This window comes from Stenella coeruleoalba (assembly GCF_951394435.1).
Source record: "Stenella coeruleoalba genome assembly, chromosome: X".
Lineage (NCBI taxonomy): Eukaryota > Metazoa > Chordata > Mammalia > Artiodactyla > Delphinidae > Stenella > Stenella coeruleoalba.
Genome location: NC_137152.1, coordinates 60,528,138 through 60,600,226, shown reverse-complemented (window position 1 = coordinate 60,600,226; position 72,089 = coordinate 60,528,138).

Here is a 72,089-nt window from a genome sequence, read left to right as displayed (position 1 = left end):
CAGTTATTCCATAGATGCAGGGTACATCAGGTTGATTGTGGAGATTTAATCTGCTGCTCCTGAGGCTGCTGGGAGAAATTTCCCTTTGTCTTCTTCGTTCGCACAACTCCTGGGGTTCAGCTTTGGATTTGGCCCTGCCTCTGCATGTAGGTCGCCTGAGGGCATCTTTTCTTCACTCAGATAGGATGCAGTTAAAGTAGCAGCTGATTAGGGGGCTCTGGCTCACTCAGGCCGGGGGTAGGGAGGGGTACGGAATGCAGGGTGAGGCTGCAGCAGCAGAGGCTGGCATGACGTTGCAACAGCCTGTGGTGGCACCATTTGTTCTCCTGGGGAAGTTGTCCCTGGATCACGGGACCCTGGCAATGGCAGGCTGCACAGGCTCCCAGGAGGGGAGGTGTGGCTAGTGACCTGTGCTTACACACAGGCTTCTTGGTGGCTGCAGCAGCACCCTTAGCGTTTTATGCCAGTCTCTTGTGTCCGCACTGATTGCCGTGGCTCACGCCCTTCTCTGGAGCTCATTTAGGTGGTACTTTGAATCCCCTCTCCTTGTGCACCCTGAAACAATGGTCTCTTGCCTCTTAGGCAGTTCCAGACTTTTTCCCAGACTCCTTCCCCGCTAACTGTGGTGCACTAGCCCCCTTCAGGCTGTGTTCACCCAGCCAACCCTAGTCCCCTCACTGGGATCTGACCTCCGAAGCTGGAGCCTCAGCTCCCAGCCCCCACCCACTCTGGCGGGTGAGCAGACAAGCCTCTCTGGCTGGTGAGTGCTGGTCGGCACAGATTCTCTGTGCAGAAACCTCTCCGCTTCGCCCCCTTCACCCCTGTTGCTGCTCTCTCCTCCAGGGCTCCGAAGTTCCCCCACCACCACCCCCCGTCTCTGCCAGTGAAGGGGCTTCCTAGTGTGTGGAAACTTTTTCTTCTTCACAGGTTCCTCCGAGAAGTGCAGTTCCTGTCCCTATTCTTTTTTCTCTGTTTTTTTCTTTTTTCTTTTGCCCTACCCAGGTACATGGGGAGTTTCTTGCCTTTTGGGAAATCTGAGGTCTTCTGCCAGCGTTCAGTAGGTGTCCTGTAGGAGTTGTTCCACAGGTAGATGTATTTCTGATGTATTTGTGGGGAGGAAGGTGATCTCCACATATTACTCCTCCACTATCTTGAAGGTGTCACTTACTTTGGGTTTTATTTGTTCTTCTTTTTGTAGCTCCATTAGGTGTAAGTTTAGGTTATATATTTGAAATTTTTCTTGTTTCCTGAAGTCAGTTTGTATTGCTATAACTTTCCCTCTTAGAACTGCTTTTGCTTCATCCCATAGGTTTGGGATCACGGTTGTGTATATAGATGATTTTACTACTTTTGTCTTTTAACTTCCATACTAGTTTTGTGTGTGGACTATTTCCTACATTTCCTGTATGTTTGCCTTTACTGGTGAGCTTTTCATTTCATAATTTTCTTGTTTCTAGTTGTGGCCTTTTCTTTTTTACCTAGAGAAGTTCATTTAACATTTGTTGTGGAGCTGGTTTAGTGGTGGTGAACTCTTTTAGGTTTTGCTTGTCTCTAAATATTTTGATCTCTCCTTCAAATCTGAACAAGAGCAATGCTGGGTAGAGAATTCTTGGTTGTAGATTTTTCCCTTTCATCACTTAGATATATCATGCCACTCCCTCCTGTCTTGCAGACTTTCTGCTGAAAAGTTAGCTGATAGGCTTATGGGAGCTCCCTTGTGTGTAACTTAGTTTTTTTTCCCTTGATGCTTTTAATATTCTCCCTTTATTTTTAATTTTTCCATTTTAGTTACAATGTGTCTTGCTGTGTTCCTCTCTGGTTTAATCTTGTATGTGACTCTGAGCTTCCTAGAGTTGGATGCTTGTTTCCTTTTCCAAGTTACAGAAGTTTCTGCTATTATGTCTTCAGTTATGTTCTCAGGCCCTTTCTGTCTCTCTTCTCCTTCTGGGACCCTTACAATGCAAATTCTAGTGCACTTGATGTTCTTCCAGGGGTCTTTTAAACTGTCCTCATTTCTTTTCATTCTTTTTTTCTTTTTTATCATCAGCATCAGTGATTTCCAATACTCTGTACTCTGGGTCCCTGATCTGCTCCTCTCTATCATTTAGTCTATTGTTGATTTCTTCTAGTGTATTTTTCATTTCAATTCTTGTTTTCTTCATCTCTGTTTGGTTGTTCTTTACATATTCCAACTCTTTGTTAAAAACTTCTAACTTCTTGTTCTGTACATCCATTCTTCTCCCAAGTTTTTGATCATCTTTGCGATCACTACCCTGAACTCTTTCTCAGGTAGATTGCCTATCTCTACTTCACTTAGCTCTTCTTCTAGGGTTTTGTCTTGTTCCTTCATTTTGAACATGTTCTTCTGTTGCCTATTTTGCGTATGTTGCTGTTTTTATTTTTATGTATCTGGTCGGGTGGTTACATTTCCCAAACTTGGAGAAGTGTCCTTCTATAGGAGATGTCCCATGAGTCCCAGTAGCACTCTCCCCTCTCATCACCAGAACTATACGCTCTAAGGATTTCTCCTATGAAGACTGCATGTGTCTTTCTTTTGTGACAGGCTGACCATGTGTGCAGTCTGGTAGGCTTGGTTGGCCTCCAGTCTGGTTAGTTGTCAGGCCCTGCCTCCTGCAGAGGCTGCTGGTTGCTGATTGGTGGGACCGTGTCACAAGGCAACTCGCGGCTGGACCCCAGGGGGCCCCAGGCTATTGCTGGGTTACTGGTGGGCAAAGTCAGGGTCCAGGAGACCCTGGGACTATTGCCCACCCTCTGATGGGTGAATCCAAGTATGGGGTTAATGCCAGACTACTGGTGGGGAAAGTCAGGTCCTAGGGTCTGGTTGTAGGGCCCAGGGTTCCCAGAACTGGTGTGGGATTGCTGGTGGGTGGGGCCAGTTCCTGACAGAGTTGGCTGTGGGGTCTGTGTTTTCCCAAAGCTTGTGTTGGCTTATTAGTAGATGGAGCCAGGGCCCAGCCAGTCCCAGGGAAATATCTGGCCTGCTTTGGTGGGCCAAGTCCATAGGCTGTGGGGCTGCATTTTTCTTGCAGCTGTTATCTGCCCACTGGCTGGTAAAGCTGGGCTCAAGGCTAAAGAAGGCTCACTGGTGAACAAGACTGGGGTACGGCCAGTCCCAGGGCAGGGTCTGGCCTGCTGGTGGGTAGACTGCAACTGCAGATTGCCGACCTGTGGTTTTCTTGTGGCTGGTGTCTGCCCCCTGGTGGGTAAAGCTAGGCCCAAGGCTAGAGCAGGATCCTTTGAGGGAGGGTCCAGGGCTCAGGGCATTCTGGGCCTTGAGCCTGCCCACTGGTGGGTAGGGAGCTGTATCCTGGGGTCTCTGGCTGGAGAACTTTGGGGTCCCAGGTCTAGTGCCTATGCACTGATGTGTGGGATCAGGTCCTGCATCCTCTGGTGGGCAGGAATGTGTCCAGGGTTTGCAGTGTGTTCAGGGGGTCTTAAGGCAGCCTGTCTGCTCATGGGTGAGGCTATGTCCATGCCAAGTTAATTGCTTGGCCTGAGGCATCCCAACACTGGTGCCTACAGGTTGTTATGGGGGCAGGGCTGGGTTCTGGGGCTAATAAGGTAGAGTGAGGATTTCAAAATGGTGCTTGCCAGCACCAGTGTCTACGTGGTAGAAGGAGCTCCTAAAAAGGGCTGCTGCTGGTATCTATGTCCCCAGGTTGAGCTGCAGTTGCTTCCTGTCTCTCCTGGAGACTCCCTAAGATCATTAGATAGGTATGACCCAGGCTCCTATCAAAATTACTGCTTCTGCCCTGGGTCCCAGAGTGTGTGAGATTTTGTGTGCACCCTTTAAGAGTAAAGTCTCTATTTTCCCCAGCCCTCTGGGACTCCTGAAAGTAAGTCCCTCTGGCTTTTAAAGTCAAATGCTCTAGGGTCTCAAGTTCTTAGTGCAGGACTCCTGGGCTGGGGAGCCCAACCTGTGGCTCAGAACTCTCACTCCTTTGGGAGAACCTCTGCAATTATAATTATTCTTCTTTTTGTGGATTTCCCAACCTGGGCTATGGGACTTGACTATGTCACGACTTCACCCCTCCTACCTGTCTAGATGTGGTTCTTTCTTTATATCTTTAGTTGTAGATCTTTTCTGGCAGGTTACTTTCTTTTTCTTTGGTTGTTCTGAAAATAGTTGTGATTTTTGTGTGCCTGTGAGAGAAGGTGAGCTCAGGGTCTTTCTACTCCCCCATCGTGCCACCAACCTAAATTGTTTTTTAAATACCCAATTCAAATTTCATACCTTCTATAAAACCTTTGCTGATCACCCCAGCATGCATTTGTGCAACTTCCAAACTGACAACTGTCCTTTTTATTTGGATTTCACATTCACTGACTTGTCATATTTCTTCCAGTGTTTTCTCAAACAGTCCTTTAAATGTTGCTATTGAGCTTTCATCCATTGGTCCTATCTGCCTCTTCCCTTCATTAATTTGTAAAACTCTAAGACAAGAGCTCTTATTTTATTAATAGTTGTATCCTGAAACATTCAGCATAAATCTTGCACATAGTAGAAACTCAATGATTATTTATTGATTTGATTTTTTAATAGTCTGATAATTTGCAAAGTTCCATATATTTTCATATAATTGGCCAATGCTATGCAGTCATTTTAAACAGTAAACCAATAGTGAACATAAGTCATTTGTAGCCTTCAAGTTCTTTTAAACTTTAACTTAATTTTAAATTTTAACCTTCTGTGTATTTGAAAGAGAATAGACTTTGAAAGTCTTGCACCATTATTGATCTTTTGGACAGTCTCCTCTTTGTACTTTCCGGTTTCTTTTAGTCTTCGTTGTTACAGTGATTTCATCCTTAGACTTACATATGCATCATTGATTCATTCAACATCTCTGGTTCTTCTCCACTGAGGACTAAATAATTTTCAATCTGTCTCTTTCATATATAAGTTATTTTTCCATTTAGTTAGAGATAAATGCAGACAAAATGGATAGAATGATGCCATAGACATCACAACCCAGGGGATTTTACACTTGGCAAAACAGCTACAAATCCATATGCCTACTTTGTACCTTTCTTCCCTGCCTTTGTACACCTAAAGCATAGCTGTAGTTCTACTACAAGGACCTAGGTGAAGGATTCTGAGAGGTTGGTGGAGGGAGGATGGAAAAGACAAGTGAGGAAAGAAACAAGTAAAGCAGAATTCAGGTAGCAATATGAAATGCAGTACTAGAAGGGAAAATAAGAAGAAACTTTTCTTTTTCATGTTGAATACTTCTCAGGCACTAGTTTTTTTTTTTAACATCTTTATTGGAGTATAATTGCTTTACAATGGTGTGTTAGTTTCCGCTTTATAACAAAGTGAATCAGTTATACATCTACATATGTTCCCATATCTCTTCGCTCTTGCGTCTCCCTCCCTCCCACCCTCCGTATCCCACCCCTCTAGGTGGTCACAAAGCACTGAGCTGATCTCCCTGTGTTATGTGGCTGCTTCCCACTAGCTATCTATTTTATGTTTGGTAGTGTATATATGTCCATGCTACTCTCTCACTTTGTCACAGCTTACCCTTCCCCCTCCCCATATCCTCAAGTCCATTCTCTAGTAGGTCTGTGTCTTTATTCCCGTCTTACCCCTAGGTTCTTCATGACCTTTTTTTTCCCTTAGATTCCATATATTTGTGTTAGCATACGGTATTTGTTTTTCTCTTTCTGACTTACTTCACTTTGTATGACAGACTCTAAGTCCATCCACCTCACTACAAATAACTCAATTTCATTTCTTTTTATGGCTGAGTAATATTCCATTGTATATATGTGTCAGGCACTAGTTTTATCTTTTTGTGATGTTCTCATTTTTAGGAAAGGAATTAAATGGGAGAAAACTTTATTCCTCCCTCTACCTACAGAGCAGAAGTTTTCTATTATAGGGAATTCCCTGGAGGTCAAGTGGTTAAGACCCAGTACTTTCACTGCCGTGGCCTGGGCTCCATCCTTGGTCAGGGAACTAAGATTCTGCAAGTCACACAATGTGCCAAAAAAATAAGTTTTCTAATATAGCTTTTTCACTCAAAAATGAAGTCCCTTGCTTTCAAAAATGACCAATTTGTCTCTCCTGTAATTTTTTCCAGTTTTATTGAGGTATGATTGATGAATAAACATTGTATATATTTAGGTTGTACAATGTGATGCTTTTCTAAGGTGTACAACATATGATGATTTAATATACATATACATTGTTAAATGTTTACCACAATCAAGTTAATTAACACATCCATTACCACACATGGTTACCTTTGTTTAACATCACTAATCATCAGGGAAATGCAAATCAAAACCACAATGTGTTACCACCTCACACGTGTTAGAATGGCTATTATCAAAAAGACAAGAGATAATAAATTCTGGTGAGGATGTGGAGAAAACGTAATCCTTGTACACTGTTGGGAATGTGAATTGGCACACCCATAATGGAAAACAGTATAAACGTTTCTTTCCTGTCATTTAACTATTTATTGGTAGTCACTACACAGAAGTACACTAATACCAGTTCTCACAAGGGGCAATGATGATTTCCCTGGCTGACTCCTATTTATCCAGCAGTCCAGGCTCCACTCTGGCATTGTAGGACATAGGCTTGCCTGCAAAATGGCTCTTTAGACATTTTCTCCCGGAGTGGTGTATCTATAACAGCCTGTTCTCAGCTTCAAGTGTGCAGATCTTAATTTCTCAAATATACAGAAACCATGCTCTACCAGTTACGTGGCCTCAGACAAATCATTTCCCCTCTCTGGGCCTCAGAACTTCCATCTATAAAATGAAATGTTTAGACTAGATGAACACTAAGGTACCTTTAATTTCTATCAGTCCTTCAGTCAATGGTGTTTGTTGGTATCAACTTTCTCCTTCTCCCTCTCACTCACACACACACACCCCAATCCTATTCTTTTATAAAGCTGACACAACATGGTAACAAGGAAAGAACAGCAGATTTGTCCTCAGAAAAGCTCAGTTCCTATCCTAGCTCTGCTATCAAGTAATCTTGGAACGATGACATCATATCATATATCTGTACTCAATTTTTCAATCTGTAAAAGAGATATTTCAGCTAAGTAGATTTCTAAAGGTATAATATTTCCCTTCTAGCTCTGAGGATCCTACGTCTCAAAAGTGCAGCACTTTGCAAGCATCCTTCTGAAGTTCTTATCTTGTTTATTGGAAAAAGCATTTTCTTGGTTACCCAGGCTCTCTCCAATTCCCTATATCCAATCAATAACTAAGTCTTCCCAAATATCTCTTGCAAACATCTCCTTCTCTCTATTCTCACATTTACTATCCAGCTTGAGTTTGTCCCTTGCATTGTTGCCAGAGTTATCTTTCTGGAGAACATCTTGGAACATGTTATTCTACTGCTTAAAATCCTTCAATGGCTCCCCATTGCCTCTAATAAAATGATTGCCTCTAATGCAATGATGTTCCCTCTGTCAACCAGCATTCTCCCTGTAGCAACACTTTTTGCTTGCTGGATTCTATGCATCTTTTAAGATTCAGCTCACATTCTTATTGCCTCCATGAAGCTTTCTCTGATTTCCCAAATATATAAAACATCTTCTGATGCTTTAATCCCACAGTTCTGCTTCTGAATCTCTTTAATGGTACTCATTATAGTCTACTATGTATCAACTCATTTATGCATATTATACTGTCCCTCACTGGACAGCAATTTCTTTGAGACCAGGGTCCATGTTTTAGTCACTCCTGTTACTACTCTTACCTTTAGTACAGCATAGCTTGACACAGGGTCCTGCTGCTCTGCACATAATAAGCACACAAAGAAATTTAAAAGTAATGTAACTGACTCCAAACAAAGAACAGAGACAGTTTGAGTACAAATCTGTCCACCAGACCTGCCACAGAGTGGATGAATTATCCCAGCACTCAGAGGAAAGAAAATTCAGACATGCCAAGCCTATACGAAATCCAAGACCTGCACTGTGGGGTATTAAAAAGTAAGCTAATATACTGAGACCTCATGGGCAAGGAACTTTACAAATTCACAGGTCATCCAAAAAGTGAATAACAAAAGTGGAAAGTGAGTTTCATTCCCATCAAAATAAAGTAAGATGTCTCCTGACAGTTACCTTCTGATTGGTAAAGTCCAGAAGCATTTAATTACACCTGAAGCAAAACTGAACAATAAGCAATCAAGAGAATAGATACTAACCAAAAACTCATAGCACCAGACTGACTTAATCATTTTACATTGGAACAAATTAGAATCACTATAAAATGAAGGCCCTCATCAGGCATCCTTGATTTTAGAAAAAGCAGTCAACATGTGCTTACCTGGTTGTTCGTTGGGACACAGTTGGCCTCAGGGCTGATTTGCATGCACAGAGGAATGAGAAGTGATGTTCCGATGATGGTTCCAGGAAGCACAGGGTCAAATAATAGTCAGGGATCATTGCCCACTTGTAAAGAAATATATAAATATATAAATACTTAGTGCACAAAAGAATTTCTCCAAATCCCAATATGGCCACATTAGTTGAAGGTAACAGCAAATAAAGCCATTCAAAGGCCACTGCTGCCTGGGGCCAGAACTGTGGAGTTGGGTGAATTAGTATTCATTGGCCATGCAATACTGTTTTCTATGCCTCTCTCTTTTTGTGCTATCTGTCCATTTTCCACAGCTCCCCAAGTGCTTTACAGCTTCACACTGTCTCATGGTGACCCAGGATCCCCTTCTGTGACCTTTTTCCCTAAGAGTGGAAGCCCTAGACTTCCCTCTTCTCCCTCTGAACTCAAAAGTTGTCCTGCTCTGTCTCCTTTTCACCACAGTACTCAGCTCTCAAATGGTTCCATGTACCTGAGAGTACACAATGAGACATTGAGAATTTACAACAGCATGAGTTAGTTAACTCTTCTAAGAAGATCAGTGTGTTAACACAAAATAACAAAATCCAAAAATTTGAACTTCTAGTGGTTGTGGATTTTTCAAGCACAGCAGCAAGCTAGAAGAGTGATTTTTCCTCTTAAAACAAGAGAACTTAAAGACATGAGTCCCAGTGCTGGCTCTGCTGCTAGTACACAACATGGTTTTGTACAAGTCACTTGGTTTCTATGAGCGTCAGGTTTCCTCTCTGAAAATTGGAATGGAGTATCTAGATTCTTTTTAGTTCTAATAATCTGTACTCAGTAAATCTCAACACATTTACTACTCTACTTATTTTACCTCTGCATAAGGTTGGTCCTGGTTGTCACTAATCACACTAATATAGAGAGAGAAGCCTGTATTTTCTATGTTCCATGTCACTGCTACCAAACATATTTGACTCAACTCAGTAGAACTAAATCTACTATAATGGACACTAAGTAAAAGATACTGGCTAAAGTGGTATGAGATTTCATCTTCACAATAGGCAGATATACCTACAAAATCACACATGTGGGGTAAGATGTCTCTGACCTACAAAGGGAAGAATATTGGAGTTAAACTCAAGCAACCTGGATTCAAATCCTAGGTCTACGACTTAGTAGTTCTGTGATTAGCTCTAGGCGAGTCTCTTAACTTCTTGAACATCAATTTCCATGCTTTCTAAAACAAAGACTAGATATTCTTAATTTCCAAGTCTGAGGGTTGCTGCAAGTGTTAAATGAGAAAATGTACGTGCACTATTTGACACAGAGTCTGGAAAACAGGAGGGTCTCTGTTCACATTACTGGAATCTGGATTGATAACACGAATTGCTCAAGCTTTCATCTGAGAAAAACTTTGATGTAAATTAAACGAGTATAATGTCCTCAAGTTTCATCCATGTTGCATCATAGGGCAGGACTTCTTTGATTTTTAAGGCTGAATAATATTCCATTGTATGTATATACCACATTTTCTTTATCCATTAATTTCTCAATGTAAATTTAGGCTATTTCCAAATAGCCTAAATCATTCCACTCATATGAGGCAATTAAAAGAGTCAAACTCATAGAAGCAGACAGTAGAATGGTGGTTGCCCAGGATAGGGGGCAGGAAATAGGGAGATGTTTTTCAGAGGGTATAAAGTTTCAGTTACACAAAGTGAAAAAGTTCTATAGATCTGTTGAACAACACTGTGCTTATAGTTCACAATACTGTATTATACACTTAAAAATGTGCTAAGGAGAGATCTTCAAGATGGCGGAAAAGTAAGACGTGGAGATCACCTTCCTCCCCACAAATACAAGAGAAATACATCTACAAGTGGAACAACTCCTACAGAACACCTACTGAACGCTGGCAGAAGACCTCAGACTTCCCAAAAGGTAAGAAACACCCCACGTCCCTGGGTAGGGCAAAAGAAAAACCAGAGACAAAAGAATAAGGATGGGACCTGCACCACTGGGAGGGAGCTGTGAAGGAGAAAATGTATCCACACACTAGGAAGCCCCTTCACGGGCAGAGACTAGGGGTAGTGGAGGGAGAAAGCTTCGGAGCCACGGAGGAGAGTGCAGCAACAGGGGTGCAGAGGGCAAAGTGGAGAGATTCCCACACAGAGGATCTGTGACGACCAGCACTCACCAGCCAGAGAGGCTCGTCTGCTCACCCGCCAGAGTGTGTGGGGCTTGGAAGCTGAGTCTCGGGCGTCAGAGGTCAGATCCCAGGGAGAAGACTGGGGTTGGCTGCGTGAACACAGCCTGAAGGGGGCTAGTGCGCCACAGCTAGCTGGGAGAGAGTCTGGGAAAAGGTGTGGAACTGCCAAAGAAGCAAGAGACGATTGTTTCGGGGGGTGTGTGGAAAGTGGATTCATAACACCATCTAAATGAGTTCCAGAGAAGGGCACAAGCCATAGCTATCAGTGCGAACACCAGAGACGGGCATGAAATGCTAAGGCTGCTGCTGCAGTCACCAAGAGGCCTGTGTGCAAGCACAGGTCACTATCCACACCTCCCCTCCAGGGAGGCTGTGCAGCCTGCCACTGCCAGGATTCCGTGATCCAGGGACAATTTCCCCAGGAGAACACATGGTGCAGCTCAGGCTGTTGCAACGTCACACCGGCCTCTGCAGACACAGTCTCACTCCACATTCCGTACCCACCCCTCCCCCCAGCCTGAGTGAGCCAGAGTGCCTGAATCAGCTGCTACTTTAATCCTGTCCTGTCTGAGCAAAGAGCAGACACCCTCAGGTGACCTACATGCAGACGCAGGACCAGATTGAAAGCTGAAACACAGGAACTGTGTAAACACAGAAGAGAAAGGGAAATTTCAGCCAGCAGCCGTGGACTAAACCTCCACAGTCATGTACCCCTCATCTGTGGAATACCTGAATAGAAAATGAATGAGCCCAAAATTGAGGGAGTGGACTTTGAGAGCAATGGAATATATAGATTTTTCCTTTTTCTCTTTTTGTGAGTGTGTATGTGTATGCTTCTTTGTGTGACTTTGTCTGTATAGCTTTGCTTTTACCATTTGTCCTAGGGTTCTTTCAGGTCAATATTTGAATTTTTTTTGTATCGTTTTTAACACTTGTTATCACTGGTGGATTTGTTTCTTGGTTTGGTTGCTCTCTCCTTTCTTTCTTTCTTTTTTTGTTACATTTTAATTTTATTAATTTTAATACTTTATTTTATATTTTATTTTAATATTTTTTCTTTTCTTTTCTTTCTTTCTTTTTTTCCCACTTTTCTGCTGAGATCTGTGGCTGACAGGGTCTTGGTGCATTGGCCGGATGTCAAGCCTATACCTCTGAGGTGGGAGAGCCGAGTTCAGGACATCGGTCCACCAGAGACCTCCCAGATCCATGTAACATCAAATGGCAAAAACTCTCCCAGAGATCTCCATCTCAAGGCTAAGACCCAGCTCCACTCAATGACCAGCAAGCTACATTGCTGGACACCCTATGCCAACCAACTAGCAAGACAGGAAGACAAACCCACCCATTAGAAGAGAGGCTGCCTAAAATCATAATGAGTTCACAGAACCCCAAAACACACCACTGGACGTGGTCTTGCCCACCAGAAAAACAAGATCCAGCCTCATCCACCAAAACACAGGCACTATCCCCCTCCACCAGGAAGCCTACACAACCCACGGAAACAATCTTAGCCACTGAGGGCAGACACCGAAAACAATGGGAACTACAAAACTGCAGCCTACAAAAAGGAGACCTCAAACACAGTAAGTTAAGCAAAATGAGAACACAGAGAAGCACACAGCAGATGAAGGAGCAAGGTAAAAACCCACCAGAACAAACAAATGAAGAGGAAATAGGTAGTCTACCTGAAAAATATTTAAGACTAATGATAGTAAAGATGATCCAAAATCTTTGAAATAGAATGGAGAAAATACAAGAAACGTTTAAGAAGGACTTAGAGGAACTAAACTGGAACAGACAAGGATGAAAATCAAAATAAATGAAATTAAAAATTCTCTAAAAGGAATCAGTAGCAGAATAACAGAGGCAGATGAATGGATAAGTGGCCTGGAACGTAAAATAGTGGAAATAACTACTGAAGAGCCAAAAAAAGAGAAAAGAATGAAAAGAATTGAGGGCAGTCTCAGAGATGTCTGGGACAACATTAAATGCACCAACATATGACTTATAGGGGTCCCAGAAGAAGAGAAAAAGAAACAGACTGAGAAAATATTTGAAGAGATTAGAGTTGAAAACTTCTCTAACATAGGAGAGGAAATAGTTAATCAAGTCAGGGAAGTGCAGAGAGATGGATACAGAATAAATCCAAGAAGAAACATGCCAAGACACATATTAATCAAACTATCAAAAATTAAATGCAAAGAAAAAATATCAAAAGCAGCAAGGGAAAAACAACAAATAACATACAAGGGACTCCCCATACGGTTAACAGGTGATCTTTCAGCAGATACTCTGAAAGCTAGAAGGGAGCGGCAGGACATATTTAAAGTGAAGAAAGGGAAAAACTTACAATGAAGAGTACTCTACCCAGCAAGGATGTCATTCAGATTTGATGGAGAAATCAAAACATTTACAGACAAGCAAAAGCTAACAGAATGCAACACAAACAAACCAGCATTACAAAAAATGCTAAAAGAACTTCTCTAGGCAGGAAACACAAGAGAAGAAAAAGACCTACAATAACAAACCCAAAGCAATGAATAAATTGGTAATAGAAATATACATATCGATAATAACCTTAAATGTAAGTGGATTAAATGTTCCAAACAAAAGATATAGACTGGCTGAATGGATACAAAAACAAGACCCATATATATACTATCTACAATAGACACACTTCAGATGTAGGGACACAAACAGACTGAAAGTGATGGGGTGGAAAAAGATATTCCATGCAAATGGAAAGCAAAAGAAAGTTGGAGTAGCAATTTTCATAACAGAAAAAATACACTTGAAAACAAAGACTGTTATAAGAGAAAAAGAATGACACTACATAAGGATCAAGGGAACAAACCAAGAACAAGATATAACAATTGTAAATATTTATGCACGCAACATAGGAGCACTGCAACACATAAGACAAATACTAACAGCCATAAAAGGGGAAATTGACAGTAACACAATCATAGTAGGGGACTTATACCCTACTTTCACCCAGGGACAGAATATCCAAAATGAAAATAAATAAGGAAACACAAGATTTAAATGATACATTAAACAAGATGGACTTAATTGATATTTATAGGACATTCCATCCAAAAACAACAGAATACACATTTTTCTCAAGTGCTCATGGAATATTCTCCAGGATAGATCATACCTTGGGTCACAAATCAAGCCTTGGTAAATGTAAGAAAATTGACATTTTATCAAGCATCTTTTCCAACCACAATGCTAGGAGACTAGATATCAACTACAGGAAAAGATCTGTAAAAAATACAAACACATGGAGGCTAAACAATACTAAATAACGAGGTGATCACTGAAGAAATCAAAGAGGAAATCAAAAAATACCTAAAAACAAATGACAATGGAGACACAACAACCCAAAACCTATGGGATGCAACAAAAGCAGTTCTAAGAGGGAAGTTTATCGCAATACAATCCTACCTTGAGAAACAAGAAACATCCCAAATAAACAACCTAACCTTGCACCTAAAGCAATTAGAGAAAGAAGAACAAAAAAACCCCAAACTTAGCAGAAGGAAAGAAATCATAAAAATCAGATCAGAAATAAATGAAAAAGAAATGAAGGAAATGATAGCAAAGATCAATAAAACTAAAAGCTGGTTCTTTGAGAAGATAAACAAAATTGATAAACCATTAGCCAGACTCATCAAGAAAAAAAGGGAGAACACTCAAATCAATAGAATTAGAAATGAAAAAGAAGTAACAACTGACACTGCAGAAATACAAAGATCATGAGAGATTACTATAAGCAACTCTATGCCAATAAAATGGACAACCTAGAAGAAAGGGACAAATTCTTAGAAATGCACAACCTGCTGAGACTGATCTAGGAAGAAACAGAAAATATAAACAGAACAATCACAAGCAATGAAATTGAAACTGTGATTAAAAATCTTCCAACAAATAAAACCCCAGGGCTAGACAGCTTCACAGGAGAATTCTATCAAACTTTTCGAGAAGAGGTGACACCTATCCTTCTCAAACTCTTCCAAAATACAGCAGAGGGAGGAACACTCCCAAATTCATTCTACTAGGCCAACATCACCCTGACAGCAAAACCAGACAAAGATGTCACAAAGAAAGAAAACTACAGGCCAATATCACTGATGAACATAGATGCAAAAATCCTCAACAAAATACTAGCAAACAGAATCCAAGAGAACATTAATAGGATCATACACCATGATCAAGTGGGGTTTATTCCAGGAATGCAAGGATTCCTCAATATAGGCAAATCAATCAACGTGATATACCATATTAACAAATTGAAGGAGAAAAACCATATGATCATCTCAATAGATGCAGAGAAAGCTTTTGAGAAAATTCAACACAGATTTATGATGAAAATCCTCCAGAAAGTATGCATAGAGGGAACTTTCCTCAACATAATAAAGGCCATATATGACAAACCCACAGCAAACATCATCCTCAATGGTGAAAAACTAAAACCATTTCCACTAAGATCAGGAACAAGACAAGGTTGCCCACTCTCACCACTCTTATTCAACATAGTTTGGGAAGTTTTAGCCACAGCAATCAGAGAAGAAAAAGAAATAAAAGGAATCCAAGTTGGAAAAGAAGAAGTTAAGCTGTTACTGTTTGCAGATGACATGATACTCTACATAGAGAATCCTAAAGATGCTACCAGAAAACTACTAGAGCTAATCAATGAATTTGGTAAAGTAGCAGGATACAAAATGGATGCACAGAAATCTCTGGCATTCCTATACACTAATGATGTAAAATCTGAAAGTGAAATTAAGAAAACACACCCATTTACCATTGCAACAAAAAGAATAAAATATCTAGGAATAAACCTACGTAAGGAGACAAAAGACCTGTATGCAGATTATAAGACACTGGTGAAAGAAATTAAAGATGATACAAATAGATGGAGAGATATACCATGTACTTGGATTGGAAAAATGAACATTGTGAAAATGACTCTACTACCCGAAGCAATCTACAGATTCAATGCAATCCCTGTCAAAATACCACTGGCATTTTTCACAGAACTAGACAAAAAAATTCACAATTTCTATGGAAACAGAAAAGACCCTGAATAGCCAAATCAATCTTGAGAAAGAAAAACGGAGCTGGAGGAATCAGGCTCCTGGACTTCAGAGTATACTACAAAGCTACAGTAATCAAAACAGTATGGTTGACACAAAAACAGAAAGATAGATCAGTGGAACAGGATAGAAAGCACAGAGATAAATGCACGTACATATGGTCACCTTATCTTTGATAAAGGAGGCAAAAATATACAGTGGAGAAAAGACAGCCTCTTCTATAAGTGGTGCTGGGAAGACTGGACAGGTTCATTTAAATGTATGAGATTGGAATACTCCCTAATGCCATACACAAAAATAAGTTCAAAATGGATTAAAGACATAAAAGTAAGGCCAGAAAATATCAAACTATTAGGAGAAAACATTGGCAGAACACTCTGTGACATAAATCACAACAAGGTCCTTTTTGACCCACCTCCTAGAGAAACGGAAATAAAAACAAAAATAAACAAATGGGACCTAATGAAACATAAAAGCTTTTGCACAGTAAAGGAAACCATAAACAAGACCAAAAGACAACCCTCAGGATGGGAGAAAATATTTGCAAATGAAGCAACTGACAAAGAATTAATATCCAAAATTTACAAGCAGCTCATGTAGCTCAATAACAAAAAAGCAACCCAAACCCAAATTGTGCAGAAGACCTAAATAAACATTTCTCCAAAGAAGATATACATTTTGCCAACAAGTGCATTAAAGTATTCTCAACATCATTAACCATAGAGAAATGCAAATCAAAACTACAAAGAGACAACATCTCACACCTGTCAGAATGGCCATCATCAAAATTTCTAGAAACAGTAAATGCTGGAGAGGGTGTGGAGAAAAGGGAACTATTTTGCACTGTTGGTGGGAATGTAAATTGATACAGCCACTACGGAGAACATTATGGAGGTTCCTTAAAAACTACAAATATAACTACCATACGACACAGCAATCCCATTACTGGGCATATACCGTAAGACACCCATAAATCAAAAAGAGTCATGTACCGAAATATTCATTGCAGCTCTATTTACAATAGCCAGGAGATGGAAACAAACCTAAGTGTCCATCATCGGATGAATGGATAAAGAAGATGTGGCACATATAAACAATGGAATATTACTCACTCATAAAAGGAAACGAAATTGAGTTATTTGTAGTGAGATGGATGGACGTAGAGTCTGTGATACAGAGTGAAGTAAGTCAGAAAGAGAAAAACAAATACCGTATGATAACACATATATACGGAATGTAAGAAAAAAAATGTCATGAAGAACCTAGGGGTAAGATGGGTAAAAAGACACAAACCTACAAGAGAATGGACTTGAGGATATGGGGAGGGAGAAGGGTAAGATGTGACAAATTGAGAGAGTGGCATGGACATATATACATTACCAAACGTAAAATAGATAGCTAGTGGGAAGCAGCCGCATAGCACAGGGAGATCAGCTTGGTGCTTTGTGACCACCTAGAGGGATGAGATAGGGAAGGTGGGAGGGAGGGAGATGCAAGAGGGAAGAGATATGGAAACATATGTATATGTATAACTCGTTCACTTTGTTATAAAGCAGAAACTAACACACCATTGTAAAGCTATTATACTCCAAAAAAGGTGTTAAAAAAAAACATGGACTTAATTTTTATTTATATGACATTCCATCCAAAAACAGCAGAATACACTTTCTTTTCAAGTGCTCATGGAGCATTATCCAGGATAGATCAAATCCTGGTTCACAAATCAAGCCTTGGTAAATTTAAGAAAATTTAATTCGTAACAAGTATCTTTTCTGACCACAAATCTATGACTGGAAATATCAAATACAGGGAGAAATCTGTAAAAAATACATACACATGGAGGCTAAAAAATACACTACTTAATAACCAAGAGATCACTGAAGAAATCAAAAAATACCTGGAAACAAATGACAATGAAAACACGATGATCCAAAACCTATGGGATGCAGCAAAAGCAGTTCTAAGAAGGAAGTTTATAGTAATACAATCGTACGTCACGAAGCAAGAAACATCTCAAATAAACAATCTAAATGTACACCTAAAGCAACTAGAGAAAGATGAACAAAAACCCCCAACATTAGCAGAAGAAAAGAAATCATAAAGATCAGACCAGAAATAAATGAAAATGAAGTGAAGGAAACAATAGCAATGATCAATAAAACTAAAAGCTAGTTCTTTAAGGTAAAATTGAGAAACAATTAATCAGACTCATCAGGAATAAAAGGGAGAAGACTCAAATCAATAGAATTATAAATGAAAAAGGAGAAGTAATGACAGACACTGCAGAAATACAAAGGATCATGAGAGATTACTACAAGCAACTATATGCCAATAAAATGGACAACATGGAAGAAATGGACACATTCTTAGAAAAGCACAACCTTCCGAGACTGAACCGAGAAGAAATAGAAAATATAAACAGACCAATCACAAGCACTGAATTTGAGAGTGTTATTAAAAATCTTCCAACAAACAAGAGCCCAGGTGCATATGGCTTCACAGGTAAATTCTATCAGACATTGAGAGAAGAGCTAACACCTATAATCCTCAAACTCTTCCAAAATATTACAGAGGGGGAAACACTCCCAAACTCATTCTACTAGGCCACCATCACCCTGAAAACAAAACCTGACAATGATGCCACCCAGAAAAGAAAACTACAGACCAATATGACTAAAAAACATAGATGCAAAAATCCTCAACAAGATACTAGCAAACAGAATCCTAAATCACGGTTAAAAGCATCATACACTCTGATCAAGCGGGGTTTATCCCAGGAACACAAGGATTCTTCAATGTACACAAATCAATCACTGTGATAAACCATATTAACAAGTTGAAGGAGAAAAACCATATGACCATCCAAATAAATGCAGAAAAAGCTTTTGACAAAATTCAACACCATTTATGATATAAAAAAAACCCTCCAGAAAGTAGACATAGAGGGAACTTACCTCAACATATTAAGGGCCATATATGATGAACCCACAGGCAACATTGTCCTCAATGGAGAAAAATTGAAAACATTTCTACTAAGATCAGGAGCAAGGCAAGGTTGCCCAGTCTCATCACTGTTATTCAACATAATTTTGGAAGCTTAAACCATAGCAATCAGAAGAGAAAATGAAAAAAAAAAGGAATCCAAATAGGAAAAGAAGAAGTAAACCTGTCACTGTTTGCAGAAGACATGATACTATACATAAAGAATGCTAAGGACTCTACCAAAAAACTACTAGAGCTCATCAATCAATGTGGTAAAGTAGCAGAATACAAAATTAATGAACAGAAATCTCTTGCATTCCTATACACTAATGATGAAAAATCTGAAAGAGAAATTAAGGGAACACTGCCGTTTACAATTACAAGAAAAAGAATAAAATACCTAGGAATAAACCTACCTAAGGAGACAAAAGGCTTGTATGCAAAAAACTATAAGACACTGATGAAAGAAATTAAAGTGGATACAAACAGATGGATAGCTATACCATATACTTGGATTGGCAGAATCAACATTGTGAAAATGATTATATTACCCAAAGCAAACTACAGATTCAATGCAATCCCCATCAAAATACCACTGGCATTTTACACAGAACTAGAACAAAAAATTTCACAATTTCTATGGAAACAGAAAAGGCACTGAATAGCCAAAGCAATATTGAGAATGAAAAACGGAGCTGGAGGAATCAGGCTCCCTGACTTCAGACTAAACTACAAAGCTACAGTAATCAAGACAGTATGGTACTGGCACAAAAACAGAAATATTGATCAATGGAAAAGGATACAAAGCCCAGAGATAAACCCATGCACATGTGGTCACCTTATTTCTGATAAAAGAGGCAAGAATAGAAGAATGAGGGGAAGATGGCAGAAGAGTAAGATGCAGAGATCACCTTCCTCCCCACGGATACAGCAGAAATACATCTACACATGGAACAACTCCTACAGAACACCTACTAAACGCTGGCAGAAGACCTCAAATCTCCCAAAAGGCAAGAAACTCCCCACGTACCTGGGTAGGGCAAAAGAAAAAAGAAAAAACAGAGACAAAAGAATAGGGACGGGACGTGCACCAGTGGGAGGGAGCTGTGAAGGAGGAAAAGTTTCCACACACTAGGAAGCCGTTTCACAGGCGGAGAGTGCGGGTGGTGGAGGGGGCGAGCTTCGGAGCCGTGGAGGAGAGCACAGCAACAGGGGTGTGGAGGGAAAAGCGGGGAGATTCCCGCACAGAGGATTGGTGCCGACCAGCACTCACCAGCCCAAGAGGCTTGTCTGCTCACCCACCGGGGCGGGTGGGGCTGAGAGCTGAGGCTCGGGCTTCCGTTGGATCACAGGGAGAGGACTGGGGTTGGCATCGTGAACAGGGCCTGAAGGGGTTAGCGTACCACGGCTAGCTGGAAGGGAGTCCAGGAAAAAGTCTGGAGCTGCCAAAGAGGCAAGAGACTTTTTCTTCCCTCTTTGTTTCCTGGTGCACAAGGAGAGAAGATTAAGAGTGCTGCTTAAAGGAGCTCCAGAGATGGGTGCAAGCCGCCGCTAAAAGCTCGGACCGCAGAGACGGGCAGGAGACACTAAGACTGCTGCTGCCACCACCAAGAAGCCTGTGTGCGAGCACAGGTCACTATCCACACCTCCCTTCCGGGGAGCCTGTGCAGCCCACCACTGCCAGATTCTCGGGATCCAGGGACAACTTCCCCGGAAGAACGCATGGTGAGCCTCAGGCTGGTGCAATGTCACACCGGCCTCTGCCACCGCAGGCCTCCGCACTCCTTGCCCCTCCCTCCCCCCCCCAGACTGAGTGAGGCAGAGCCCCTGAATCAGCGGCTCCTTTAACCCCGTGCTGTCTGAGTGAAAAACAGACGCCCTCCGGCGACCTACACGCAGATGCAGGGCGAAATCCAAAGCTGAGCCCCTGGGAGCTATGAGAACAAAGAAGAGAAAGGGAAATCTCTCCCAGCAGCCTCGGAAGCAGCAGATTAAACCTCCACAATCAACTTGATGTACCCTGCATCTGTGGAATACATGAATAGACAACGAATCACCCCAAATTGAGGAGGTGGAATTTGAGAGCAAGATATATGATTTTTCCACTTTTCCTCTTTTTGTGAGTGTGTATGTGTATGCTTCTGTATGAGATTTTGTCTGTATAGTTTTGCTTCCACCATTTGCCCTAAGGTTCTATCCGTCCATTTTTTTATTATTTTTTTCTTAATAATCATTTTTTAATGTAATAACTTTATTATATTTTACTTTATTTTATTTTACTTTATCTTCTTTCTTTCTTTTTCTTTCCTTCCCTCCTTCCTTCCATCCTTCATTCCTCCCACCATCCCTCCCTCCCTCCTTCCTTTCTTTCTTTCTTTCCTTCTTTCCTTCTTTTCTTCCTTCTATCTTCCTTCCTTCCTTTCTTCTTTCCTTCCTTCCTTTCTTTCTTTCTGCCTACTTCTACTAATTATTTCTCTCTACTTTTTCTCCCTTTTATCCTGAGCCATGTGGATGAAAGGCTCTTGGTGCTGCAGCCAGGCATCAAGGCTGTGCCTCTGAGGTGGGAGAGCCAAGTTCAGCACACTGGTCAGCAAGAGATCTCCCAACTCCACATAAAATCAAACGGCAAAAACCTTCCATCTCAATGCCAGCACCCAGCTTCACTCAACGATCAGCAAGCTACAGTGCTGGACAACCTATGCCAAACAACTAGCAAAACAGGAACACAACCCCACCCATTAGCAGAGAGGCTGCCTAAAATCATAATAAGTCCAAAGACACCCCAAAACACACCACCAGACGTGGACCTGCCAACCAGAGAGACACAATCCAGCCTCATACACCAGAACACAGGCACTAGTCCCCTCCACCAGGAAGCATACACAACCCACTGAAACAATCTTAGCCACGGGGAACAGACACCAAAAACAAAGGGAACTATGAACCTGCAGCCTGCAAAAAGGAGACCCCAAACACAGTAATATAAGCGAAATGAGAAGACAGAAAAACACACCGCAGATGAAGGAGCAAGATAAAAACCCACCAGGCCTAACAAATGAAGAGGAAATAGGCAGTCTACCTGAAAAAGAATTCAGAATAATGATAGTAAAGATGATCCAAAATCTTGGAAATAAAATAGACAAAATGCAATAAACTTTTAACAAGTACATAGAAGAACTAAAAATGAAACAAACAACAATGAACAACACAATAAATGAAATGAAAAATACTCTAGATGGGATCAATAGCAGAAAAATTGATGCAGAAGAACGGATAAGTGACCTGGAAGATAAAATAGTGGAAATAACTACTGCAAAGCAGAATAAAGAAAAAAGAATGAAAATAACTGAGGAGAGTCTAAGGGACCTCTGAAACTACATTAAACACACCAACATTCGAATTACAGGGGTTCAAGAGAAGAAGAGAAAAATAAAAGGACTGAGAAAATATTTGAAGAGATTATAGTTGAAAACTTCCCTAATATGGAAAAGGAAATAGTTAATCAAGTCCAGGAAGCACAGAGAGTCCCATATAGGATAAATCCAAGGAGAAATATGTCAAGACACATATTAATCAAACTGTCAAAAATTAAACACAAAGAAAGAATATTAAAAGCAGCAAGAGTGCTTCCCTGGTGGCGCAGTGGTTGGGTGACCGCCTGCCGATGCAGGGTACATGGGTTAATGCCCCAGTCTGGGAAGATCCCACATGCCGTGGAGCAGCTTGGCCTATGAGCTATGGCCATTGAGCCTGCACGTCCAGAGCCTGTGCTCTGCAATGGGAGAGGCCACAACACTGAGAGGTCTGTGTACCACAAAAAAAAAAAAAAAGAAGCAGCAAGGGAAAAACACAAATAGCACACAAGGGAATCCCCATAAGGTTAACACCTGATATTTCAGCAGAAACTCTGCAAGCCAGAAGGGAGTGGCAGGACATATTTAATGTGATGAAGGAGAAAAACCTACAGTCAAGATTACTCTACCCAGCAAGGATCTCATTCAGATTTGATGGAGAAATTAAAACATTTACAGACAAGCAAAAGCTGAGAGAGTTCAGCACCACCAAACCAGCTTTATAACAAATGCTAAAGGAACTTCTCTAGGCAAGAAACACAAGAGAAGGAAAAGACCTACAATAACGAACCCAAAACAATTTAGAAAATGGAAATAGGAACATACATATTGATAATTACTTTAAATGTAAATGGACTAAATGCTCCCACCAAAAGACACAGAATGGCTGAATGGATACAAAAACAAGACCGATATATATGCTGTCTACAAGAGACCCACTTCAGACCTAGAGACACATACAGACTGAAAGTAAGGGGATGGAAAAAGATATTCCATGCAAATGGAAACCAAAAGAAAGCTGGAGTAGCAATTCTCATATCAGACAAAATAGACTTTAAAATAATTACTATCAGAAGAGACAAAGAAGGACACTACATAATGATCAAGGGATTGATCCAAGAAGAAGACATAACAATTCTAATATGTATGCACCAAACATAGGAGCATCTCAATACATAAGGCAAATAATCACAGCCATAAAAGGGGAAATCAACAGTAACACATTCAGAATAGGGGACTTTAACACCCCACTTTCATCAATGGACAGATCATCCAAAATGAAAATAAATAAGGAAACACAAGCTTTAAAGGATACATTAAAGAAGATGGACTTAATTGATATTTATAGGACACTCCATCCAAAAACAACAGAATACACATTTTTCTCAAGTGCTCATGGAAGATTTTCCAGGATAGATCATACCTTGGGTCACAAATCAAGCCTTGGTAAATTTAAGAAAACTGACATTGTATCAAGTATCTTTTCTGACCACAATGCTAGGAGACTAGATATCAATTACAGGAAAAGATCTGTAAAAAATACAAACACATGGGGGCTAAACAATACACTACTTAATAAAGAAGTTGTCACTGAAGAAATTAAAGAGGAGATTTAAAAAATACCTAGAAACAAATGTCAATGGAGACACGACAACCCAAAACCTATGGGATGGAAGTTTATAGCAATACAAGCCCACCTTAAGAAATAGGAAACATCTCGAATAAACAACCTAAACTTGCACCTAAAGCAATTAGAGAAAGAAGAACAAAAAAACCCCAAACTTAGCAGAAGGAAAGAAATCATAAAAATCAGATCAGAAATAAATGAAAAAGAAATGAAGGAAATGATAGCAAAGATCAATAAAACTAAAAGCTGGTTCTTTGAGAAGATAAACAAAATACATAAACCATTAGCCAGACTCATCAAGAAACCAAGGGAGAACACTCAAATCAATAGAATTAGAAACAAAAAAGGATAAGTAACAACTGACACTGCAGAAATACAAAAGATCATGAGAGATTACTACAAGCAACTCTATGCAAATAAAATTGACAACCTGGAAAAAATGGACAAATTCTTAGAAATGCACAACCTGCCAAGACTGAATCAGGAGGAATAGAAAATATGAACAGACCAATCACAAGCACTGAAATTGAGACTGATTAAAAATCTTCCAACAAACAAAAGCCCAGGACCAGATGGCTTCACAGGCTAATTCTATGAGACATTTAGAGAAGAGTTAACACCTATCCTTCTCAAACTCTTCCAAAATATACCAGAGGGAGGAGCACTCCCAAATTCATTCTACGAGGCGACCATCACCTTGATACCAAAAGCAGAAAAGGATGTCACAAAGAAAGAAAACTACAGGACAGTATCACTGATGAACAAACATGCAAAAATCCTCAACAAAATACTAGCAAACAGAATCCAACAGCACATTAAAAGATCATACACCATGATGAAGTGGGGTTTATTCCAGGAATGCAAGGATTCTTCAATATATGCAAATCAATCAATGTGATAAACCATATTAACAAATTGAAGGAGAAAAACCATATGATCCTCTCAATAGATGCAGAGAAAGCTTTTGACAAAATTCAACACCCATTTATGACAAAAACCCTGCAGAAAGTAGGCATAGAGAGAACTTTCCTCAACATAATAATGGCCATATATGACAAACCCACAGCCAACATCATCCTCAATGGTGAAAAACTGAAAGCATTTCCACTAAGATCAGGAACAAGTCAAGGTTGCCCACTCTCACCACTCTTATCCAACATAGTTTTGGAAGTTTTAGCCACAGCAATCAGAGAAGAAAAGGAAATAAAAGGAATCCAAATTGGAAAAGAAGACATAAAGCTGTCACTGTTTGCAGATGACATGATACCATACATAGAGTATCCTAAAGATGCTACCAGAAAACTACTAGAGTTAATCAATGAATCTGGTGAAGTTGCTGGATACAAAATTAATGCACAGAAATCTCTGGCATTCCTATACACTAATGATGAAAACTCTGAAAATGAAATCAAGAAAACACTCCATTTTACTATTGCAACAAAAAGAATAAAATATCTAGGAATAAAGCTACCTACGGAGACAAAAGAACTTTATGCAGAAAATTATAAGACACTGATGAAAGAAATTAAAGATGATACAAATAGATGGAGAGATATACCATGTTCTTGGATTGGAAGTATCAACATTGTGAAAATGACTCTACTACCCAAAGCAATCTATAGATTCAATGCAATCTCTCTCAACTACCACTGGCATTTTTCACATAACTAGAACAAAAAAATTCACAATTTGTATGAAAACACAAAAGACCCCGAATAGCCAAAGCAATCTTGAGAACGAAAAACGGAGCTGGAGGAATCAGGTTCCCTGACTTCAGACTATACTACAAAGCGACAGTAATCAAGCCAGTATGGTACTGGCACAAAAACAGAAAGATAGATCAACGGAACAGGATAGAAAGCCCAGAGATAAACCCCCGCACATATGGTCACCTTATCTTTGATAAAGGAGGCAGGAATGTACAGTGGAGAAAGGACAGCCTCTTCCATAAGTGGTACTGGGAAAACTGGACAGGTACATATAAAAGTATGAGATTAGATCACTCCCTAACACCATACACAAAAGTAAGCTTGAAATGGATTAAAGACCTAAATGTAAAGGCAGAAACTATCAAACTCTTAGAGGAAAACATAGGCAGAACACTCTATGACATAAATCACAGCAAGATGCTTTTTGACCCACCTCCTAGATAAGTGGAAATAAAAACAAAATAAACAAATGGGACCTAATGAAACTTCAAAGTTTTTGCACAGCTAAGGAAACCTTAAACAAGTCCAAAAGACAACCTTCAGAATGGGAGAAAATATTTGCAAATGAAGCAACGGAAAAAGGATTAATTTCCAAAATTTACAAGTAGCTCATGCAGCTCAATAACAGAAGAACAAAAAACCCAATCCAAAAATGGGCAGAAGACCTAAATAGATATTTCTCCAAAGAAGATATACAGACTGCCAACCAACACATGAACGAATGCTCAACATCATTAATCATTAGAGAAATGCAAATCAAATCTACAATGAGATATCATCTTACACCTGTCAGAATGGCCATCATCAAAATATCTAGAAACAATAAATGCTGGAGAGGGTGTGGATGAAAGGGAACACTCTTGCACTGCTGGTGGGAATGTGAATTGGTACAGCCACTATGGAGAACCCTATGGAGGTTCCTTGTATTTCCTACAAATAGAACTACCATATGACCCAGCAATCCCAGTACTGGGCATATACCCTGAGAAAACCATAATTCAAAAAGAGTCATGTACCAAAATGTTCATTGCAGCTCTATTTACAATAACCCAGAGATGGAAACAACCTAAGTGCCCATCATCGGATGAATGGATAAAGAAGATGTGGCACATATGTACAATGGAATATTACTCAGCCATAAAACGAAATGCAATTGAGCTATTTGTAATGAGGTGGATAGATACAGAGTCTGTCATACAGAGTGAATTAAGTCAGAAAGAGAGAGACAAATACCATATGCTAACACATATATATAGAATTTAAGAAAATAAAATGTCATGAAGAACCTATGGGTAAGACAGGCATAAAAACACAGACCTACTAGAGAACGGACTTCAGGATATGGGGAGGGGGAACGGTGAGCTGTGACAAAGTGACAGAGAGGCATGGACATATATACACTACCAAACGTAAGGTAGATAGCTAGTGAGAAGCAGCCGCATAGCACAGAGAGATCAGCTTGGTGCTTTGTGACTTCCTGGAGGGGTGTGTTAGGGAGAGTTGGAGGGAGGGAGGTGCAAGAGGGAAGAGATATGGGAACATATGTATATGTTTATCTGATTCACTTTGTTATAAAGCAGAAACTAACACACCATTGTAAAGCAATTATACTCCAATAAAGATGTTAAAAAATAAAATAAAATAAAAAATTAAGAGGCAAGAATATACAATGAAGTAAAGACAGCCTCTTCAATAAGTGGTGCTGGGAAATCTGGACATCTACATGTAAAAGAATGAAAGTAGAACACTCCCTAGCACCATACACAAAGCTAAACTCAAAATGGTTTAAAGACCTAAATGTAAGGCTAGACACTTTAAAACTCCTAGAGGAAAACATAGGCAGAACTGCCTATGACATAAATCACAGCAAGGTCCTTTTTAACATCCCTCCTAGAGAAATGGAAATAAAAGCAAAAATAAACAAATGAGACCTAATGAATCTTAAAATCTTTTGCACAGCAAAGGAAACCATAAACAATACAAAAAGACAACCCTCAGAATGGGAGATAATATTTGCAAATGAAGGAACTGACAACGGACTAATCTCCAAAATTTACAAGTAGCTCATGCAGCTCAATATGAAAAAAGCAAACAACCCAATCCATAAATGGGCATAAGACCTAAATAGACATTTCTCCAAAGAAGATATACAGATTGCCAACAAACACATGAAAGGATGCTCAACATCACTAATCAGTAGAGAAATGCAAATCAAAACTACAGTGAGGTATCACCTCACACCAGGCAGAATGGCCATCATCAAAAATTGTACAAATAATAAATGCTGGAGAGGGTGTGGAGAAAAGGGAACCCACTTGCACTGTTGTTTGTAATGTAAATTGATACAGCCACTGAGGAGAACAGTATGGAGGTTCCTTTAAAAAATAAAAATAGAACTACCATGCAACCCAGCAATCCCACTACGGAGCATATACCCTGAGAAAGCAATAATTCAAAAAGACTCATGTACCACAATGTTCATTGGAGATCTATTTACGGTAGCCAGGACAAGGAAGCAACCTAAGTGTCCATTGAAAGATGAATTGATAAAGAAGATGTGGTACATATATACAGTGGAATATTACTCAGCCATAAAAAGAAACTAAATTGAGTTATTTGTAGTGAGGTGGATGGACCTAGAGTATCATACAGAGTGAAGTAAGTCAGAAAGAGAAAAACAAATACCGTATGTTAACACATACATATGGAATCTAAAAAAAATATGGTTATGAAGAACCTAGGGGCAGGACAGGAATAAAGATGCAGACATAGAGAATGGAGTTGAGGACACAGGGAGGGTGAAGGTTTAGCTGTGACGAAGTGAGAGAGTGGCATTGAGTTATTTATACTACCAAATGTAAAATAGATAGCTAGTATGTAGCAGCTGCATCATACGGGGAGATCAGCTCAGTGCTTTGTGACCACCTAGAGGGCTGGGATAGAGAGGTTGGGAGGGAGATGCAAGAGGGAGGAGATATGGAGATATATGTATATGTATAGCTGATTCCCTTTGTTATAACTCAGAAATTAACACACAATTGTAAACAATTACACTCCAATAAAGATGTTAAAAAAATCTAAAATTAAAATCTTTCTCTGCTCAAAAAAAGAAAACAGCCCATGGTAAGTGTTCATTAGAAGAAAATAATAAATTATAGTATTTGTCAAAAAAATGTGTTAAATAGGTTGATCTCATCATAAGTGTTCTTGCCACAATTTAAAATTGATTGTATATGAGTGAAATTAATAGGCTCATCTGGAAGAACTGATCTGTGGAAAAGATTCATGAGATATATTCTCCATATAGTGTTATTAAAAAATGTAAGGAAGATCTTTAGCCATTGTGAAATCCAAAGAAATGTCACAAGGATATTTATGTATAAATTTCTTCCTTTCTGTTTAGAGACAAGGAAAAGAAAAAGTGGAGAAGAAAACGTTTTATCCTTCTGGCGTATCACGTCTACTTTTCTATGTGTCCCAGAGATTGTTACTATTGTTGTTATTTTGTATTTATCAAAACAGAACTATGAAATGCTTCCTCGGATAGGTAATAGAAATCTATATTGGAAGCACTTGCGATAGCTAATTCTTGACTAGATTTTGTAGAGTAATACTTTCTGGTACTTTTTGAAGAAGCTTTCAAGATCTTTATTTAAATACACACTGAGTTTTTTGTTTTTGTTTTTGCGGTACGCGGGTCTCTTACTGCTGTGGCCTCTCCCGTTGCAGAGCACAGGCTCCGGACGCACAGGCTCAGTGGCCATGGCTCACGGGCCCAGCCTCTCCGCGGCATGGGGGATCTTCCCAGACTGGGGCACGAACCCGTGTCCCCTGCATCGGCAGGCAGACTCTCAACCAGTGCACCACCAAGGAAGACCCACAATGAGTTTTTAATCCTCAAACTAGAATATTACTGACAGAGATACATACGGTGAGGCAGAAGATACACAATTGCTTTTATTTCCATATAAGAACTCAAGTGTTTTCAAAACAATGGAGATAATTTTAATCATAAGTAAACCATGCATAACTTGGTCTCATGTCAAGTATTAATTTCATGAAATAAGCAGTTTAACTACATATGTGCTAAGCACATTGTTATTTTTGTCTATATGTGACTTTAGCCTTGCACTATATTTAGACACTAAAAGCAAGTTATCATCAATTTAATAAACTTTTATATGAATACCTTCTCTTATTATTTGAGGAACTGGGCTACTCGTTAGGGAATCCAGAAATGAATGAGATATTATCTCTTCCTTTCAAGAAGCACACAGATTCATTGTTAGGGAGATGGATAAACATGACTCTGAGTATTCTAGCTTAGGTAACTGAGTGATACCATTAGCTAGGAGAAGAAAGTCAGGAGGGAGAAATAGTTTGAAGGAAAGGGATGAGTTTGGTTTTGAACAGGTTGTGTTTGATGTGCCTATAGGGCATCTAGATGGAGAAGTCTAGTATATAGATGAATGGTTTGGGGCTCAGGAAAAAATTCAGGGCTGAAGACATAGATTATTGAGTCATATTCATAAGGGACATAGTTGAAGACAAGGGAGTGAATATGATCACCCAGGGGAAACATATAAGGCATGTGTTTAAGGGCCAAACAGAATAATAAAAGACATAGAAAGAGAATGGCAGTTCCAAACAAATATCACTGATTGAACCTAAGTATCTAAGATTTTTCCCTCCTGAAACCCCACTAATACAACAGTATGGATATCTTTAGAGTCATAAACCCACAACTACAAAAGGAACAAGAGAGGATACAACAACATAATTCAGAAGCTGAAAAGCAGTTGGTAACTAATTTGACACCTAGAAGTATTGAAAGTGATTGCCTCTGGGAAATGGAAGGGAGAGATACAGGCAACTACTAATTTTTGTAACTCTTTTGTGACAAGCCTAGTAGAACTCCAGGGGTCAACATCTGAATACATATAGGTTGAGTAGTAAATCAAAGGTGAAGAATTAGAAACATCAAATAGTAACTACACCTTCAAAATATTTGGTTATGAAAGGAATGAGGTGGATGTAGCTAGAGGATTAAGGAGGAGAAATAAAAGGTTTGGTGCCTGTGTAAAACAGTGGAGACTAGAACACATTTGTAAGCTGTGAGAAAAGATAAGAAGAGTTAAAATGAGGTTCAATAATACAGGAGAGGAGAGTATTGTCACCTTGTGGCATTTTTTTTGTGAAATAGAAATGTAGGTCATTTGCTCAAAGTGAGGAGGCCAGAACTGGGGCCTTGAAAGGGGAATAATGTTTTGGAACAGCTGCAGTAGGAAATGGAAGAAGGAGCCAGCTACAGATGAGGAAAGGATTAAGGATGAGAGTTGATGGTCCAGATGAAGTTGGAAAGCAAACATTTATAGTGGAGCCAATGAACATGGATATGCAGTTTTCTCCAGATAGGTCTTCAGAAGCCTGGAAAAAAGAACAGGCAAAGTGGATCACTGAGCTGAGCCAGACCTGGGCAGAGATTGCCAAAGCTATGAGATGGAAGATGAAGGAATCAAAGAATGAAATATGCCTGTGAGAGTGCCCATTGAAATGGGTTGAATAGGGAGGAATGGAGATAACAAGATGTGGCTGCTAGCCAAAGGGATTATGTAAGAGAGCCGGGAATGGAGGTCACAATAAAGAACAATTTGATTGATCACAAGGCCATTCCTCAATGTTTTACATACAAGTTCAGGTAACTATTACCTCTATGACCAAACCTCTGAACCTCTTTTAGTTGGAGAGCTGTCAATTTTCCAGCAAGTGTAGTGTTAATGAGATTTAAATGACTCCTTCCTACCATGAGTTACTTCAATGTGGTGACCTTTATTCCAGTTTTCCCATTGTTTTTAAGGTATTTCTCTTAAATCATCTTAGCTAATTCATCCTCGGTTGGGGGGAGTCTGTGGCTGAGGCACAATGAGGGGAAGTAATCTTTAATGATCTCCTTTTGTGTATGGCTCTAGGTTTGGCTCTGCCCCAGAAACCCTTTGATTTGAGAAAAGCAAAGAACATTTAGAATCTATCAATCGTCTGAAGGTCCCAAAGTGCAGCCTGCCCTGAACAGAAATCCTGGCTAACCCCCTTTTCAGTCCTCTTCTAGAAGGCAGTTGTTTCCATCATTGCTTTGGAAGCACATCTCCTTGCCCATAGAGCTGTTCACCATTTGCACACTCTGATTTTACAGCAGTGGGGAAGTGGACTGTGAAGGGGGGTTATTCTTTCAGAGAATGCAGAGGACTTAAGGCCTATCAATGCACAGTCCATAAAGGCCTCTTCCAGCCTTCTGGATCATGATTTCAGGAGAAACTTTTATTTCTGCCCACAAAGCTGTGATGGATTCATAATTATTTGCATCAGTAATAATTGCTCCTTACTAGCAAACTGAATAGGAGTAACTTCTTCAGCCTTCCTTCAATTATGCAAAAATGTCCCATATCCCTATTTCTTCATTATTACCTGATTGACTTAAGCAATATTTTCAAGGGAAAAACATTTGCAATTATTTTAAGACTACCTACTCCGGTGTATGGCAACACAACCTTTAATAAGTGCTCCTTACATTTTCAGGCACAAAAGCTTACGCTCACAGAAACTATAGCATACTAACAATCCATCATTTTGGTCTCCCACTACTTACTGTTGGAAAACAGGAACTTACTGGGGCTACTCAAAACAGTCCTCTCACAACAAATACCGTATGCAAACACATATGTGGAATCTAAGAAAAAAAATTTAAAATGTCATGAAGAACCTAGGGGTAAGACAGGAATAAAGACACAGACCTACTAGAGAATGGACTTGAGGATATGGGGAGGGGGAAGGGTAAGCTGTGACAAAGTGAGAGAGTGGCATGGACATATATACACTACCAAATGTAAAATAGATAGCTAGTGGGAAGCAGCTGCATAGCACAGGGAGATCAGCTCGGTGGTTTGTGACCACCTAGAAGGGTGGGATAGGGAGGGTAGGAGGGAGGGAGACGCAAGAGGGAAGAGATATGGGAACATATGTACATGTAGAGCTGATTCTCATTGTTATAAAGCAGAAACTAACACACCATTGTAAAGCAATTATACTCCAATGAAGATGTTTAAAAAAAAAAGAAAAAAAAAACAGGCCTCTGTTTTTACGCTCAGATACATAAAAGTTCTAAATGTTTTTCTGGCTACTCAATTCCACTGAAGCTCTGTTATTAATCCTATATATTGCAGTGTGACCACTGTTTATCCAATTGGAAGGTAAAATCCAATGAGAGCCTTGAAAAGACAATATCAATTGTTCATAGAACAAATGTTCATGAGCTGTGTAAAACAGTTGTTAAAGAAACAGGTAGGCTAACATAATTTCGACTATAACTCTTCTCCATCCTTGGAATATTAATAGCCAATTTTGGTATCAATATGTCAGTTTTGTTGACAGAAAAAGCTTTGCAGATAAAAATTTGTAAAAGTAACACAGCTCTTATAGAATACATAGGTCTGCAAGACATTTTTAAGAGTCTGTAATTAAAGGAGCAGAAATAGGACTGTAGGTCTGCACAAAAGTGGGAATATTTGCAGTTTTATAAGTTTAAACAAAATCTAAATAACCTAGTTCTGTATAAAATGTAAAAGGCATTTGGCTTACCTGGGGGCTAAATTATACCAGTGATAAAGCCCTCTGAAGACCTAACTGAATGCTCCTTCAGAAGATAAATCTAGACTGTACATATACATATACAAAATGTATATAGTACTATATATAAACAATTCATACAACTCAATATGAAAAAACAGATTTAAAAAATGGGCAGAGGAGCTGAATAGACATTTTTCTAAAGAAGACACACATGGCCAAGTCTCATGAAAAGATACTCAACATCATTAATCATCAGGGAAATGTAAAACAAAACCACAGTGAGATGTCACCTCACACCTCTAGAATGGCTATTATCAAAAAGACAAGACATAGCAAGTATTAGAAAGGATGTGGAAAAAAAGGGAACCCTCCTTTATTGTTGGTGGGAATGTGTGGCCACTGTGTAAAACAGTATGGAAGTGCCTTAAAATGAAAAATGGAACTAACATATGAATCAGCAATTCCACTCCTTGGTGTATATCTGAAGAAAATGAAAATACTAATTCAAAAAGATACAGGCACCTCAATGTTCATTATGGTATTATTTACAATAGACAAGATATGGAAACAACCTAAGTATCCACGATGGATGAATGGATAAAGAAGAAAATAAGATGTATGTGTGTGCATACACACACACACACACACACACACACACACACACACACACATATGCATGCAATGGAATACTACTCAAACTTTAAAAAGAATGACTAAAGGATCATACACCATGATCAAGTGGGATTTATCCCAGGGATGCAAGGATTTTTAATATCCACAAGTCAATTAATGTGATACATCACATTAAAGAATTGAAGAATAAAATTGAAGAATAAAAATCATATGATCATCTCAACAGATGCAGAAAAAGCTTTTGATAAAATTAGCATGCATTTATGATAAAAACTCTCCAGAAAGTGGACATAGAGGGAACCTACCTGAACATAATAAAGTCCATATAAAATACCTAGGCATAAGCCTACCTAAGGAGGCAAAAGATCTGTACTCCAAAAACTGTAAGACACTGATGAAATAAATTGAAAATGACACAAACAGATGGAAAGATACACCATGTTCTTGGATTAGAATAATCAATATTGTTAAAATGACCATGCAGATTCAATGGAATCCCTATCAAATTACCAATGGCATTTTTCACAGAACAAGAAAAAAATATAAATTTGTATGGAAACACAAAAGAACGCAAATAGCCAAAATAATCTTGAGAAAGAAGAACAGAGCTGGAGGAATCAGGTTTCCTGATTTCAGACTATACTATAAAGCTACAGTAATCAAGACAGTATGGTACTGGCACAAAAACAGACACATAGATCAATGAAACAAGATATAAAGCCCAGAAATAAACCCATTCACGTATGGTCAGTTAATCTATGACAAAGGAGGGAAGAATATACAATGGAGAAAAGACACTCTCTTCAATAAGTGGTGCTGGGAAAATTGGACAGCTACTTGTAAAAGAATGAAATTAGAATATTCTCTAGTACCACATACAAAAATAAACTCAAAATGGATTAAAGACCTAAATGTAAGACCAGATACTAAAAAATTCCTAGAGGAAAACACAGGCAGAACACTCTTTGACACAAATCACAGCTGTATTTTTTTGGATCCATCTCCTAAAGTAAAGGAAATAAAAGCAAAACTAAACAAATGGCACCTAAGTAAACTTAAAAGCTTTTGCACAGCAAAGTAAACCATTGACAAAATGAAAAGACAGCCAACTGAATGGGAGAAAATATCCGCAAATAATATGACCAATAAGGAATTAATATCCAACATATATAAACAACTCAACATTAAAAAAAAACCCTAGGGCTTCCCTGGTGGTGCAGTGGTTGAGTCCGCCTGCCGATGCAGGGGACATGGGTTCGTGCCCTGGTCCGGGAAAATCCCACATGCTGCGGAGTGGCTGTGCCCGTGAGCTATGGCCTCTGAGCCTGTGCGTCCACAGCCTGTTGCTCTGCAACAGGAGAGGCCACAACAGTGAGAGGCCCGTGTACCAAAAAAAAAAAAAAAAAACCCTATTAAAAGATGGGCAGAAGAACTGAACAGATATTTTTTTCCAAACAGGAAATACAGATGGCTAACAGGCACATGAAAAGATGGTCAACTTTGCTAACGATCAGGGACATGCAAATAAAAAACACAATGAGACATCACTTCACACCTGTCAGAATGACTGTCATCAAAAAGAACACAAATAACAAATGTTGGAGAGGAAGTAGAGAAAAGGGAACACTTCTACACTGTTGGTGGGATTGTAAACTGGTGCAGCCACTGTGGAAAACAGTATGGAGGTTTCTCAGAAAACTAAAAATAGAACTACCATATGATCCAGCAATTCCACTCCTAGGTATATATATGAAAAAAATAAAAACACTAATTGAAAAGATACATGCACCCCAATGTTCATTATTTACAATTGCCAAGATATGGAAGCAACCTAAGTGACCATCAACAGATGAATGGATAAAGAAAAAGTGTTATATATACACAGTGGAATGCTACTCAGCCATAAAGAATGAAAATTTGCCATTTGCAGCAACATGGATGTACTTAGAGGGCATTATGCTTAGTGAAATAAGTCAGACAAAGACAAATCTATATAATATGTATATGTGGAATCTAAAAAATGCAATAAACTATTGACTATAACAAGAAGGAAACAGACTCACAGATATAGAGAACAAACTAGTAGTTACCAGTGGGGACAGGGAAGGAGGGCAATATAGGGGTGGAGGAGTGGGAGGTACAAACTATCGGGTGTAAGATAGGTGACAAGGATGTATTGTACAACATGCGGAATGTAGCCAATATTTTGTAATAACTGTAAACGGAGTGTAACCTTCAAAAACTGTATAAAATTTTTTTTTTAATTTTCCTAACAAGAAGGAAATCTTTCCATTTTTGACAACATGGACAAACCTTGAGGACATTATACTAAGTGAAATAAGTCAAAGAAAAACAAATACTTCATGACCTGACTTGTATGTGGAACCTAAAAAACTAAACAAACATGCAAAAGCAAGCTCATAGACATAGAGAACAGATTGGTGGTTGCCACAGGGGAGGGATGGTGGGGGTGGGGGAAATGAGTGAATGGGATCAAAAGATATAATCTTCTAGTTATAAAATAAATGTATCATGGGAATATAATATAGAGCATAGTGACTATATTTAATAATACTGCATTGCATTTTTTAAAGTTGCTTAAGAGAGTAAATCTTAAAATTACTCTTCACAAGAAAAAAATTATTATAACCATGTATGGTAAAAACTGGTAACTAGACTTATTGTGATTATCACTTCACAATGTATACATATATCAAAGCATTATGTTGTACACATGAAACATATAATGTTATATGTCAATTATACTTCAATTAAAGAAAAAGATGGTACATGCACATGACTTCAGCCTGCTGGCTAGTTCTTTGCTAATTCTAACTTGTATTCATTTTCTAACCTCACTCTCAATTTGCAACAAAAAATTGTGTAAACTGTGCTTGATGAAACTTAAATGTAAGACACTTGTTCCCCTTCAGTTTTGATGGAGGAAAAACATGTGCTTTTGCCATTCCTCTGGAATATTCTGGTTCTGACTTTAAATGAACTCAGCCCACTAAAACTATCCACAGCAACTTTCATTTTACTTTTGACTCTTATATCCTCTTGCTTATTTCATATAAATGTTTCTGAACTTGGCATCTCTTTCCATAACAGAATCTTTGGTTTATTGGATTTCATTCTTCAAAGTACAGCATACCATGAAGAAAAGGTCTTTCAACAATCTTATATATACTGTTTGACCATGGAAAGGCCCATTCTAGGATGCATTTATTAAAAGAAAAAATCCTCTCTTACCATAAACCAGAGTATACTCTTGGTTGGGGATTGGGGGCAGGGCAGAGAATCTCCTCAGCTGCAATTACTATGAGAGGAAAGAAAGAAAAACAGCAGTCACTTTTCGATACATATGTGCATGTCACAGTTTTTGTCAGGTTGACTTGGCAGCTCAAAAAACTAAACCAGGGCTTCCCTGGTGGCACAGTGGTTGAGAGTCCGCCTGCCGATTCAGGTGACACGGGTTCGTGCCCCGGTCCGGGAGGATCCCACATGCCGCGGAGCGGCTGGGCCCGTGAGTCATGGCCGCTGAGCGTCCAGAGCCTGTGCTCCGCAATGGGAGAGGCCACAGCAGTGAGAGGCCTGCGTACCGCAAAAACAAAAACAAAAAAAAACAAAACTAAACCATTCTAATATGTTAGGGGGATTACAAGACTACTATATTTCAAAATGTTTATAGGTTAGTTTCACAGAAAGAAAGAACAGCTTCATCTAATGGATCAGGGACATTTACAGCAAAAGAAGCCAGGAAATTTGTTTTCAAGAATATTTGCAATAGGAAAAAGTACCCAAAAGACAGCCCTTTTTGTAGAGAGGCTGGAATCCTTTCCTGGGTGATTCAAACTGCTCTCTAGTGAACCATGGCCAATTTATGATTAAAAGCAGAAATAACAACTGAAATAAAACTGCAAAATGTCCTTTTGGTAGGGTTTTCTTTTCAGAAATCTATAATAGGTCTGACTTATGTCTTATCCATATCCAATGTGCTGGTAAGTCACTGAAATTTCCTTTAAAGAGGCAATTTATGATTAAGGATTCAAGCCCTAACTATGAGACCAGAGTAAATGTGAATAAAAAATAACTGTCAGTAGTTGGTAGCAGGCCATTTTAATACCTCGAAAGTGGATAAGCCAGTATATGATAACAAAGGCTAACTCATTGTTTAGGCCAAGTAGGTATTCATGTACATGTTATTATTTGGAGATCCCTAGTAAGACTATCCTGACCCAAAATATCTCCCCAGAAGCCTGCTTTACTGATTGAAATTTCCACCATGACAGTCTACCTTTTGGGTTACAGATGCTGTTACAATAGGTCTACCCTTGAGAAGTAACATACATATTACTACAAACAAATTAATGTCTTTGTTATTTATTTCCTATTAGAGAGCAAAGCTTTGACAGTGCTGGAGAAATACAAAGGATCTGCATCTAAAATAAAACAATGAGTAAGAGAAACATCTGAGTTTGTTCTTGGTTTCCACTTGGAAGGGGAGCCTGAGTTCTAAGGACATGGGAGTTTGACAGACTCTAAAAGGAAAGGCGGAACAGGAATACCATAAACACCGTGATGTAGTAATTCTTTTTCTTCCCCCTTGTTCCTTCTCTTCTGTCATTGTTTTGATTGCTGAAACTAACTGGCTACCTATTAACAAATTCCATGCCAGTTTCTCTATCTGACACAACAAATTCATGAAACATTTTTTTCTAGCTTCATTTCATCACATTTCATTTACTGATGACCCAAGACTTACCAAATCAAATTCTTCTTTTATTTCCTAGCTGGCCTTTTAAATAAATATGTGTTGTAACAAAACAATAAAAGCATGCACATGATCATAAGAGTGAGACACAAAATGGAAAGGTAGGAAACATTTAGAGACTTCTTGCCAGTATGGGATTACTTTCTATGATTATCTTTCAAAAATATTGCACAATTAATGTTGAAATGCCGTAAGTGGTGCTGTCATATTCCCTTGGAGGCCATACCTTAGTCTAAAAAGATTTTACTGTCAAAAAATTTTAACTGATACTAAGCCCAAACTCTCCTCTTCTTTTACTTCCATACTTTCTCATTAAACATTAGGCAACATTGAAAAGGAAGTCCCCCCACCATTGTCACCTTCTTTTCAACAATTTCCACAGTTCCAAATCAAAACATCACAGTTTAATCTACTTCCTTTAGCCTGTATGCTTCCAGCTCTTTAATCTAATCTTATTCTGACCAACTTATTCTGCTTAAATTTGCCTGGGCCTCTTCTCATAGGACAGTAAGGGATTTCTGGGTTCATCAATTGTCATTGGCAGGTGGCTAGTTCCTTTGCCAGTAGAGACTATAGCTTGGTTTCAGCAAAGGTATTCCTCAAGTCAAACTGATAAGTACTGTATGCTAATTGCCCAAATTGCATAGGAAAGAAACATACAGTGTTCCCTTAATCAGGATAGAGATTTGATGTATTGAGTAAGACACATCTTTAAAAATGGTTCAATCCCTGATCTCTTACTCCCACTTAACACAGCAGTACCTTTGGCCTATTTGAAATCTTGACTCTATTGCTCATTTTGGTGTGGTCATATCTGCTCAACAAACTGGAAATTTGTTTTGGAAGTGTTATTTGTGTGAAAAACAAAACATTTACAAATGGCTCCTTCTAATAAATGTGAACCTCATGTAAAAAGCATTCACCAAGGGATCTGGCTGTGTTTGACACAGTGACTCTCCTGGCGTATTTTGGAAATAATAAATTTGGAACAAGGGAAGTACAGAAGTTCTGAGGCACATCAAGGGCTCTATGGATCATCCAAAAACCAAAACATACCAACTATGTTCAGGTCATTGTGATGTACATAAAGATATATAAGCATTGTTTCTGCGTTCAAGGTGCTTAAGAAAAATAAGTTATTTGTCATAAAAAGCATAGTCCAAATATGGTAAATACCATTTAAAGAGGTACAAATTGTTAATAGGGTTCAAAGAACATAGATTGATTCCAGATGTAGAAATCTTCAGTAGCTGACTCAGTAACCAAAAATTAAATATTTGTTGAATGAATGGGTAAATGAATGATTGCATGTGGAGGATATGGCAGGTACTTCAACTGAACCTTGAAGAATATACAGGATTCAGATGGAAAGAGATGGGGATGGTACATTCCAAAGAAAGGAAAAACCATGAAGCTTCCTGAAGGGTAAGTTGTGGTCATACTATGGAGAGATTAAAATGCAAGAATAAACTCTTGAGTGTACACGTGTGTTTTTTCACAACACCCTCCTTCTCTATGACACATACTAGAGTCCTGTTTATTGTCTGTAACTCTTTTGCCTGCCTGCACTTCTGTCAGAAACACATATTGCTCAGCTCTGACCTCAAAGCAGGGCAGTCATCAAAAGGAAGCTCATGCCTTTACCCTCAATTCCTGACACCTGATATATATCCCCACTACAGAGGTTCACTATGGCATACCCTGACTAGATTATGGTGCTATTATAATGACAATCTGTACTAGTACCTACTACAGCAGGCTTGACTCCAATAATATCCAGAAAATTGACCACTCTAGCACTCCTTTTTCCCCACATATGATATCTTTCTCCACTCACTCCTTCCTACAATGTCAAATAATAAGTTTCTATCTTCATGTAAGGTTAAATGCAGTCTGTAAATATAGGGATGGTCCCAACCCCTTCACATCCTGTTTATTTCATTGAAGTTAATAGTTTGCACCCATCATTGAATCAAGCAAGGGAAGTCATACTGAATTAGAAGTGGCATTAGTTTCACATGCTGTACACAAATGTACATTCAAGGGAACAAATCATTCTACAAGTCCAGAGAACTTGAAAGACTCAGTGCTTCAAGGACATGATTATTTCATTTCTAAGGTCCACAAATGAGTTTTCAGGACAGTTGAATTGCCACTATGTTCCACAACTCTTTAAGTCATTTCTACAAACTTACATAATATGCCAATCATGCTTGATTCTGCTTATATTGGAAATCTAACATTTTGTAAACTTAGCTATACTAGGTATAAAGGATGATTGCATGATGTAGGAGTGCAAGGCCAAAAGTTTACTGATTTATGTAAAGTTTCTCCCAAATGTTAGGTGGCATGATTATATTATATTTTATAATCCCAAACTATAAATTCCTCAAGGACAGGACCTTAACATTTTCTGCATCTCCAGTATATAAGACATAGTAACTGCATAGAAATATGTTACTACTAATCAATGATACTGAAGAAAAGAGATAACCACTTGTAAAAATAGATGCATAAAGCATGGTTTGATCATCCTCTTCCACTCCCTTCCACCCTTAGATCTCCATTGAACCTGACTTTGCCCCTCAGTTAGGAACATTGTATAAATTGGAAAAAGGGGTTTCCTCCTCAAGTAAAAATAAATAAATAAATAAATTAGTATATTATTGTACAATCTGAATAAGCATACATGGCATCCCTGTGTGGAAGAAAACCCCAGGCTGAGTGTAATAATGCACCTATACTCACACCAGCTCACATATACCCTGGATAGGTGTTAAGGCACACATTTAATAGGAAGTATCCATATTTTAACTTCCTCTCCCTGACTCCAAATAAGGTGACTGCATCAGTTTGGAATCTTTTTGAGAGGTTAGAATCAGACACTGAGAGTGGTGAGCAAGAGAGAAAAGTAACCTCAGGGTACACATCTTAAGTTCAACAGGGACAAGGTGCAGCTTCATGCATGTCTTTGCCAGTGAGTGTGTGCATGTGTGCTTTCTCAAATGTGTAAGTGGCTGTATGTGCCAGTGTGGGTTTACATAGGATGATGCTCTCTTCTGCTCTAGAATTTGGTTGCAAGGTGTAGAATTTCCATGCCTCCTCCCTCTTCTAATATAACTTAGTATCTAGCCATAATGTAAAGAATGTCCCTTAGATGGAATATCCTTGGGCTGTGCACAACCTGAACATCCATACAGAGCAGCCCTGCCCTCATTCCTGAGTTTTATCTGACCTTTATGCTATGAACTACATTAAGGGAAATATGGTCATCTTTTCTTTTCTTCCTTTCTTCCCTTCTTTCTTCCTTCCTTTATTTTTTTTTTTTGTTTGCTTTTATTATCTTTGGATAGTGGGGTAGGGGTGATTGTGCCCTGTTCAACCTGCTTCACTAGAGCAACTACAGCTAAATTTTCCAACTCAGTACTCTTTTGTGGCACATTACAGGCCAATTTCATTGGATATTACAAAATGTCTGTTCATCAGGGGAAGATGATATTCCTCCTCATTAGTCACAGCTTACTAATATTAGCCTGGAACTTAGGCTTCAGGTTAACACATTTTTCTGAATAGCTTCCTTGTGATGATTTTTTTCATCCATCTAAATACAGTATATTCTTGGTAAGTCAACCATAAACAGAGCCATTTATTTATTTTAAAAAGACAATACTACTCTCTTATAAGATATAAATAATACTACTCTCTTATATAAATAATGCCTTTTTTAAAAGCCAATGCATTAGATTCTATTTTGCAATGTGGATGAGTTAACCCATGAGGCTGGTTTGCACTTGTTCAATGAATTTCACCTCCAAATGATGCTTTCTACAGAACAAAGCCTTCTCTCTGGGGATTCACTTTGTCAACTCAGTCAAACATACAGATATTTTATTAATTTACTGGGAACTTACAGATATAAACTTCTAATGCTAGGTACTACAAAGGATAAAAAAATGAATGAGACACTTCCTAGTCTTAGAATAGTTTGATGGTTGAGGACATGTACTTTGAAATGACACATGACTGGGTTCTGATAGCTCATTCATCACTTTTCAGCTATGTAATCTTGAATAAAGTACATAATCTCTCTAAACCTCAGATTCCACATATGCTGAAAATAAATAGTAATATCTACCTTATAGAGTCTGCTAAAATAATTAAATGAGAAGGCCATTATATTAAGGTGGCTCTAGTACTTAGTAGCCTGCATAAGCAAACCTAAACCTAAGCCATTGTCAATGTACTCAAATCCAAGAAAATGAAACTTAAGGACAATCAATTGCAAATAGCCAACTAGGCTTTCCTCAAAAAGGCAAGCACTTAAGTTACAGCCAATAAAATAATGCCCTTTCTTTCCTTCTGCATCTTTTCTATAAATACCTCTCCCCTATCTCTGGTTGGTGGAGTGCTCTTAACCACTTTTAATTTGGTGTTGCCAAATTTGAAACAACTTATGCACAACTGAACTCGAAAATGTTAAGGTGCCTCAGTTTATATTTTACCAGTTCTGGTGTCAGAAGTGGGATCCATAGGGGACCTACCCGCCCCACCCCCAACAACCCCCAGGAACAACAAGCAACCAGGCATAGGTACACACTGAGCCCTTTGTGTTTACTGCTTTGTTGCTGTGCCTGAAGTCCTTCTCAAATATATGTGTTCCACAGCTTTTGTGTTATGAACTCTCTGAATTTATTTGAGAATTTCTTTGTTCAGACTGGGTCTAGAGTTGGACTGGGTCTGAGTTAATTTGGTCTGGGTCCAGTGTCAGACTTGGTCTGATTTAAACTGGACTGGGTTCAGTGTGAGGTCTCTGCTTTTTTAAAGGAGAAACCGTTTTAAAAAAGAGTTCTTCGGGCTTCCCTGGTGGCGCAGTGGTTGGGAATCTGCCTGCTAATGCAGGGGACACGGATTCGAGCCCTGGTCTGGGAAGATCCCACATGCCGCGGAGCAACTAGGCCCGTGAGCCACAACTACTGAGCCTGCGCGTCTGGAGCCTGTGCTCCACAACAAGAGAGGCCGCGATAGTGAAGAGGCCCGTGCACCGTGATGAAGAGTGGCCCCCACTTGCCGCAACTAGAGAAAGCCCTTGCACAGAAACGAAGAACCAACACAGCCAAAAATAAATATAAAAATAAATAAATAAATAAAAGATTACTATTTAAAAAAAAAGAGTTCTTCTGAGTCTAAACATTGTGGAACTCCTCTATCTGGGACTCCAGCTAACTATATGTTTAAAAGTTATAGGCCCAGAATCTATGTTATCTGAGCAAGTGGGTTAACCTTACCAAAGATAGTTCTGAACTACAATGGCCATAGTGGGAAGCCTTTAAGCTAGATGAGCTTATTTATGAGGTGCCTTAGAGAAAAAGGGGTCCCAAACTTCTCAAAATGAGATGCATTTATGCTTGGTATGCAGAAGCTTCTAAGAAAGAATAAATCAAAATGTGCCTATTTAAAAGAGTTCAGGGACTTCCCTGGTGGTCCAGTGGTTAAGATTTCACACTCCGAATGCAGGGGGCACGGGTTCAATCCCTGGTCAGGGAACTAGATCCTGCATGCCGCAACTAAAGATCCCACATGCCACAAAGAAGACCCAGTGCAGCCAAATAAATAAATAAATGTTAAAAAAATAATAATAATAAAATAGGAGTTCAATACCGCCAGGAATATTTACTGCTTGTCCTGGTTGAAACCTAATCATAAGATATTTGAAAGAATTTTTTTCTTTAAAAAGAACTCTGTGGTCAGAAGTTGGCCAAATTGGAGACTAATATTCAGAGCCTGATAGGAACTTTTTACAGACTTTCTTTCCTAAGCTAAAATGAAACTATGTACCTAGAGGTAACATTCTGAAGCCTCTTGGAACAATTTATTTAGACATTCCAAAGACACACAGCTCTAAATCTAGAACATAGGAATCTTGATTTTCATCTTAGTTGAAAATCTTCTCCCTGATATAAAGAAGCAAACTGAAGATACTGTATGTAGTTGAATGGGTGGGTCAGCCCCTTGACATTATTCAGGCTGCTACTCTATTCTTTCAGGAATGAAAACCAACTGTATTTGTTTTACAAATCAAGTCTTTACAAGAACAAAAATGCAGCTCTAGAAGCAATTCAAGGCCACCTGTTGTTTGTACTTATCCCAAGGGAGAAAAGTACCATGCACTGATTATTAATCCCAGGGGAGGACACTTCTGCCTACTGCATCTTGGTATCAGAGTCACAAAGAAAAACACAACACAGTCAAATACTGCTTTGCTTACATAAAAAAAGATACAGAGTAAGATCCGCTTCCATAGTAAGCACCGGTCCCCCATGGTCAGTGGGTCTTTCTTGGGAGCCAACACAGAACAGTTGGCCTATGTGCATCCCTCTTGTGCTGCAGTGGAAAAACCCTTTCCCCTCCCAGCAGAGGGAACACCTCAAAAGATTTGCTCTCTCTCCTTATAAAAGGGAGATGTTAAACTAATTAGGCCTGTTTGATATGTTAAAGTACTTGAGAAGCATTGTCAAATAAAAAGTGATGCTAAACCTGCTTTAGATTATATTTGTATAAATACATGTTATTGATGTAACTGTTCTAGAAATTATATGGAATTCCTAAAGATCTGATATGTCTTGGTATAATGTTATCAGTTATTATTCTAGTTATTATTTCAAAATGTTTGTCATAGAAATAATGAGATTAACTTTTCAATTGCATTATAATGAACTGTCAGATCTTTAATCATGGCCACTTTCAAGTCTTTTGACATTTACTGACAGTTACTGTATTACTCTGGATACTTTTACAAAAGTGCTTCCTCTTCAAAGCAACTCATGGAAAGGACTCTTGACAAGTACACAGTTTCTGATAATTTTACGATTATACCACTGAACTAGGTAAAAAAAAATGTTTAGAACTCTAATGGAAAAACTGATTGTTTCATAAAACTGCCAACCCAATATCAAGCATTAATCAAGAATTAATTTAAAAAATAAAAGGATTAATTACATGAGACTAAATAAATTTATGGGGACGACTATAATTTATATGACTATGAAACATTGTTAGTCCTTTAATGTTTTGTTTTCCAGATTTAAAGAACCCTTTTTTTCCTTACCTTTAAGCTATCTATAACTTACAGCAATTTGGTAAAGTATACTTTTGTGAACAAAAAATAGAATGTATCTTTTCCTGTCTACTTAATCCCTCCAGTATTTGGAAATTTAAAGCATTCTTATTTTTCATGACATTGTAGGTGTTTGCATAAGTTCAATAAGAAATTGTTCTCCTTGCAACAGGACACAATTGGGCAAGTCTTTGGCTTGGTTTCTCAGCCTAACGAGGTTTTTAAAAATCTAATCTAAGATTTCTTATTATCAGATATTTTTAAGAAACTAAGGTTAACAAAGTCCCATAAATATCACCAAAGCTTTAACTGGAATATCATATATTTAAGAATGTACATAAAATCACTATTCTTGATCCACTTATATAAGTAATCAGGCCAAATTTAATGAAACTAGCTCTTATTTACTAAAGATGTACTCAGTGACTTATGTTTGAGTTTCTACAATACCAGAAGTGTTGATCCATGTACAGCAGGAGGTATTTGCTAATGCACAGCACTCTCCAGCACCAGGAACAGGAGAGTGCAGACATTATGAATAGTAATGGGATTTCGGTGCCAACATTCAAAACATACAAGGTAATAGGTCTTGTAAATCACATCTTTACTGAAGGCAATTTTTTAAAAAAGTAAATATTTCAAATTTTGAAATTGGACACATAAAGTACACTACTGCAGGAATCTGAATTGGAGAATTAATCAAACACTTCATGGGAAAATATTTGTGGCATATACTTGTGAATTGATAAATGTTGTCCCATTAAGGAAAAAGTTTTGTGTCATGGTATTGATCCTAAGTACCCAGTTACTAGTGTATAAACGTCTTCAAGAATGAGACAAAATTCCAGAATGAGTATCAAGGACTAAAAACTTGATGAAGAAGGCATCTATGGCATAGTCCCTGCTTATATTTCACAAAGATCCTAACTATGCATTAGTCATCCTATTACTGTGACTGACATAAATTCAAAAGGGAAATTAAAAACCTACAGAAACAGAAAGGTGGGTGGTGATTTCAGAATCTTGTAGTTTCTTATCTATGTGTGTAGCTTCTTACCTATATGTGTAGCTTCTTACAGTGTGTTGCCATGAAGTCTTGCCTAGAGAAATTGAGAAAGTATCCAGATATTATGCCCAAACTCTTGATATTATATTAAGGTCTGAGGAAATAAAATCGTTCTTTGTATCTTTGAATTGTTTATTTTGAAAAGCAAGATGGCATATTTGAAGACCATACAGTAAGATATTGTGGTCAGCAGCTGGCAATTTAAACACCTGTAAACAGAATTTGATAAACACTTTTCCTGAATTTGCTATGCCTGAGGTTCTTGGTTACTTAGGAAAGTGTGTACTTTCATATGTGAAAGTGTTGTATAAAAACTGGTAGGTAGAAAAAGCTTTCATGCAGCCAATATGCAGGAAATGTTACATTTAACCCCCCTCTCTTGCTTGCTACACATCTCCTAACTTGACCTAACTTCTTACAAACTAATTAAAGGAAGAAACTTAATTATGATGCATCTTGGAATAGATTTCTTTGTGCTTATCTTGTTTTGAGATTCACTCAACTTCCTGAGTACATAGTCAGGAAGTATTTATGTCTTTTTCAGCCTCTCTCTCTCCACCCCCCTCCCTCCCCTACCTCTGTTACTCCAATGATAGCAATGTGGGATATTGTTATTATTCCACAGTCCCCTGTGAGCTGTTACCTTTTTTTCAGTGTATTTTCTCTTTAATTTTCAAGTTGGGTAATTCCTATGTTCTGTCTCCTAGTTTACTGATTCTTTCCTCTATCCTCTCCATTCTCCTCTCAAGCTCATTCGCTGAGGTGTTTTTTTTTTTTTCAGTTACTATACTTTTCAATTCTAAAACTTCCATTTGGCTCTCCTTTATATCCTCTTTCCTTTACTGAAATTTGATCATTTTTATTTGCTTCAAGTGTTTGTTCTTGCTCATTGAAATATTTTTATCATAGTTACTTTAAAATCTTTATCAGATCATTTTTAGCAACTCTGTTATCTCAACGTTGACATCTATTGATTCTACTTTTTCATTCAGTTTGAAATCATCTGGCCTTTGGTACAATGAGTGATTTTCTATTGAGAACTGGATATTTTCTAATTTCATTATGAGTTTTCGGATTTTTAATAAAATCTTCTGTTTTAGCTGGCTTTCTCTGCCTCCACCTGGCAGGGGAAGGGGAACACCTCATTACTGCCAGGTGGAAGTAAAAGCCTAGGTTTCCCGCTTGGTCTCCTTTGCAACTGATGTGTGTGGGGAGGGAGGGATCCTCTCTACTGTTAAGTGAGGGTGGGAGTTCTGGTTCTGAATGTAGTCTCCACTGACACCAAGTGGAGATGACATTATTACTGTGGCAATGTTGAAAGTCCTGACCATCCACTAGGCCTCAGCTGACATCATCTCAGCAAGGAGGTAGAGGAAGATCTTGTGCTGTCAGGTGAGGGTGGAAATCCAGACTCCTCAAGTAGTCTCCACTTATATTGTAGTGGGATTTACTGGCCAGTGGAGATAAAAGACTTGTCTCCCTACATCTAGCACCTTGGCTTTCTTTGACATCATCCTTATGGACATGTTGGAGCACCTCATTACAGGCTCACAATGGTATAAATTTAGGATCTCCACTTAGCCTTGCATGGTGTGGGTGGAGCAATAGTTACTCTGTAGTGTTTGACTGGAGTAGAGAGATTATTTTCTAAAAGTTTTCCTCTTATTAAGCTGCCCCTTCACTGGCCTTTTGACTAAAGAGATAAAGCTTTTGTCGGGGCATTTTTTTTGTCTGTACTTACTGGCATTCCAGCTTCACATGTTTCTCCAAGTCTGAGATATAAGAAGCCAAATGAAAACATGGGAACTCACCACCGTGTTGTTCCTCAAGTCCTGAAGTCTCACACTGGTCAGACATCTCCCTCCACTTTTCAGAGTCTCCTTATGTTTATTTTATATATTATGTCCAAGACTTTTAGTTATAGGAGGAATAGAAAAAGCACAATTACTCCATATTTGGGGAAGTACACTTGATTTTAATAATAAGAGACTTAGGGAAAGTACTAAACCAAAATCTCTAATTTGATGCTTTTGTTTTCCATTGTTTTTATTTTGTTTTATTGAGATACTTTTATAACAGAAGATAGTATTTTGAAGGTTTGGTAATTTTACAGATTTCTTAATATTTTTACACATGACCTATTATAAGTTTCAAACTCTGAATTAAATCACAATTTTAGAAGCTGGAAATGAATTACAAGAAGAAAACTGAAAAATTCAAAAACATGTGGAGATTAAATAGCATGCTACTGAACAACCAATTGGTCAAAGAAGAAATCAGAAGAGAAACTAAATAGTGACAGTTTTAATTTTTTCTTTTTAATTTGGATGCCCTTTATTTCTTTTTCTTGCCTAATTGCTCCATCTAGGAATTCCAATACTATGTTGAATAACAGTGGCAAGAGTGGACATATTTGTCTTGTTGTTGATCTTAGGGGGATAGCTTTCAGCTTTTCACTGTTGAGTGTGATGTTAGCTGTGGCTTTGACATATATGGCCTTTATTATGTTGAGGTATTCTTCTTTATATACCCATTTTATTTATAAATGGGTGTTGAGTCCTGTCAAATGCTTTTTCTAGATCTATTGAAATTATGATTTTTACCTTTAATACCATAGTGTACCATGTTGATTGTTTTGAAGATGTTGAATCATTATATCCCTGGAATAAATCTCACTTGATCATGGTTTATGATCCATTTGATGTATTGTTAAATTTGGTTTGCTAATATTGTATTGAGGATTTTTTTATCTATGTTTATCAAAAATATTGGCCTGCAATTTTTTTTCTGTGTTGTCCCTGTCTGGTTTTAGTATAAGGGTGATTTTGGGCTTGTTAAATGAGTTAGGATGTGTTTCCTTCCTTCAATTTTTTGAGAAGAGTTTGAGAAAAATAGGTATTAAATCTTCTTTGAATTTGGTAGAATTCACCTATGAAGCCATCTGGTCCTGGATTTTTTTGGGGGGGAGGTTATTGATTACCATTTCAATCTCTTTACTAGTGATCAGTGAACACAGATTTTCTATTTCTTCATGAGTTAGTCTTGGAAGGTTGCATTATTCTAAATATTTGGATATTAATGTCATTATACCACAAGTCCCTGTGAGCCCTGTTAGGACTTTTTTTTTTTCACTGTTTTTTTTCTGTCTGTTGTTCAGCTTGGGTAATTTCTGTGGTTCTGTCTTCTGGTTCACTGATTGTTTTCTTTGTCCCCTTCATTCTGCTCTCAAGCTAAAAGAAATGGATAAATTCCTAAAAATATACAATCTTCTTAGACTGAATCATGAAGAAAGAGAAAATCTGAGCAGATCAATTACTAGTAGGGAGGTTTAATCAGTAATCAAAAACCTCCCCCCCAAAAATTCCAAGACCAGACAGCTTCACTGGTGAACTCTACCAAACATTTAAGGAAGAATTAATACCAATTGTTCTCAAACTCTTCCAAACAATAGAAGAGGAGGGAGCACTTCCAAACTCATTTTATGAGGCCAGAATTACCCTGATACCAAAATCAGACAAGAGATCCACAAGAAAAGAAAATTACAGGCCAACATCCCTGATGAACATAGATGCAAAAATCTCAACAAAATGTTACCATAACCAAATTTAAGAGTACATTAAAAGGAGCATACACCATGATTAAGTGGGATTGATTCCAGGCATGCAAAGATGGTTCAACATCTGCAAATCCATCAGTGTGATACAAAATTGATAATGATACACATTAACAAAATGAAAGGTAAAAATCAAATGATCATCTCAATAGATACATTAAAAAAACACTTGACAAAACAATATCCATTTATGCTAAAAACTGAAGAAAGTAAGTGTCGAGGGAACACAGCTCAAAGTAATAAAGACCATATATGAGAAGCCCAGAACTAATATCATACGCAACAGTGAAAAGCTAAAAGCATTTCCTAAGATAAGGAACAAAACAAGGATTTCCACTCTTGCTAATTCTATTCAACATAATACTGAAAGTCCTGCCAAGAGTAATTAGGCAATAAAAAGAAATAAAAGGAATCCAAATTGGAAAGGAAGAAGTAAAATTGTCACTATTTGCAGAAGACATGATATTATATGTAGGAAACCCTAAAGACTCTACTCAAAAATGCTGTTAGAACTAATAAATGAATTCAGTAAAGTTGCAGAATACAAAATCAATATACAGAAATCTGTTACATTTTTATACTAAATGTAAAAAAAGTTTTACATTTATAGTTCACTAAAAATGAACTATCAGAAAGAAAAATTAAAAATCAATCCTGTTTACAATTGCATCAAAAATACCTAGGAACAAATTTAAACAAGGAAGTTAAAGACCTGTACATTGAAGATAATAAAATATTGATTAAAAAAACTGAAGAAGACATAAATGGAAAGATATTCTGTGAACATGGGTTAGAGTAATTGTCAAAATGTCCATATTTCACAAATCTACAATTCAATCTACAGACCAGTCTACAGATTCAGTAAAATCCTTATCAAAATTCCAATGGCATTTTTCACAGAAACAGAATAATACTAAAATTTGTGTAGAACAACAAAAGACTCTGAATATCCAAAGCAATTTTGAGGAAGAAGAGCAAAGCTGGAGGCATCACACTCCCTGGTTTCAAACTATAGTTATCAAAACAGTATGGTATTGGTATAAAAACAGAAACATAGATCAATGGAACTGAATAGAGAGCCCAGAAATAAATGCACACATATATGGCCAATTAATTTATGACAAAAAAGCCAAGAATATAACAATGGGAAAATGACAGTCTCTCCAATAAATGGCATTGGGAAACCTGGACAGCCACATGCAAAAAAAATGAAACTGGATCACTATCTTACACCATACAGAAAATAAATACTCAAAATGGATTAAAGACTTAAGTGTATGACCTAAAAGCATAAAACTCCTACAAGAAAACATAGGCATTAGCTCCTTGACCTCCGTCTTGATGATGATTTTGTGAACTTGACACCAAAAGCAAATGCAACAAAAGCAAAAATAAACAAGTGAGAATACATCAAACTAAAAGGCTTCTGCACAGCAAAGGAAACCATCAACAAAAAGAAAAGGCAATCTGCAGAATGGGAGAATATATTTGCAAATCATACATCTGATAAAGGGTTAAATTCCAAAATATATAAAGAACTCATACAACTCAATAGAAAAACAAATAAAAAACATGATTTTTCAAATGGGCAGAGGATCTGAATAGATTATTTTTCCAAAGACACACAGACAGTCAACCAGCACATGAAAAGATGTTCAACATCACTAGTCATCAGGGAAGTGAAAATCAAAACCACAATGAGATATCATATCACACCTGTTAAAATGGCTTTCATCAAAAGACAAGAGATAACAAATGCTGGCAAATGGAATTCTTGTACACTGTTGGTAGGAATGTAAATTAGTGCAGCCACTATAGAAAAAGGATGGAGGATCCTCAGAAAATTAAAAATAGAGCTACCATATGATCCTTTAACTCTACTTCTGTGTATTTATCTGAAAAATAATGAAAACACTAACTGTAAAAGATATATTCAACTCCATGTTCATTTCAGCATTATTTATAATAGCCAGGATAGTGAAACAACCTAAATGTTCATCCATGGATGAATGGATAAAGAAAATGTGATATATATATCTAAATAAAATGGAATATTTTTTAGCCTTTGTAATCTTGCCATTTGACACAACATGGACAGACCTTGAGGGCATTATGCTAAGTGAAATAAGTCAGAGAAAAACCAATGCCTTGTGATCTCAATTATATGTGGAATTTAAAAAACAAAAGTTCATAGATACAGAGAACAGATTGGTGGTAGCCAGAGGCTGGGGCTGGGAGAAATGGGTGAAGGGGGTCAAAACATACAGACTTCCAGTTATAAAATAATTGAGTCATGGGGATGTAAGATAAAGCATATTGACTATAGTTAATAATACTGTATTGAAGGGGTCCCCAAACCCTGGGCCTCAGACCGGTACCCATCTGCAGCCTGTTAGGAACTGGGCTGCACAGCAGGAGGTGAGCAGCAGGTGAGCAAGCAAAGCTTCATCTGCCGCTCCCCATCGCTTGCATTACCACCTGAACCATCCCCCACCCCCACCATCCATGGAAAAATTGTCTTCCATGAAACCGGTCCCTGGTGCCAAAAAGGTTGGGGAGCGCTGCTGTATTGCATATTTGAAAGTTGCTAAGACAGTAGATCTTAAAAGTTCTCATCATAAGAAAAGAAAAATTCTGTAACTATGTGTGGTGTTAGATGTTAACTAGACTTAGTATGCTGATCGTTTCATAATATATACAAATATCAAAACATTATGTTGTTCCTGAAACTAATTTAATGTTGTATATCATTATAACTCAATATAAGTAAATAAATAAATAAATAAATAGATGGCAACTTTGACAATTTAACCTCAAGTGCAGTTTAATTGCTTCAAAAATTATGTAAATAGAATATTATAAGCTGCAGATAAAATAAAATGTGTTTTCACAGGATATATTTTGTAGTGAACTAAACTAAGCCTACTTTTCTTTTTTTAGTTCGGTACATTCTTTAATAAAGATATGGTTAAGATACGTGTTATGGAGGAAGGATGCATTGGTTCATATTTTGGGTGTTCAAGGAAAGGCTAAGCCTACTTTTGAGGGACCTCTTTTTGATGCCTTTGTGACAAATGTATTTGATAAGTATGTTAAAAATGCAAAGTGTCTGAGTTTCTTTACTTTTCCCCATTAATCTTTTCTATATATATATATATATATATATATATATATATATCACATATCTTTTCATTCAACTGTTATTCATACTCTGGAAAAGTTTTATGTCTATTCTTGATTACAAGCAACAGTCCTAACCCTCAAAATGTTGTTTAACTTTCCTTGTCTTTTATAATGAACATATGGCTTTGCTTAGGATAAGCTGGAGTTTCATGTTAAATATAACTTGAATGTGTATGGGACATGTCTAGTATTTGCCAAAGTAATTTCTGCTGCCCACAGTCATTTGTATTTCCATGTATATATTTTCCAGCTGCTGGTTTCTACCTTTTAGTGATGATTCCATTTTTGCCAACGAAGAAATTATCTCTGATTTAAGTAGACATTCTGTCCATTGATGTAGTAATGGGGTGAGAAGTTAACTCTGTCACCTCATAGATTATTCCATCACAGTTACAGTGTTACAAATGACATGCCAGAAGCCCCTGGGGCATGAACCCCCAGCCCCTAGATGTACTACTAGAATTATAAGCAGGTTAATTCTGCCATGTAACCCTTTTGGATATTTGCTGGGAATTACCATGTCAAGGAAAGTACACACACACACACACACACACACACACACACACACACACATACACAGTTACTTTCCTAGGGAGATTTATGATTAGCAGTACCCCAGTTTCCATGTGAGTCCCTAATTCCCTCATTCCAATGAGCTCATGTCTTCAATGAAATCTAAAGTAATTGCTCCTCATGAAAATATCAGAAACATCTGACCATAATGTGATTCATATAAGAATCATTAAAACTTTTCACAAAGAAAGGGGCTCTGATAGAGTAGTCTTATAATCAGCCTCAAGACCAGTTTATTGGGGTAAAAGATTCCACTCACCATCTACATTACTGCCTTTTTAAAAAATCCCTCCCAAGAATTAATTAGAAGACTGGTATCATTTCTAATAAGACAATGATGTAATACATAAATCTGATTCAATTTGCCTAGATCAATTAATAATTCATGACAGAAATAGGACAACTACTCTCATGTTTTGTTTTGTTTTGTTTTGTTGTGGTACGCGGGCCTCTCACTGTTGTGGCCTCTCCTGTTGCGGAGCACAGGCTCTGGACGCACAGGCTAAGCGGCCATGGCTCATGGGCCTAGCCGCTCTGCGGCACGTGGGATCTTCCCGGACCGGGGCACGAACCCGTGTCCCCTGCATCGGCAGGCGGACTCTCAACCACTGCGCCACCAGGGAAGCCCCTATTCTCATGTTTTAAGCACAAATATTATTAATAGCCTGACCCAAGGACTCCCAATGAAAAAGGCAGAAAGGTCCCAATGGTGTTCTACTATCCTGGAGATTAGTGAACAATAACAATGTTAGATAAGTCAAGTGAACAGAGGAGCATAAGAAGAGGGGAAAATTTAGCTGGTAAAAAGTTGTTGGAATTCAGAACAAAGAAAAGCATGAAAATAGGTGAGGGGCTTGAAATTTCTGATGAGAAAAAGGATAGAAGAAATAGGAATGCAATTGGTATTGGGTAGTGAGAGAGAGATATAGAGATATATCTATATAGATATATAGATATATATCTATATAGATAGATAGATAGATATAGAGAGAGGTATATATAGAGATATAGATAGATAGAGAGAGAGAGAGAGAGAGAGAGAGAGAGATAAGAGAACAAGATATAGGAGTATTTACAGTTCCTTCTAAGGGACTTCTGAGCTACAACGTTGCTCCCCTTTATCCTTACTTTCCTCTAGTGCCTCATAAACAGGTGAAAATGGAAGGTTGTAACATGATAAAAATAATTGCTATCACTAACATAATGCATACTATTTGTCACGGACTGTAAGTATTTTTTATATATTTTCACACTTTATCCTCAGAACAGCCCTATGAGGTAGGGATTATTATTATCTCTATTTTACAGATGAATAAACCCAGATATAGAGAAGCTAAATAATTTGTCCAAAGTCACATAGTAAGTAAATGGTGGAACCAAGATTCCAACATAGGCAGTCTTACTGCAGAGTTTCTCCTCCATGCTCATCTCTCCTACACTTGCTGAAAGGGACACATCGAGAAAGGCCAAAGACTAACAAGTTGGGACTAAAAATCAGAAAGAAGGTTGAACACAAATAGAAAGAGTGGAGAACTCATCTGTTGGAAACAGTCTTTTGTGTACACAGATTAAGCATACTGCCAATGCCCATGGGGGGAAAAACCTTCTCAAAGAAATTGTATCATTAGTAAGTCATTCTTCTGGCTTAAAACTTGAACCTTTGAGAAACTGTAAATCCATCTTAAAAGAGATAACCCAGCAAGATTTTCCAGTTAGTACATCTCAGTGCACATCCACATATTAGTTTCTTTACAAAAAAATCCATCTTGATAGTGGAACAAGAGAATGAGAAGAGTAAGAGATCACTGTGGACCTGAAAGTGAAGCCTGAACTAAGGACCTACCCTGGAAAAAATGAAGAGATATAATCTGGTGCATTACAGTCCAGCTGTGAACATCAACCTTTGTGAAAGCAGAAAGTTTGGGCAAAGAATAAAATAATATGAAGCTAATGAGGTATGTTGACAGAGATTCAGACATATGCTAGGTCAATTGCCTTTATAGCAGGAGGTACAAAGTCTCACCTACAGCTGCCCCAAAACCCAAGAGGAAGGGAAATAAAACAATAGTTATAAAAAGAGAGGGAAGTAATGGCAATATGTGTAACCAGATTGCAAGCGTTATAGGGGAATGTTTTCTGTATTAATTTATTCTTTATCTTTTTCCTAGCAAAAGAAAATATAGGTATAAATGTGGAAAAATGGGGAAAAATCCAGGCTGTGTAATCATTTGCGTGTTCCCCAAAATCCAGGCTTACAGTTTTGCTGAAAGGATACCTTAGCCTCATTTGTATCAACAACCTCAGTTTAACACATGAATGGTCACTACAGCTGGAAGACATTAGTGTTGTCCAAGTCAACAATTTTCCATAAGCCACGGAGAAAAGAATTTTCAGTTTGTTGTGACACATGAAAATTGGAGTCTTAAATACTGCTTAGAATTAAAGTGACTTAAGATAAGAGGAAATGAGAAAGAAAAAAATGTTGAAGTTTTATAACAAGGGCAATCACTGCTGGACCACATTAAAAATAGAACCAAGCAGAAAACCGCATCAGATCCATAGGTAACTTGCTGTAAATGGGTGTTAAAAAGGCTAATGGGTTTTGAATTAGCCTAAAAGTTTGGTTTTGTTTGGATAGTATATATGTAATTGGATCTTTCACGTCATTGCTGCCTTCTCTACTGCTCAGGTGCTCACATACATCACCAGTGCAATTACTCTATCAAAGACAAGCCCTCTGCTAGATTGAAGAAGTCAGCGAAGTTTTATATCAACCTCTCAAGTTTACCTTTATGGGCTCCTTTTCATTGTCCCCCATTTTCACTTCCCTTACCCAACCAGGGCTGAGACTTGTTCCTGTGAAGCACTCCATGTTAAAAGTGGCTTTTTTTCGGGCTTCCCTGGTGGCTCAGTGATTGGGGGTCTGCCGATGTAGGGGACGCGGGCTCGTGCCCCGGTCCAGGAAGATCCCACATGCCGCGGAGCGGCTGGGCCCGTGAGCCATGGCCGCTGAGCCGGCGCGTCCGGAGCCTGTGCTCCGCAACGGGAGAGGCCACAACAGTGAGAGGCCCGCGTACCGCAAAAAAAAGGAAGGAAAACAAAAGTGTTTTTTTTCATTCAGCAGTTAGTCATCAGTGCCTTCAAGGAGAAAAAGCCAGTGCCAGGTGCTGGGGACAGTGAAATAATCCATACCTGAATTCTACCTTAAGGAGCTTATAGTCAAGGATAATCACATTTCCTTGCATTTGTCTCTAAAATCTGGTATTCTGGTATGATTTCATTGCTTCACTTGAATCCGTGTAGAAAAGGGAACCCTAAAAAGTCAAATTTACATGTTCTATTCTTTGCACATCTCATTAAAGATGAAAAGGCAGAGAGGTAAAATTAAACATTTTCATTTTATAATTTTTCAGGCTCTGTTCAAAAGTTTACTAAGGTATAATTATGGAAAGAATGTGGAATGATTGTTTATTTTATTCTGTAGGCCAGAAGAAGCACAGCTCTGATCCCACCAGGTTGGGGAATTTTAAACACCTTCCTCCTTCAATAGGAAATGGTAAAATAGAACTTAAAATTTATTTGTTCATGAAATCATTCAGCAAGAAGTTATTGAGAACAGACTGTGTGTCAAGTGTGGAATTAAACCGAGTTTCAAACAAGGACACAAAGCAAGTTCCATACTTGGGTCTTTTGCCAATGTCTCACTAAACATTTATTGAGGGAACAACAAAACACTTCTCTTGTCTGAGCACATATCTTTGTACCCCACCTATTACATTTTCCCTATTCTTCCTTAAAGTATAGTGATTGATGAATATTTCACTTACAGGGGACTGAAAGATTAAACAAGTCAGCTGTATTGGTATCAAAGACCTAGTAATAATAACAGAGGCAGTTCACATTTATTGTGCATTTGACGTGTTCCAGGCACCGTAATAAGTGTTTTATGTGCATTTATCTCATTTAATCCTACAAAAACTCTATGAAGATTGTTCTGTTGTTATCCCATTTGTCAGATGAAGAAACCGAGTCGCAGAACAGATAAGTAAGTGGCTGAACCAGGATTTGAACCTAGACTATTGGACTCCAAAGCCTGCACTTGAAATTGTTACACTACACTGTGCTTCAAAATAGAAAAATAAATTATACCGGAGTTTAAAAGAATAGGGTAAAAATCATCCAATACCTTCCCTCTCTTGTCTCCAAATCAACTGGAGGATTCAACTGAAATGATAACTCTTGCATTCCCTCAGTCTCTGCAAGAGCCATCACTTCCTTTTCTGATTTCTTATTACCCCGTATATTAACCTTTCTTAAGGCACTTTTCACTTTCAACCTAGAAGACAAGGCTCCATGGAAACAGGGGCCAAGAGCTTATATATATGATTTATTTATTTTCTACCTCAGCCACAGCCTGTATTAGCACAGTGCCTTGCATGCTATATGTTAAGTGAATGAACAGCATGAAATGGGGTAACAGATAAATTGCTCAAGGACTGTTATCTTTTTCTAGATTATATGCTTCTTTGTATCACTCATAATGCCATACACAAAGTAGAAACATAATATTTCTTGAAACTGTTGAAAAGTCTCTAAATTTCTATATACGAATGAACACTTTACTCAGAGTAGAAAAGCATGTTTGGTATTCTGTAAAACTTCTGTGAAGGCCACTTCCATTCAGAGTTAACATTACACAGGGGTAAGAAGCCCAAAGCAATAAAATCTGGAAGTAGGCTCCTCATCCTGACACACTTCCTTTCTCCCAATCTGATAAAATTCTTAAAATAACAACAATAATATCAACAAATATAATTCCAGCAGATACCGCAAGTTTGATATCTTTTCTTTTCCAAGCACTTAACATTCATCATCTTGTTTAATACTTATTACAACCCTATGAGGTAAGTATTTTTATTTCCAATTCACAGATAAAGAAACTAAGGCCCAGAGAGCTTAAGTGACTTACTTAAGGTCATACACCTAGCGACTGGCAGAGCTGGGATTCAAACCAAGTTCTCTTAGATTCTTAAGACTGTGCTCTTTCTACTACATCCACTATGTCTCCTGACAGACCCATGAGGCTCTTATTTCTGTTCCCCAAGCTACTACTCAAATACAGTTTCTGTAGACAGAGCACTAAATTTTGTCAATTTTTTCCAATTTGGAGATAGCATGGTTGTACTCAAGAGTGCAAATGCTGAAATCAGACACACCTGGGTTTGAATACCAGCTTCACCACTAATAAGCTATATATCCTTGGATAAGTTACTTTCTCAGAGTCTCAGTTTCCTTATATACTAAAGCAGAGCAAAACTAGTACCTCATAGGGCTAGTGTGAGGGAAAAAAATGAGACAGTGCATATATAGTGCCTCAGATATAATAAATCTGAGCAAAGCATACTTATATTTGCTACCCTAAAATATCATTGCTTATTTGTCATAATTACACCAGGTGTTGATAACCTGTCACCATTTTTCTGATAGGTGGAAGATGAAAGAGTTGTGTAACTGTCAATTCCTACAAGCCAGTGCAATGGAAAATATAATCAATTCTGCTGAATGGGAAAATGGAGACACAGTTGAGGTAAGACTTCACCAGAAGGCAGGGAGAACAGAGGTACTATTAAATCAGCCCCCATGTTATGGCTGATAAAACAAGTCATGCATTGCCAGTCCTTAACTCCACACTCCAGACTATACTCAGCTCCAGTATACAAAAGAGGGTTTGCTTTTTCAAATTGAGACAGACTTCTCCACAAACAAATTAAGTTTTCTCTCCACTAAAGAGAAAAGAAAATCCTGGGAATAAGAGGCCTATTCTCTTAGGATTCAATAATATGTGGTGAATTTCCAGTTGCTTTGAGGATGGAAAAAAGCACAAATTGAAGCATGGTGCAAAAGAGTCTCTGTTCACTAATCTTAACCTATCTGTAGCACAGGTGCACACAAGAAATTTTGGATCACTCTTTATAATCACCCCCTACTATCTTTAGTCCCAAGTCAAGAGACATATTTATTTATTAGAGATTCGGTATTTATATTTTTTTAGTGTTAGCAATTATTATTACTTAGCCCCCAATCTGTAGGGTTTCCCATCACTTCCAATTTCTCATGAATGTCAGAGTCCATTCCAGTGTCCACATTTCTGTTTGTACAGTTCAGGTGACAGAGAACTCACCAGCTCCCAAGGTAGTTCAGTGCACAAAACCTGTTAGAAGACTTACCCTGACATGGAGCCCAAAACTTACTTGACTTTCTACCTATTATACGCAGGCCACCTAGAACTAACTGGTCAGCTCTTCCCAGCAAGGTACTAAAAAGCTTACTTTTTAATTTGTATTGGAGTGTAGTTGATTTAAATGTTGTGTTGGTAACCAGCATACAGCAAAGTAAGTCAGTTATACATATACATATATCCACCATTTTTTAGATTCTTTTCCCATATAGGTCATTATAGAGTACTGAGTAGAGTTCCCTGTGTGATGCACTAGGTTCTTATTAGTTATCTGTTTTATATATAGTAGTGTGTATGTGTCAATCCCAATCTCACAATTTATCCCTCCCACCTCATTCCCCCTCAGTAACAAAAAAATTGTTTTCTACATCTGTAACTCTATTTCTGTTTTATAAATAGGTTCATTTATACCCGTTTTTTAAAATTCCAAATATAAGTGATATCATGTGATCTTTGTCTTTCTCTGTCTGACTTACTTCACTCAACATGACAATCTCTAGGTGCATCCATGTCACTGCAAATGGCATTATTTTGTTCTTTTTTTATAGGTAAGTAATATTCCATTGTATGTATGTATCATATTTCTTTATGCATTCCTCCATCGTTGAACATTTAAGTTGCTTCCATGACCTGGCTATTGTAAATAGTGCTGCATTGAATATTGGGGTGCATGTATCCTTTCAAATTATGGTTTTCTCCATAAATATAGCCAGGAGTGGGATTGCTAGATCATATGATAGCTTTACTTTTAGTTTTTTAGGAACCTCCATACCGTTCCTCAGAGTATTTGTACGAATCTACATCCCCATCGACAGAGTAGGAGGGTTCCGTTTTCTCGACACCCTCTCCAGAATTTATTGTTTGTAGATTTTTTGATGATGGCCACTCTGACCGGTGTGAGGTGATACCTCAGTGTAGTTTTGATTTGCATTTCTCTAATAATTAATGATTCTGAGCATCTTTTAACGTGCCTTTTGGCCATATGTATGTCTTCTTTGGAGAAATGTCTATTTAAATCTTCCACCCACTTTTTTTTTTTTTTTTTTTGGCGGTACGCAGGCCTCTCACTGCTGTGGCCTCCCCCATTGCGGAGCACAGGCTCCGAGGCCATGACTCACGGACCCAGCCGCCCCGCGGCACGTGGGATCCTCCCAGACCAGGACACGAACCAGCGTCCCCTGCATCAGCAGGCGGACTCTCAACCACTGCGCCACCAGGGAAGCCCCACCCACGTTTTTGATTGGATTTTCTGGGATTATTTTTGTTTTGTTTTTGATATTGAGCTATATGGGCTTTTTGTATATTTTGGAGATTAATCTCTTGTCAGTTGCTTTGCTTGCAAATATTTTCTCCCATTCTGTGGGTTTTCTTTTCATTTTGTTTATGGTTTCCTTTTCTGTGCAAAAGTTTTTATATTTTTAAATTTCTTAACTTATTAATTGGAGTATAATTGCTTTAAAATGGTGTGTAAGTTTCTGCTTTATATCAAAGTGAATCAGCTATACATATACATATATACCCATAACTCCTCCCTCTTGCATATCCACCCACCCTCCCTATCCCACCCCTCTAGATGGTCAGAGAGTACCAAGCTGATCTCCCTGTGCTATGTGGCTTCTTCCCACTAACTATCTATTTTATATTTAGTAGTGTATATATGTCCATGCCACTCTCTTACTTCATCCCAGCATACCCTTCCCCCTCCCCGTGTCTTCAAGTCCATTCCCTGCCTCTGCGTCTTTATTCCTGTCCTGCCCCTAGGTTCTTCAGAACCACTTTTTCTTTAGATTCCATATATATCTGTTAGCATACGGTATTTGTTATTCTCTTTCCGACTTTCTTCACTCTGCATGACAGACTCTAGGTCCATCCACCTCACTACAAATAACTCAATTTTGTTTCCTTTTATGGCTGAGCAATATTCCATTGTATATATGTGCCACATCTTCTGTGTCCATTTATCTGTTGATGGACAATTAAGCTGCTTCCATGTGATACCTATTGTAAATAGAGCTGCAATGAACATTGTGGTACCTGACTCTCGTTGAATTATGGTTTTCTCAGGATATATGCCCAGTAGTGGGATTGCTGGATTGTCTGGTATTTTTATTTTTAGTTTTTTGATGAACCTCTATACTGTTCTCCAGAGTGGCTGTATCAATTTACATTCGCACCAACAGTGCAAAAGCATTCCCTTTTCTCCACACCCACTCCAGCATTTACTGTTTGTAAATTTTTTGATGATGGCCATTCTGACTGGTGTGAGGTGATACCTCATTGTAGTTTTGATTTGCATTTCTCTAATGGTTAGTGATGTTGAGCATCCTTTCATGTGTTTGCTGGCAATCTGTATATCTTCTTTGGAGAAATGTCTACTTAGGTCTTCTGACCATTTTTGGATTGGGTTGTTTTATTTGTGATATTGAATTGCATGAGCTGCTTGTAAATTTTGTAGATTAATCCTTTATCAGTTGTCTCATTGGCCAATATTTTCTCCCATTCTGAGGGCTGTCTTTTGGTCTTGTTTATGGTTTCCTTTGCTGTGCAAAAGCTTTGAAGTTTCATTAGGTCCCATTTGTTTATTTTTGTTTTTATTTCCATTTCTCTAGGAGGTGGATCAAAAAGGATCTTGCTGTGATTTATGTCATAGAGCATTCTGCCTATGGTTACATCTAAGCTGGCCTTACATTTAGGTCTTTAATCCATTTTGAGTTTATTTTTGTGTATGGTGTTGGGGAGTGTTCTAATTTCATTCTTTTACATGTATCTGTCCAGTTTTCCCAGCTCCACTTACTGAAGAGGCTGTCCTTTCTCCATTATATATTCATGCCTCCTTTATCAAAGATATGGTGACCATATGTGCATGGGTTTATCTCTGGGCTCTGTATGCTGTTCCATTGATCTATATTTCTGTTTTTGTGCCAGTACCATACTGGCTTGATTACTGTAGCTTTGTAGTATAGTCTGTAATCAGGGAGCCTGATTCTTCCAGCTCCGCTTTTCTTTCTGAAGATTCCTTTGGCTATTCGGAGTCTTTTGCGTTTTCATACAAACTGTGAAATTTTTTGCTCTAGTTCTGTGAATAATGCCATTGGTAGTTTGATAGGGATTGCATTGAATCTGTAGATTGCTTTTGGTAGTATATTCATTGTCACAATGTCAATTCTTCAAATTCAGGAACATGGTACATCTCTCCATCTATTTGTATCATCTTTAATTTCTTTCATCAGTGTCTTACAGTTTTCTGCATACAGGTCTTTTGTCTCCTAGGTAAGTTTATTCCTAGGTATTTTATTCATTTGTTGCAATGGTAAATGGGAATGTTTCCTTGATTTCTCTTTCAGATTTTTCATCATTAGTGTATAGGAATGCAAGAGATTTCTGTACATTAATTTTGTATCCAGCTCCTTTACCAAATTCATTGATTAGCTCTAATAGTTTTCTGGTAATATCTTTAGCATTCTCTATGTATAGTATCATGTCATTGGCAAACAGTGACAGTTTTACTTCTTTTCTGATTTAGATTCTTTTTATTTCTTTTTATTTTCTGATTGCTGTGCCTAAAACATCCAAAAATATGTTGAATAATAGTGCTGAGAGTGGACAACCTTGTCTTGTTCCTGATATTAGAGGAAATGGTTTCTGTTTTTCACCACTGAGAATGATGTTGGCTGTGGGTTTGTCATATATGGCCTTTAATATGTTGAGGTAAGTTCCCTCTATGTCTACTTTCTGGAGGGGTTTTATCATAAATGGGTGTTGAATTTTGTTGAAAGCTTTTTCTACATCTATTGAGATGATCATATGTTTATTCTCCAATTTGTTAATATGGTTTATCACACTGATTGACTTCTGTATATTGAAGAATCCTTGCATTGCTGGGATTAACCCTACTTGATCACGGTGTATTATCCTTTTGATGTGCTTTTGGATTCTGTTTGCTAGTATTTTGTTGAGGATTTTTGCATCTATGTTCATCAGTGATATTGCATGTAGTTTTCTTTCTTTGTGACATCTTTGTGTGGTTTTGCTATCAGGGTGATTGTGGCCTCATAGAATGAGTTTGGGAGAGTTCTTGCCTCTGCTATATTTTGGAACAGTTTGAGAAGGATTGGTGTTACCTCTTCTCTAATTGTTTGACAGAATTCGCCTGTGAAGCCATCTGGTCCTGGGCTTTTGTTTGTTGGAAGATTTTTAATCACAGTCTCAATTTTAGTGCTTGTGATTGATCTGTTCACATTTTCTATAACTTCCTTGTTCTGTCCCTAAAGATTGTGCTTTTCTAGGAATTTGTCCATTTCTTCCAGGTTGTCCATTTTATTGGCATATAGTTGCTTGTAGTAATCTCTCATGATCCATTGTATTTCTGCAGTGTCAGTTTTTACTTCTCCATTTTCATTTCTAATTCTATTGATTTGAGTATTCCCCCTTTTTTTGATGAGTCTGTCTAATGGTTTATCAATTTTGTTTATCTTCTCAAAGAACCAGGTTTTAGTGTTATTGATCTTTGCAATTGTTTCCTTCATTTCTTTTTCATTTATTTCTGATCTGATCTTTATGATTTTTCCCTTCTGCTAACTTTTGGGGTTTTTTGTTCTTCTTTCTCTAATTGCTCTAAGTGTAAGGTTAGGCTGTTTATTTGAGATGTTTCTTGAGATAGGATTTTATTGCTAGAAACTTCCCTTGTAGAACTGCTTTTGCTGCATCCCATAGTTTTTGGGTCATCGTGTTTTCATTGTCATTTTTTTCTAGGTATGTTTTTATTTCCTCTTTGATTAGTTCGGTGCTCTCTTCATTATTCAGTAGTGTATTTTTTAGCCTCCATGTGCTTGTATTATTTACAGTTTTTTTCCTCTATTTGATATCTAGTCTCATAGCATTGTGGTCGGAAAAGATACTTGATACAATTTCAATTCTCTTAAATTTGCCAAGGCTTTATTTGTGACCCAAGTTATGATCTATCCTGGAGAATGTTCCATGAGCACTTGAACAGAAAGTTTATTCTGTTGTTTTGGGATGGAATGTCCTATAAATATCAATTAAGTCCATCCTGTTTAATGGACCATTTAAGCTTGTGTTTCCTTATTTATTTTCAGTTTAGATGATCTGTCCATTGGTGAAAGTGGGGTTTTAAAGTCCCCTACTATCATTGTGTTACTGTCAATTTCCCCTTTTATGGCTGGTAGCATTTGCCTTATGTATTGAGGTGCTCATCTGTTGGGTGCATAAATATTTACAATTGTTATATCTTCTCCTTGGATTGATCCTCTGATCATTATGTAGTGTCCTTCTTTGTCTTTTGTAACAGTCTTTATTTTAAAGCCTACTTTGTTTGATATGAGAAATGCTGCTCCAGCTTTCTTTTAATTTCCATCTGCATGGAATATCTTTTACTATCCCCTCACTTTCAGTCTGTATGTGCCCCTGGTCTGAAGTGGGTCTCTTGTAGATAGCATATATAGGCGTCTTGTTTTTGTATCGGTTCAGCCAGTCTATTTCTTTGGTTGGAGCATTTAATCCATTTACATTTAAGGTAGATTTCAGTATGTATGTTTCTATTACCATTTTCGTAATTGTTTTGTGTTTGTTATTGTAGGTCTTTTCCTTCTCTTGTGTTTCCTGCCTAGAGAAGTTCCTTTAGCATTTGTTGTAGAGCTGGTTTGGTGGTGCTGAATTCTCTTAGCTTTAGCTTGTCTGTAAATGTTTTAAATTCTCCGTCGAATCTGAAAGAGATCCTTGCTGGGTAGAATAATCTTGGTTGTAGGCTTTTCCCTTTCATCACTTTAAATATGTCCTGCCACTCCCTTCTGTCTTGCAGAGTTTATGCTGAAAGATCAGCTGTTAACCTTTTGGGGATTCCCTTGTATGTTATTTGTTGTATATCCCTGGCTGCTTTTAATATTTTTTCTTTGTATTTAATTTTTGAAAGTTTGATTAGTATGTCTCTAGGCATGTTTCTCCTTAGATTTATCCTGTATGGGACTCTCTACGCTTCCTCTACTAGACCATTTCCTTTCTCATATTAGGGAAGTTTTCAACTATAGTCTCTTCAAATATTTTCTCGGTCCATTTCTTTTACTCTTCTTCTTCTGTGTCCCCTATAATTCTAATGTTCATGCATTTAGTGTTGTCCCAGAAGTCTTTGAGACTGTCCTCAATTCTTTTCATTCTTTTTTCTTTATTCTGCTCTGTGGTAGTTATTTCCACTATTTCATCTTCTAGGTCACCTATCCGTTCTTCTGCCTCAGTTTTCTGCTATTGATTCCTTCTAGAGAATTTTTAATTTCATTTTTTGAGCTGTTCATCATTATTTCTTTGCTCTTTAGTTCTTCTAGGTCCTTGTTAAACGTTTCTTGTATTTTCTCCATTCTATTTCCAAGATTTTGGATCATCTTTACTATCATTACTCTGAAATATTTTTTCAGGTAAACTGCCTATTTCCTCTTCATTTGTTTGGTCTGGTGGGTTTTTGTCTTGCTCCTTCTTTTGCTGTGTGTTTCTGTGTGTTTACATTTTGCTTAACTTACTGTGTTTGGGGTCTCCTTTTCGCAGGTGCAAGTTCATAGTTCCCATTGTATTTCGTGTCTGTGCCCAGTGGCTAAGTTTGGCTCAGTGGGTTGTGTAGGCTTCCTGGTGGATGGGACTGGTGCCTGTGTTCTGGTGAATGAGCCTGGGTCTTGCATTTCTGGTGGGCAGGACCACATCCGGTGTTGTGTTCTGGGGTGTCTGTGATCTTATTATGATTTTTGGCAGCCTCTCTGCTAATGGTTGGGGTTGTTTTCCTGTCTTGCTGGTTGTTTGGCATAGGGTGTCCAGCATTGTAGCCTGTTGGTCATTGGGCAGAGCTGGGTTTTAGCATTGAAATGGAGATCTCTTGGAGAGCTTTCAATTTTGATATTATGTGGAGCTGGGAAGTCTCTGGTGGACCAATATCTTGAACTCAGCTCTCCCACCTCACAGACACAGCCCTGACACCCAGCTGGAGCAGCAAAACCCTGTCAGCAGCACAGCTCAGAAGAAAAGTGAGAAAAAAAGAAAGAAAAATAAAATAAAGTGATTAAAATAAAAAGAAGTTATTAAAAAGAAAAACAGCAATAAAAAATGAAAGAAGAGAGCGACCATCCCAATAACAAATCCACCAGTGATAACAAGCACTAAGGAGTATACTAAAAAATTTTTTTTAATTCGGACAGACAGAACACTAGGACAAATCGTAAAAGCAATGCTATATAGCATTGTATAGCAATGCTATAAAATGCTAAACAAATCTACCAATGATAATAAACTCTAAAACTAAACTAAGATAAACATAAAAGCAGAAACAAATTAGATGCAGATACCAAACCCCAAGTCTGCATTTGCTTCCCAAGTCCACTGCCTCAATTTTGGGATGACACATTGTTTATTCAGGTATTCCAGAGATTCAGGGTACATCAAGTTGATTGTGGAGATTTAAGCCGCTGCTCCTGAGGCTTCTGCAAGAAATTTCCCTTTCTCTTCTTTGTTTGCACAGCTCCTGGGTTTCACCTTTGGATTTGGCCGAGCCTTTGCATGTAGGTCACCTGAGGGAGTCTGTTCTTCACTCAGACAGGACAGAGTTAAAGTAGCAGCGGATTAGGGGGCTCTGGCTCTCTCTGAGTCGGGTACGGAATACGGGGTGAGCCTGCGGCGGCAGAGGCCATCATGACATTGCAACAGCCTGAGGTGTGCTGTTTGTTCTCCTGGGGAAGTTGTGCCTGGATCATGGACCCTGGCAGTGGCAGGCTGCACATATTCCCGGGAGGGGAGGTGTGAATAGCGACCTGTGCTTGCACACAGGCTTCTTGGTAGCTGCAGCAGCAGCCTTAGCATCTCATGCCCATCTCTGGTGTCTGCACTGATAGCTGCTGCTTGTGCCCATCTCTGGAGCTCATTTAGGTGGTGCTCTGAATCCCCTCTCCTTTCACACCCCGAAACAATGGTCTCTTGCCTCGTAAGCAATTCCAGACTTTTTCCCAGACTCCCTCCCAGCTAGCTGTGGTGCACTAGCCCCCTTCAGGCTGTGTGCATGCAGCCAACCCCAGTCCTCTCCCTAGGATATGACCTCCGAAGCCAGAGCTTCAGCTCCCAGCCACCACCCACCCCGGTGGGTGAGCAGACAAGCCCCTCAGGCTAGTGAGTGCTGGTCGGCACCGATCCTATGTGTGGGAAATCTCTCCGCTTTGCCCTCTGCACCCCTGTTGCTGTGCTCTCCTCTGTGGTTCCAAAACTTCCCACCCGCCACCCCCCATCTCCACCAGTGAAGGGACTTCCTAGTGTGTGGAAACTTTTCCTCATTCACAGCTCCCTCCCAGAGGTGCAGGTCCTGTCCCTATTCTTTTGTCTCTGTTTTTCTTTTTTCTTTTGCCCTACCCAGGTACGTGGGTAGTTTCTTGCATTTTGGGGATTCTGAGGTCTTCTGCCAGCGTTCAGTAGGTGTTCTGTAGCATTTGTTCCACATGTAGATAAATTTGTGATGTATCTGTGGGGAGGAAGGTGATCTCCACATCTTACTCCTCCACCATCTTGAAGGTCTCCAGTTTTTATGCTTAATTAGGTCCCATTTGTTTATTTTTTTTTTCATTATTCTCAGAGGTGGATCAAAAAAGATCTTGCTGTGATTTTTGTCATAGAGTGTTCTGTCTGTTTTTATGTAAGAGTTTATAGTATCCAGTGTTCCATTTAGGTCTTAATCCATTTTGAGTTTATTTTTGTGTATGGTGTTAATGTTCTTATTTCATTCTTTTTTTTTCCCCCCACAGGACTAGCCGCTCCACAGCATGTGGGATCTTCCCGGACCAGGGCACGAACCCGTATCCTGTACATTGGCAGGCAGACTCTCAACCACCGCACCACCAGGGAAGCCTCTTATTTCATTCTTTTACATGTAGCTGTCCAGTTTTCCCAGCACCACTTATTGATGAGACTGTCTTTTCTCCATTGTATATTGTTGCTTCCTTTGTCATAGATTAGGTGCTTCCTTTCTCAAGACCGCTTTGGAGAAAGAAAAATGGAGCTGGAGGAATCAGGCTGCCTGACTTCAGACTATACTACAAAGCTACAGTAATCAAGACAGTATGCTACTGGCACAAAAACAGAAATATAGATCAATGGAACAGGATAGAAACCCAGAGATAAACCCACGCACATATGGTCACCTTATCTTTGATAAAGGAGGCAAGAATATACAGTGGAGAAAAGACAACCTCTTCAATAAGTGGTTCTGGGAAAACTGGACAGCTACATGTAAAGAATGAAATTAGAACACTCCCTAACACCATACACAAAAATACACTCAAAATGGATTAAAGACCTAAATGTAAGGTCAGACACTCTAAACTCTTAGAGGAAAACATAGGCAGAACACTCTATGAAATAAATCACAGCAAGATCCTTTTTGACCCACCTCCTAGAGAAATGGAAATAAAAACAAAATAAACAAATGGGACCTAATGAAACTTAAAAGCTTTTGCACAGCAACAGAAACCATAAACAAGACCAAAAGACAACCCTCAGAATGCGAGAAAATATTTGCAAGTGAAGCAACTGACAAAGGATTAATCTCCAAAATTTACAAGCAGCTCATGCAGCTCAATAACAAAAAAAAACAAACAAGCCAATACAGAAATGGGCAGAAGACCTAAACAGGCATTTCTCCAAAGAAGATATACAGATTGCCAACAAACACATGAAAGGATGCTCAACATCACTAATCATTAGAGAAATGCAAATCAAAACTACAATGAGGTATCACCTCACACCAGTCAGAATGGCCATCATCAAAATATCTACAAAAAATAAATGCTGGAGGGCTTCCCTGGTGGCGCGGTGGTAGAAGTCCGCCTGCCGGTGCAGGGGACGCGGGTTCGTGCCCCTGTCTGGGAGGGTCCTGCGTGTCGCGGAGCGGCTGGGCCCGTGAGCCATGGCCGCTGGGCCTGCGCGTCCGGAGCCTGTGCTCCACAACGGGAGAGGCCACAGCAGTGAGAGGCCCGCGTACCGCAAAGAAAAAAAAATAAAAAATATAAATGCTGGAGAGGGTGTGGAGAAAAGCGAACCCTCTTGCACTGTTGGCGAGAATGTAAACTGATACAGCCACTGTGGAGAACAGTATAGAGGTTACTTAAAAAACTAAAAATAGGACTACCATACAACTCAGCAATCCCACTACTGGGCATATACCCTGAGAAAACCATAATTCAAAAAGAATCATGTACCAAAATATTAATTGCAGCTCTATTTACAATAGCCAGGACATGGAAGCAACCTAAGTGTACATCACTGGGTGAATGGATAAAGAAGATGTGGCACATATATAAAATGGAATATTACTCAGCATAAAAAGAAACGAAATTGAGCTCTTTGTAGTGAGGTAGATGGATCTAGAGTCTGTCATACAGAATGAAGTAAGTCAGAAAGAGAAAGACAAATACCGTATGCTAACACAGATATATGGAATGTAAGAAAAAAAATGGTCATGAAGAACCTAAGGGAAAGATGGGAATAAAGGTGCAGACCTACTAGAGAATGGACTTGAGGATATGGGCAGGGGGAAGGGTAAGCTGGGACAAAGTGAGAGAGTGGCATGGACATATATACACTACCAAATGTAAAATAGATAGCTAGTGGGAAGCAGCCACATATCACAGGGAGATTAGCTCGGTGCTTTGTGACCCCCTAGAGGGGTGGGATAGGGAGTGTAGGTGGGAGGGAGATGCAAGAGGGAAGAGATATCAATATATATGTATATGTATAACTGATTCACTTTGCTATAAAGCAGAAACTAACACACAATTGTAAAGCAATTATACTCCAATAAAGATGTTAAAGAAACAAAAGATTGCTTTGGCTATTTGGGGTCTTTTGTGTTTCCATACAAATTGTAAAATATTTTGTTCTAATTCTGTGAAATGCTATTGGTAATTTGATAGGGATTGTATTGAATTTGTAGATTGCTTTGGGTAGTATAGTCATTTTGACAATATTGATTCTTCCAATCCAAGAACAAGGTATGTCTCTCCATCTGTTTGTGTCATCTTTGATTTGTTTCATCAGTGTCTTATAGTTTTCTGAGTTCAGGTCTTTTGCCTCCTTAGGTAGGTTTATTCCTCAGTGTTTTATTCTTTTTGATGCAATGGTAAATGGTTTTGTTTCCTTAATAGTTATTCAATATTTTTATAGATTACACTCCATTTAAAGTTATTACCACAATAATATTTCCCTGTGTTGTAAAAGATATCCTTGTTGCTTATCTATTTTATGCATAGTAGTTTGTATCTCTTAATCCTTTACCCCTATTTTGTCCTTCCCCCTTTCCTTCTCCCCACTGGTGACCACTAGTTTGTTTTCTACATCAGTGATTCTGTTTCTGTTTTATTATATTCATTCCTTTGTCTTATTTTTTAGAGTCCACAAAAAGTAATAACATACAGTATTTTTCTTTCTCTGTCTAACATTTTACTATGCATAATATCCTCTTGATTCCTCCACATTTTTGCAAATGGCAGAGATATCCTTATCTCTTAAATATAGGATTGTCTGACCAGAGTCATTTCCAGGTAGGAATTGTAAAATCTCTTTATATGGTCTAAATCCAAAGTTGACCAAATAGGACAATTTTTGTTTCAGAGAACTGCTTGCCCTAAGAAACTGCAACTTCAACCAAGTCATTTCCCCCATTTGGGGCACTGGATTGTACTGTAAACATTGAGGGGTTAGATTAGATACTCTCCAGAGGCTCTTTGAGCTCCAAAAGTTTTCATTCTATGGTAATGGATAGTTGTGTTCTATGAAGTGTCTGTCCAAGCTATTTAAGACATGTGGTGGAGTTTAAGAAAGTAACAACTGGCCATCATCCTTTACAATGTCCCTTTGTGCTTTGTACTGGTAAATCATGTCTTCATGGCTAACTCTACTGACATGGAGAAAGGTCACAAGACCC